The 72,089-nt window shown below is 35.9% G+C and overlaps 3 protein-coding genes across 4 annotated transcripts; 1 reads left to right on the top strand and 2 right to left on the bottom strand.

The window, feature by feature from the left end:
• Nucleotides 1–19,015: 19,015 nt before the first annotated feature.
• LOC140852924 (uncharacterized) lies at nucleotides 19,016–20,613 on the bottom strand. The gene is made up of 4 exons (XM_073246856.1): nucleotides 20,495–20,613; nucleotides 20,329–20,422; nucleotides 19,802–20,233; nucleotides 19,016–19,697 (listed from the first exon to the last, which is right to left on the bottom strand). Exons 1-4 carry the CDS (start codon nucleotides 20,593–20,595, stop codon nucleotides 19,125–19,127), a joined length of 1,200 nt encoding a protein of 399 aa, XP_073102957.1. The 5' UTR covers nucleotides 20,596–20,613; the 3' UTR covers nucleotides 19,016–19,124.
• A 49-nt stretch (nucleotides 20,614–20,662) lies between these two features.
• On the bottom strand, nucleotides 20,663–23,432 carry LOC140852833 (serine/threonine-protein phosphatase 7 long form homolog). The gene is made up of 3 exons (XM_073246393.1): nucleotides 23,283–23,432; nucleotides 21,447–21,545; nucleotides 20,663–21,364 (listed from the first exon to the last, which is right to left on the bottom strand). Exons 1-3 carry the CDS (start codon nucleotides 23,430–23,432, stop codon nucleotides 20,663–20,665), a joined length of 951 nt encoding a protein of 316 aa, XP_073102494.1.
• An 8,381-nt stretch (nucleotides 23,433–31,813) lies between these two features.
• Nucleotides 31,814–68,861, top strand: LOC105054668 (kinesin-like protein KIN-UB). 2 transcript variants are annotated; one of them, XM_073246930.1, is made up of 19 exons: nucleotides 31,814–32,314; nucleotides 36,633–36,733; nucleotides 36,979–37,101; nucleotides 39,859–40,044; nucleotides 40,253–40,474; nucleotides 40,581–40,746; nucleotides 44,087–44,236; nucleotides 51,599–51,687; nucleotides 52,721–52,924; nucleotides 56,342–56,485; nucleotides 57,161–57,295; nucleotides 57,395–57,592; nucleotides 57,996–58,134; nucleotides 58,223–58,315; nucleotides 59,910–60,035; nucleotides 60,192–60,317; nucleotides 62,952–63,095; nucleotides 67,982–68,110; nucleotides 68,192–68,861. In XM_073246930.1, exons 1-19 carry the CDS (start codon nucleotides 32,116–32,118, stop codon nucleotides 68,350–68,352), a joined length of 2,835 nt encoding a protein of 944 aa, XP_073103031.1. In that variant the 5' UTR covers nucleotides 31,814–32,115; the 3' UTR covers nucleotides 68,353–68,861. The 2 variants fall into 2 exon arrangements, with proteins under 2 accessions (XP_073103031.1, XP_010934542.1); XM_010936240.4 differs by having other exon boundaries at nucleotides 31,815–32,314; nucleotides 57,395–57,526.
• Nucleotides 68,862–72,089: the final 3,228 nt, after the last annotated feature.

The following is a 72,089-nucleotide window of genomic DNA, read 5'->3' as shown; positions in this document are numbered from 1 at the left end:
TTATATTTATTGCCAGTCCATGCCTCAATTAATATTTAAATGGATGGGAATCAAGTTTTACATACTATTGCACTTACTTTGGTACTTATCTGTAGCAGGAAGAGACAGGTTTTTTTTTTTTTTTTTTTTTGCTTACTTTGGTAGGACATGGGTGCCCTTGGAAATCAGTTATTTGCAGGGTCGAATGGTTCAGTGCTTGCTCCACTTATGAATCTTTAGGCTACTCTGGCTCATATTTCACTCTACTTTTGGAGGCTTAGTCTCAACAACTATCAAAGTGCTCTCAATCCTGCTGTTCAGGACTTTCTTGTTCCATCTCTTTGGCTGCAATTTGGCTATTGGACTATGCTGCCTTTTCTAAATGCATCCTATGCTCACTGCAACTCAACATTCTCAACACTGTCTTTTCATGAGTATTGTTAGATATCACCAGCAGTTTCGGAGCTCTTGCAAAAATCTACCAGCTATCAATCAAGCTGCAACTACCATTGTTATATCTATGTTGCTGTTTCTTTGCTGTTTAATATGTTGGTATCTGTGTGTCTCCCTGTAACATTTTGGGCTTTCATGTCTCTTGTGCATTTCACTTTTCTCTTTACTTTCATCTAATGCAGATCCTTGCTTTTACCCAAAAAAAAAGGATGGGCAGTATCAAGAGTACAAATTTCCATGTGCATACATGTCAGCTGGAAGAAACCTAGACCTAAATTTGTCTGGCCTCAAAGCCCATGGAGGTGGCTCAGCCCTTGAAATCCTGTGTGGACTAAAGAATAATGGGCTAACACAAAAATATTGGCAGAAGGTTGCCATCTCTAAGGTTATATATATATTACTAAAGGACATTGATGGTCAGATGTCCAATTTTATGCTGTAGAGATGTCTTGGTCTGCCTAGATTTGGTGGGCTAAACATCATTTTCTCGTATTTTTAAAGCTTTTCATAATAGCTTCCAGAAAACATGTGCTTAAAATGTTTCAGAAGCTGAACTTCAACCTTGTTAAGGGGTCTTTATGATTTATACTCTGTTCTGACCTAATAATCTTGCACCATGTAGTATTGGATACATCAATCCAAACAGTATCTTAATTTCTACGAGTTTATATCTCTTAATCGAAGCTGTCGAATTAGAAAGTGAATCAATTGTCAATTTTGATAGAGTAGACTTAAGTTCGATAGCACATATGGTGAGGACAATGCTGTAGTAAAGGTGAAAGGTCCACCAACCAAATCTTACATGTACGCTTCAGTGAATTAATGTAACAAGAAATGGATCCAGCATCAAGTCCTACGAGATGTCTCAAATCTGTATCTTGACAATCATCTAACGAGAGAGAGAGAGAGAGAGAGAGAGAGAGATGTTCTAGTCATTTTCCTCGGGTACTATCTCCAATATACGTATATTCATTAGAATTTCTAAACCATTTTACCTAGCCTTCTTTCTCTCGGCTAAAGTTAAAATGAGAAAAAGTAAACAGAAAAATTGAAAAATTATGACTTTTCCATCCCAAGTGAAAAGCCCATTGGATCCTTCCTATCCCATCTACCATCAAAAAAAAAAAAAAATCACGATGCTTTGAGATATGCATGTAATTTAACCCCAATGTTCGTGCATAATATGAGAAAATCTATATATTTTAATCGACTATTCTGATAAAACAGTAATCGAACATCATCATTAAATGAAATCTCAATGGACAGAAATATTTTGAGGTATTTTATCATATCCAATTCATCACTAAAATGATGATAACAATCTCCACCGTGACCATGATTCAGACTCCATCAAATTTGGATATTTTGGATATCATATAATGTGAGATGATGAAGATGACCTCTTTGTATTCACGATCCTTGTTTTGGATAATATCTTGGCCGACGTTCTTTTTTTATATATTATGTATAATAGACTGCGAGACGTACAAGCAATAGTGATATATTATGTATCATAAAAGACAAGTGCAGAGGTGAAAATAAAACAATGATCACAAGAGTGGGTACCAAGGTTTGAAACTCTAGAGAGGGAGATAGCCTTTATAAAATTTTGTACAGTTTTGAGGCCACTTTATGCAATTGATGCAGCGTTTCCGTTCATCCGGCGCTACTTTTGAGCCAAAAGTCCGGTCTACAAAGATGCGATCATTTGGGGAATGCTTCCAAGGCTTCCTTCGCTCGTCACTCCCCGATGCGTCTCACCCCACGCGGCGACACATCGCTGTCCGTAAAAGTGTCTTTTGATGTTTCACTGGTTGCGTCTTTCCGGCGGTGTCATAAATCTCATAATAATAATAATAATAATAATAATAATAATAATAATAATAATAATAATAATAATAATAATATAAATAATATAAATAAAATTTTTAAAACTAAATAATTAAAAATAAAAAAATAAAATTTAAAACCCAAAATCTCGACAGTCAAGAGAATCAATAACTCATTCATCTCGATTGAAATAGGAAGATTTTTGTAAAAAAATTTTAAGAAGTTACTTAAAAAATCTTAACATTACAATAAAACTTTATCAAGATTGTTGGAGGATATGTTTTCAGTACCAAGAGGGAGAAGGGAGAAAAAACTATCTGATCATAAAAAGAGGTTTTGGGATATGATGATAAAGTTTTTAGATTTTATGGGTTGGAATGAAAACTAGTTTTCGATGAAAAAATTTTCATATAATTTTTTTTATAATCTAATACAAGCATGATAGCCCCAAGATGTGAGAGAGATTAAAGAAAAATATGAAAAATATTAAACAAATAAAATATAAAGACATGGATCTTAATTTTTTTAAATCTTAATTAGTGAATAAGAGATATTATTTCTTATCAAGCAAATTGTTAATAGATATTACTCTATCTAGTTGGAGGAAAAGATAACGCTGGATGTGAAGGGGAGAAGTAGGTAAGCCGTAGGTGAATGCTCATGTTGCCTTGTGGTTCCTGCTCAATTGTAAATGGCTGACCAATTATTAGCCATGCCTGGAAAGTAAAATGATATATATTTTTTGGGTGCAAGAAACACAAAAAATCAAATCTTGAATATAAATATCAGCAAAAATACCCTCCTCCAACTCAAAAAAAAAAAAATGATATATATTTTTTGGGTGCAAGAAACCCAAAAAATCAAATCTTGAATATAAATATCAGCAAAAATACCCTTCTTCAAAAAAAAAAAAAAAATCATTACCTTGAGCAAGATAAGACGAGAAAATCAATTTTTGAAAAACAAATATGAATAAACGCCCAACCCCAAAACAATAACCAAAAAAAAAAAAAATTAACAAGAGCAAGCAAAAACCTAAGGTTCGGTATTTAAATTTACCATGCAAATGCTTATTCTCCAAAATCTAAGATTTCAAATATCAAAAAAAAAAAGGCTAAAAAAAATAGAATAAATCAAGATTGCTCTGGTCCTACATCAAGCTTGCATGCTTCCAATTTTGTGGATCTGCTCATCTAATCAGTAAGAAAAAATATAAAAGAAATCATCAATAAACAAATTCTCTAATAAATTAAGAGAAAAAAATGAATCTCGATTTGACTCGATCCTATTTGCATTAATTTGATCAAGACTCTCTCTTTTTTTTTTTTCTTGCTGATATCCCTTGGGATAGCATCGAAACTTATCTCTTCATCTCGTTAGCTTAGGTGAACCAGTTTGTCAAATCAAATACTCTCAGAGCATAGGATCTCTCCTATATGTGGCAAACAGAACAAAATCTAATATTGCCTATATTCTAAGGAGACTTAATAAATAGATCCAAGATCCTAATCAATCTCATTAGAATACTCTTGAAAGGATTTTCTTTATCGCAAGGAAACCTTTAATCTTTCTTTTTTATACACAGGATATCTTGAGATAATTGAGGGTTATAATAATTTAAATTAGAACACTGATTCTCTAGATCTAATATCAACCACTAACTATCTATTTTTCTTGATGGTGCTATCATAGCTTTAGAATCATTCAGGCAAACTATCATTTCTTGGAGCTTTATAGAGGCCAAGTTGGTTATTTTGGATACCACTTGTACCAAAGTAAAATGAATAGAATCTTATCTCAAACCTATCTTTAGCATCTAAGCAAGTTCTGACCATATCAATCCATTAAAATAATAATATCATCATAGAATCGACTGATCAAAAGAGTATCAATAAAAAGATGAATTAGCATATTTTGCTTTGACATAAATATATAAGACAACACAAGAAGAATAATGAAATTTCCATGAAATTTGTTAAATTATAAAGAAAATTAATTAAAAATTTATCTACAAATGTAGTCTTAGAATCATTGAGGGTGATGGGACTTAAGTTTACTATTTGATTGCCAATAATAGATACCCATCCTTAGTGATTGAAGATTCTATGAAAGAGATTCAATGTTATAGAAACAAAGTTAATTGAGTGACATATCTAAGCACATTTTCAGAGTATATCTCCTCTCATCCTTATGATGGGTATTATATCAATGAAAAAGTAATACCTTTGGAGGGCTCACCTATATGAAATTATCATATAGGTTGTGACTAGGGGATTTAGGCTAATCATAACAAATTCTCACGAAATCAAGATATTAAGTGCAAGACCTTTAATATGCAATGATTAAATAAAAATCAAATTGATAACTGAAGGAGTTGATTGAGTCAAGCCTCCCACGTGATTGTGCTAGTTAGAGAAAGACCAGGTTGAGCCAGATTTGTTATACCTTAAGGATGATCTTGCTGTTGACCCATGCAAGAGGGCGAATTCTATTCTTAGCCAGTATTTTCGCACGCCTCAATCCAAACACATTTTTATAATTTTATATTTTTATTACTATTTTTGAAATTATTAATTTATATTTATTAGTAATATTTGGGAACCATACCACTAGGACAATAGCTTGGAGCTCGAACAAGGTCAATATCTTATCTTTTGGACAATTGACACTATGTAGCAAGAAAGCGATAGAAAAAAACCTAACTATATTATAAGTTATAGTCCTGTAGTTGTACATGAGCTAAGAAACTCATGGTGTATAAATCTATCTTGATTTTAGCACAAAACATTCAATTGTCAATATAATTTTAGTCAATTACACTTCGGAGGTATTTGGTTGGAAGGAGTGGGAGTTTGGAATCGGAATCGAAATGGATGACTCCCATTCTAACCATTTGGTTGGGAGGAGTCTGATTCTGATTTCGATTTCGAAGTGGAATGGGAATGGCTCAATCTATATAGAACTCAATCCCTACTTTTCTCTATGGATCCAAATTTTTATTCTGATTCCGATTCCGATTTTGGTCACGAACCAAATGCTTCGGAGAATTTAGTCATTCCGATTCCGATTCCGATTCCAAGCCATTCTGATTTTCATTTCGATTTCGATTTCAATTACGAACCAAACATCCCCTTCAAGTAAGCAAAATTGATAGATTTTAGGTTTATCAAAATTTGTCATAATCTATGATAGTTAAAAAGAATATTTTAACTATATTAAGAACCTACCCTTTTGGCAAATAGCTTAAGAAGAGCGAAAGGGTGTGGTTTAGGAATGATGTGAAGCAAAACATATTTCCATTGAAAGTTCAAATGTAATATTTAGTGGTAGTAGGTGAAGTTAGACTATTTGATATATGGTTCCTGCAACAGAACCATGTGCTACACAGAAAGGCTTATCTTTTGCATTGGATACTCTGAAAGCTTCACATATTATATTTGAAAAAAATTTCATAATAATTATAAAGTGCTTAATAAATTCAACTTTTTCAAAATTATGTGGTCATTCTTTGAAGCATAATTGTTTAATAATGGATGAATCTCTTCGACCTTTTGAAGCTAAATATATTTTTTAAGAAGCAAATAGTATTGTAGATTGGATGGCTTTATATGTTGCTGCACACATAGATTCTACATTATACATGTTTATGTTTAACTTTTCATTGTAATTATTAGATATTTTATTTTTTGATTTTCATAATTGTATTTGTACTAAAATGGTTTAATAAATTCTACTTTACCAAAAAAAGTTATTATTATGAAGTACCTTGCAAATCTCATGCTCTCTTATATATGGCAAGCAGGTCCCAGTGAAAACTCAGTTTTATTTTACAGTGGGCTTAAATTGCATCCAAAAGAAAGAGGGAAAACACACTATGCTAAGCTCCACATTAATTAGAATCCAGTCAGAAGCAGGCAACATGGCTAGCCATAGAAATGGCCATCCCATTCCCTAAAAAAGCGATAGGAGATAGTTACAAAGTACATAAATACAGCTATAGGACATAGTTACAAGGTACACAAACACTGCACCATAGAAGAACATTACTAGCAAGTTCTTTCATGTTTTGGTAGTGGTCCAAGCATAATCCTCACATTCTTCCTGGAAACAAATGTGACACAGAACAAGATATAACTTGTCATAATGGTGAGATGAAAATTTCATTTATGACAAGTCATGTGAGTTTAGGTACCAAGTAGGGCCATGCAGTCTCTATGAAATCAATCTTGCCTTCGCCGAGTTATTGAATCTAGCATGAATAACCTTTTTTTTTTTTTTTTTTTTTGTGCAAATCTAGCATGAATCATGAATGATTCGAAATTTTACAAATTTGTTTATGATTCGATACATGACTCTAGCTAGCCATTTTCTTTCGCACTTAATCTACAGAAGAGTATATGACAGCTCTTCATTTCTGACCATAGAATACTTTACCTTTAGCTTCGGATGCTTGAAAATTTAATAGAGAATGTGTTGCATGGGACAATTTGATTGCCAGTTACCACATTTTAGTTCAGATTAATTAGTTATTCTCTTCTGATCACAAATAACACAACTTGAGATTTATTTTAGATCCTACATGGTGAGACTATAAGATCTTATATAGGGTTTTATGCCAGCCGAATACTATTTGTAAATCATATTTAAACTTAATATAGAATTAGGTTAATTAGTCAAACCTGGTCATGCTTATTTTTGGCGGTGCAAATATTCCATGTGCCTCCAAACAACTTTATGCGAACTTTATTATACCAAATCCTTATGCCCGTTTTAGTTTCTATTTTAACTTTATATTGTCAATTATAACATATATACTATAATGTAATGTCATATATAATATTAGTAGCATAATCAAAAATATCTGAATATACTTTATGTTTTAATAATAAAAAATATCATAAAGAAGGTAATATCTTTATTGAGGATAATTTCTAATTCTTACATTTCATTGTTCTCCAATAGGAGTATATATAGATTACAAGGTCTAGCTATTGTAGCAATTACAAGAAGAAGGAATATCTCGATTACATACCAAGTAAAGAGAAACCAAATGTAGAATAGCTAAACAAGGAGAAAGACCAAATAAGAGAGAAAGACCAAATAGGAGTGCCAGCCAAATATGAATATGTGTTGACTTGCTAAACATAGGAAAGAGCCAAATAAGACTGCAAGCCAAAATAGAATGTTGAGTTGGAATGATTGTGTGCTGATACACCCCCTCAAGATGAAGAATCGGGAGCACGAATCTTCAGCTTGTCCTTTAGGAACCTAAAACGGGAGGTACCCAAGGGCTTGGTGAGAATATCGGCAAGCTGATCTTGGGTGGAGATGAACTGAACAGATAGTTGATGTCTTGCAACACGTTCATGAACAAAATGAAAATCAATTTCGACATGCTTCGTGCGAGCATGAAAAATAGGATTGGCCGACAGATAAGTGGCCCCAATATTGTCACACCATAGAATCGGAAGATCATATAAGGGATGGCCAAGTTCCTGAAACAATGACTCAAGCCAGATAAGTTCAGCTGATGCATCTGCTAAGGCTTTATATTCAGACTCTGTGGACGAGCGGGCAACTCTTTTCTGTTTACGAGATGCCCAAGAAATGAGGTTGGGACCGAGAAAGATTGCATAGCCTCCAGTGGAACGCCTATCAATCCCACTACCTGCCCAATCTGCATCCGAGAAAGCTTGGAGAGAGCGAGAGGTGGATCGGCGAATATGTAACCCATGATCAGCTGTAGCTTGAAGGTACCGTAAGATGCGTTTGACCATAATCCAGTGATCAGTATTAGGAGACTGCATAAACTGACATACTTTATTCACTGCAAAGAAAATATCCGGACGTGTCAATGTAACATACTGAAGAGCCCCAACAATGGAGTGATACTGTGTGGGGTCCGGATGGGGAGCACCCCCTGAATCAGAATCCTTTGTCATGGCCATTGGGGTCTGAACAGGTTTACAATCAACCATGCCTGCCTTTAAAAGAAGATCTTTAATGTAGCGATTTTAAGATAATAATAATCCAGTAGAGTTCCGAACAACCTCAATTCCTAAGAAAAAATGGAGATCACCAAGATTCTTAATAGAAAATTCCTTAGCAAGCTTTTGAAGAAGAAGAGAAATCTGACTGGAGTCATTGCTGGTTACCAAAATATCATCAACATAGATGAGCACATAGAGGACATGAGACCTCATCCTTAAAATAAATAATGAAGGATCAGTTTTGCTGGCAACAAACCCTAGTCGGAGAAGAAATTGGGAGAGACGGTGAAACCAGACACGGGGTGCTTGTTTTAACCCATATAAAGATTTGTGGAGATGACGGACATAATCTGGATGGTCGCAATCCTCAAACCCTGGCGGTTGGGACATGTAGACTTCTTCTGTTAGGTTGCCATGTAAAAAGGCATTATGAACATCTAATTGCCGGATGGACTAACCTTGAGAGATTGCAATACTTAGAATAGACCGAATGGTGGTAGGTTTGATAACCGGACTGAATGTCTCGTTGTAGTCGAGGCCAAGTTGCTGATGGAACCCTTTAGCAACTAGACGCGCTTTGTAACGCTCGAGAGACCCATCAGCTTTTCTCTTGATCCTGTACACCCATTTACACCCGATCAAATTCTTTTGATGAGATGAACGTGGAACAAGAGACCACGTACCATTGCGAATTAAGACATTAAATTCTTCAGTCATTGCAGCACGCCACTCAGAGTGTTTAGAGGCTTGAGTAAAGCAAGTAGGTTCTATGGTGAGGATAGTGGTGGTGAGGGCGGATGGCTGGTTGGAACGGGGTCGAAGTACCATGGAATGTGTACGGGTGGGTTGGGCAGGTGGGTCAGGGGAGGTTTTGTCTTGCAGAGAGCTAGTTGTAGGGGAAGGCGTAGGAAGGGAAGGTTTTGCTGATGAGGAGAGGTCAGTAAGTAATCTGGTCCGAACAGGTGCAGAGTTGTTAATGCTAAAGGGGCTTGGAGTGGGATCGATCATAGGAGAAGGTGTTGAGGCAGACCGAGAAAAGGGGGATGCAGCCGATGATGAGTTGGACAGACGATGCAAAGGAAAATGTGGAATTGGTGGAGAAACAGATGGTAGTGGGGTGGCCTCTTGTAGAGGGTGAAGTAATGTAACGCCCCAAGGTGGGGAAGAGGGAGATGATGGTGGTGGACAAGTTAATGAAGACTGAGATTGAAAAGGAAAGGTAGATTCGTTGAAGCGAACGTGCCTAGCGATATATGTTCGATTTGTTTTTAAATCGAGACATCGATAGGCACTATGAGAGGGACTATAGCCGAGAAACACACACGGTTGAGACCGATACTCCATTTTATGCCGATTGTAAGGACGAAGAAGAGGATAACAAAGACACCCAAAAATTCGTAGGAAGGCATAGGATGGTGGTTTGTTGTGAATGAGTTCGAAGGGGGATACATCACTAGAGACTTTAGATGGCATCCTATTAATGAGAAAAACAGCCGTTTCAAAGGCATAGTGCCAGTATGACATAGGCACGGATCCATGAGCAAGAAGGGATAGGCCGGTTTCCGTAATATGACGGTGACGACGTTCGACAGCCCCTTGTTGCTCATGGGTGTGAGGAGCAGCAACACGATGGGTAATGCCAATTTTACGAAAAAATTGAGGAAGAGAGCGAAATTCTCCTCCCCAGTCAGTTTGGATTGATTTAATAGTACGAGAGAAATGCCGTTCAACCAAGGCTTGAAATTGTAAGAAAGTAGAGAATACATCAGATTTGCGCATTAATGGATAAAACCAAATATATTTACTTTGATCATCAACAAAAATTATGTAGTTGCGTGTCCTAACAAAGATGGAGTAGGGGAAGGACCCCAAACATCACTATAAATAAGATCTAATGGAAACTGACTGCGACGATGGGACGGAGGTAAATGCAACTTACTAGACTTGCCTAATTGACATGAGGGACAAAGGAAACGAAGATGTGCAGACTTGCAGGGTAGATTATTGGTCTTCACCATGGAGCGAAGCAAGCGATAATGGGGATGGCCCAAACGGTTGTGCCAGCCATCAAGAGTGGTGCTCTCGGCTACGTGAACAGATGCAGACAACGGAGAAGGACTGGAATGGAGAGTGTATAATCCTCCTTTACTCGGACCGGATAACACTATGGTCTTGGTAGTTCGATCCTTCACAAAAAAATGAGAGGGATGAAATTCAAAAAAGACATTATTATCTTTTGCAAACTGTTGTACGGAAAGTAAATTTTTAGAAATAGAAGGAACGTGTAAGATGTTAGATAACTGAAAAGAAAGAGAAGAGTAGGGAGAGGAAAAAGAACCATGACCAATATGTGATATATGTAATCCCTTACCATTGCCTACATGCACCTGATCAGGACCAGTGTACTCATCATAGGAGGACATAGAATGAATGTTAGGAGTGATATGGTGAGATGCTCCTGTATCTGGGTACCAAGTGAGGGCAGTGGAGGGGTGAGGGGTAGGGAGAAGTGGTGGATTAGGGTGATGTTGAGATGGATTTGGATTTGGATTTAGATATGGTGAATATGAGAAATTGGCATTGGATTGTGGAGAGGAAAAGTGTGGATATGGTTGCTGAGGACGATAGAAGCAGGTAGCATTAGAGTGGTTGTTACGATTACAAAACGAACACCATTGAGAACCACGGCCACCAGGTGGACCAAAACGACCACGACCTCGACCAAACTTGCCACGTCCTCCACGACCTCTAGTAAAGCCACGGCCAATAAAGGGCCTAGGGTCATTAGAAGAATGGACAAACCGTTGAGCAGTATTGACGATAGGATTGGTAGGAGTGGCATCAGCAACAGTTAATTTTCTAAATGCCCGCATGCTTTTATGGCTAAGTAACAGCCCATGAAGTTCAGTGTATGTCGGAGGGGTGTGTCGGTTGAGAATGCCAGGGACCGCATCCTGTAGATCATCACATAGAGCATGCAATACATGAAGATTAAATTCGGTTGGCTTGAGGACATTACCAGAGGCAGCAAGTTCATCAGCCACAGCTTTGGCACGTTGGAGCAGAGAGGTGACGGTCTCATCTGATTTTTGACGTAGATTCTGCAACTCTAGATGCAGAGACATGAGCCTGGTAGGAGATGCTGAACCAAAGGCTTCATGAAGAGTGGTCCAGCACTAAAAACTAGTCTCTTTGTCAAGAAGAAGAGGAACCAAATCTTCAGATAATGAAGCAACAAGAAGGCTTACGAGTTGGACATCTTGTTGTTGCCAAGCAGTAGCGGCAATCGGATCGGTGGGCTGTGGGTGAGAGCCATCAAGGAATCCAAACAGGCCTTGACCCTTTAAGAAGGGAGTAATTTGCTTTCTCCAGATCAAAAAATTGGATGCATTTAATTTGATAGATAGAAAATGCTATGCCGATGGAAAGGTGAGAGGGGTCGTTGTGTTGGGTGGAGGAGGAGAAGAGGGATTGGAGGAGGTGGAGATAGATGAACTGGTGGCCATGAGAGAGCACAGAAGGAGGAAGAAGAAGAGATGCTCGTTGGAGCTTCAATGGCTCTGATACCATAAAGAAGGTAATATCTTTATTGAGGATAATTTCTAATTCTTACATTTCATTGTTCTCCAATAGGAGTATATATAGATTACAAGGTCTAGCTATTGTAGCAATTACAAGAAGAAGGAATATCTCGATTACATACCAAGTAAAGAGAAACCAAATGTAGAATAGCTAAACAAGGAGAAAGACCAAATAAGAGAGAAAGACCAAATAGGAGTGCCAGCCAAATATGAATATGTGTTGACTTGCTAAACATAGGAAAGAACCAAATAAGACTGCAAGCCAAAATAGAATGTTGGGTTGGAATGATTGTGTGCTGATATGTCATAATTATATCTATATTTGATTTATCTTGTATATAATAAAAATGTAATATATATTTAAATTTTTGGGCATAAAATATAAGATTTTATACCCTCCTAAATATTTAAATTATCATGAATAACTTTTCAAAATTAATATTTACATATATATACCCTCATAAAATACTTATTTTGTATGTATATTCTTCTTTTTTCTTATTTTTTACATATATACCTATATCATCTAATGCCGTTAAAATAATAATGATTTAAAATTAAATGACTAAATCATCCTTATGGGTAGATGTGCAAAATGAAAAATTTATAAGGATGTATATATAAATAGTAATTTTACGAAAATATTCACAAAAAATTGAATGTTTGAAAGAACATACACAAAAAAAATCCTAGAATCTATTATGTTAAAATTATTATACAATATGATATCATACAAGTATATAAATAGTCGCAATATTCTGTAGCAAAATTATCACATAAAATCATTAATATAATCTGATAATTTATATTATAATTATAATATATTATATTACCATATAACATGAATAAAATACCAAATATATCTTAATATATGATATTAAGATTTAATAATAAAAAATCTTTATAATTTCAAAAGTTTAATTATACATATATTTTAATTCAATCATTATGATAATTTAGCTAAGACAAAAATCTAAAATTAGAAAATCGAGAGTTTACCAAATACTTTAAGAGGTCTATATCTGAAATAACTGAATCTTACGGAAGAAATGTTAACAATACCAAAAGATATGAAATAACAAAATCAAAAACAAATATGGATGTGCTTTACATTAAAAAAACATAAATGAAAATGGCCTAGTGTGATAGTCCCACAACGATGAGATAGAAAAGTTAGTAGGATATAAAATAAATTAAGTGGGGCACAATTATAATTTGGACTATAGCATTTTGGGCTGCGTGGTTTTGGATCCAACAAGTTGGATTGGTGTGTTATATAATGGTATCAGTGTCACTCCCGGAGGTACTATTATATGGGGCTATGCTGGAATAAATTGTATATCCCGATGAGGTACCGACGCGGTGGGCTTATCTTCGGAGCCTCACATGAATGTATACTGAAAGGAGATTCTGAGGCCAAGTGGATCCTGATGAAGACGTCAGGGATTTAAGTGGGGAAGATTGTGATAGTCCCACATTGGTGGGTTAGAAAAGTTAGTGGGGTATAAAATAATTTAAGTGGGCTACAACCATAACTTGGGCTATAGCATTTTGGGCAGCGTGGTTTCAGATCCAACAAGTTGGGTTGGGGCATTACATAATAATATCAGAGCCACCCTCGGAGATACTATCGTGTGGGGCCATGCTGGAACTGATTGTACATCCTGATGATGTACGTACCCTCGATCCGACGGAGGGAGGTTGATCGTCGAGGATGGTGACAACAGTGTGGTGAGCTTGCCTCTGAAGTTTCACATGGATGTGTACTGGAAGGGGATACTGGGGTGAAGTGGACCCTGATGAAGACGTCAGGGATTTAAGTGGGGAAGATTGTAATAGTCCTATATTGTTTATGGAACTAATGAATGACCAATATATAATAACTTGAGTAGTATACTATTAACAACTTGGGATTTAAGTGGGGCCATGCTGGAACTGACTGTACATCTTGATGATGTACGTACCCTCGATCCGACGGGGGGAGGTTGATCGTCGAGGATGGTGACAGCAGTGTGGTAAGCTTGCCTCCGAAGTTTCACATGGATGTGTACTCGAAGGGGATACTGGGGCCAAGTGGACCCTGATGAGGATGTCAGGGATTTAAGTGGGAAAGATTGTAATAGTTCTATATTATTTATGGAACTAATGAATGACCAATATATAATAACTTGAGTAGTATACTATTAACAACTTGGGTTTAAATATTTTTGGGCTACATGGTTTAAGTCTGAATAAGTTGTTGGGTCAGTAGACTGCTTAGGACGTTACATCTAGATCTATCATGGGGTAGAAACAAATTATTTTTACTGTTCTCAAATAGATTACATCACACTTTGAGACTCGTGGCATGTGACGCATGAATTAATCCCAAGGCACATATAAGTGGTATTAAATTACAATGAAAATATTTTGTTATTATCATATAGCGAAGAGCAAACCTAAACTGCCCACCCAAAGATCATGTACAATCACTACTAATTCATGAATAATTAAGTAAGATTGTGTTAATTTCATTCTCTGAGATTAATCTAAAGAATCAATGAGCCAAGGGTAGATTGGGGGGGGGGGGGGGGGGGGGGGGGCAAAAAAATCAAAGAATAATTTTAAAGTTTCAATAATTTTGAAATTATTGTTGCTGCCATGGGAAAGATGTGGGATAAGGAGTCAAAAAAAAAAAAAAAAAAGTGGTGGTACCATGGTCCATCAGGTACAGCTCATTTTAAAAGCTGTGCTGACCTTGTGAGGTTTAGGGGACCACTTGTGGGCAACTTTTTGATGGATTCCCTCAAGAAATCCCTGTTACTCTTGGTGGGCATGTGAGTCACTGGACCTAAGAGATATGAGAGTAGTACCGCCGACATGACATTTCTCGGAGACATGGATGTCTCTCACAGGTTGGAGTCCTCGTGGCCCTCGAACTTATCGACGAATCTAGGCTAGGGCGATGTAATCTAAGTGGTACAACAAGTTTAGTTCATTCACCAACAAATCGAATCTTTTTCCTTGTGTGTCGCATATGGATGCCAATGATGTTTAATTTGATTCAGATCATTTTAAATCAATTATCAGATTTAAATATAAATTTTTAAATTATTTAATATATAGATGAAGTTCAAATTGATAATTTTTTTTTGATCCGATTGATATCTAGCTTGATATAGCATGATTACTATCTCTAATATTGCACCACTCTCGGCTTTCACCGCAAGATCTTTAGCAATCCTCATTCATTATATACAATTTAAACATCCAATAATCTTTGATAAATAAATAAAATATAATATAATTTTAAATATTATTTACGAGAATTAATCATAAGAAATATTAGTCTTGGAAGTGAATGAAGCATGAGATCAATTCACCTGCATTGTTCCTCTACCGAAAAAAAAAAAAAATTCAGATGCATTGTTCTCTCTTGTCCAATGTGCAAGGTTAGTTATTCTCAGAGTCACCATGAAAGCGATCCATTGTTCTATTGATATAAAAATAAATAAAAAATATGTGTAGCTTCCGTACTTCAGGAGGTCGGCTAAGCGAGGCTGTTATCTGTTCCCTTTCAATTATAAATACTGAGGTCCTGTATGTGCCATTAATGTGTAAGCGACTGTAAATTTGAATATGAATAAAATGATAAATATATATTTCTAACTTATATATAATATAATTTAATTTTTATGGGATATTCAATGAAAAATAGAAGGTGGAAATTGTGGACTGTACAAGCTCTGGATCCATCACTCAAGTGATATTTCTCCACTCATCTTCTTATAATTTGTTTTGAGGCGGTGGAGAGCTCTTTTCCCGAATAATACAAAAAAAAAACTTTTTTACCAAAATATATTCAAACCAAACTTATTTACCAAAGTGATGTGAGAGGGAAAAACGCCATTTTGAATGGCGTTTTTCCCCCCGCCACGTCACTCCCCATTTCCACGGTGGCATCGTCCAAAAAAAAAAAAAAAAAGGAAGAAACGCCATTCGGAATGGCGCTTTTAAAAACGCCATTCCAAATGGCGCTTTTAAAAACGCCATTTTGAATGGCGTTTTTAAAAACGCCATTAAAAATGGCGTTTTCCAATTTTCCCACCCAAAAATAAAGGAAAAAATCGTGGGAAAATGGAAAATTTTGTTTTTTAAAATTTGAAATTAATAAATAAATTAAAAATTTTAATTTTGATTGAATTTTAAAATATAAAGATTTGAATTTGTAATTCATTAAAAAAATTAATTTAGATTTTTTATTTCAAATTTTTTTTAAAAGATGTCCAAAAAAATCTTAAAAAATTAAAAAAAATTATCATAGAAAATAAAAAAAGAGAAAAAAATATGAAAGAAATAAAAATTTGAAATTAAATTGAAAAACATCATTCGAAATACTTGTCTTCAAAATTTTTAAGAAAATTAAAAATTATAAAATTTTTAAAAAATAAAAAAAAAGAATTATAATGTAAAAATAAAAAAGAATAAAATTTTAAATATAAATTGAAATTAAAATATTATTTCAAATTACTTTCTCAAATAAAAAATAATAAATTAAAAAAAGATTCAAAAAAATTTTAAAAATAGGCTAAAAAAATTTTATAAAAAAACAAAGAATTGAAAAAAAATAGAAATTATAATTGTAATTGAATAACAAATTTTTTATTTTTTAATTTTAAGAAATAAGAACAAAAATTTTTAAAAAAAATTTAAAAATGACCTTAAAAAATTTATAAAAAGATAAAGAATTGAAAAAAATAGAAATTGTAATTGTAAGGAAAAAAAGGGAGGAAAATTTAATTTATAACTAAATTAATTTAAATATTATTATTTAAAAAATATTTTAAATAAAGAAAAAAAGGGAGGAAAATTTAATTTGAATTAAATTTTGATCAAAAAATAAATCCAGTGTAAAGTTAAAAAATAAGGAAAAATGTGGAAAAAAATTTTTGTAAATTGAACTTTAGAAAAAATAATAATTTTTTAATTAAAGAAAAAGAATACGTAATAGAATGCTAAAAAGAAAAAAATGGAAGAGAAATGAAATTATAATTTCAAATGATAACTATTTTAAAATAAATAAAAAAAAGTATCATAGGAAAATAAAAAAATAACAATAAAATAAGAATTATAATTATAAATTTTAAAGAAATTTAATTTTAATTTAAATTAAAAATTATCATTTAAATTATCATTTTCATTATTTAATTTAATTTATTTATTAAAAGATTACAAATACATAATATAAAAAATTGTAAGAAAAGTAGATTTATATTTTTTAGTCGACCCCATGAATCGACTCATGGCTAAAAGAGTTTAACGGCACGCAAAATTTTTGACTGCGACACTCTGTGAGTCGATCCCTTGACTTTTTTTCTGGTAATTTTTATTTTTTAAATTTTATAAATAGAGGAAGAGGGAGAGAGGAGGCAGCTCACCGTCGTGCTGTCGGAGAGACGCCGGAGTAGGGAGAAGAGGGAGAAAGAAGAAGAGGGAGAAGGAGAGAAGAAGGGGAGAAAGGAGAAAACGCCGTTTCCTTCGGTGTTTTTTTATTCTTTTTCTTTTTTCTAAATTTTTTAAATTTTTTTTCATAATTTGTTTAATTATTTGTTTTAATTTATTAATTTTTTTAATGAGGATAGTAATTTGAATGATAATTTTTAATTTAAATTAAAGATAATTTTTTGTTTTAAATTATAATTTCTATTTTATTACCATTTTTTATCTTTTATTTACTTTTTTTATGATATATTTTTTAATTTAATTTGTAATTTTTATAATTTAAAAATATAATATTAGTTTTCTTTCATTTTTATGATATATTATGTATTCTTTTCCTTTACTTAAATTTGTAAAGGAAGAAGGAGAAGATCGAGAAGGGAGAAGGAGAAGGGAGAAGGAGGGGAAAAATGGGTTTGGGGAGGGGAGAGAATGGCGTTTTCTCTTTTTTTATTTTTTATTTTTTTTAATATCTTTACTTATCTATTTGTAATTTTTTAATAAATAAATTTAATTAAATAATAAAAATAATAATTTAAATGATATTTTCTAATTTAAATTAAAATTAATTTTTTTTAAAATTTATAATTATAATTCCTATTTTATTATTATTTTAATATTTTTTTTATGATATTTTGTTTAAAATTTATTTTAAAAATTTTATCATTTCAAATTATAATTTCAGTTTTCTTTTATTTTTATCTTTTTAGCATTCTATTACGTATTCCTTTTCTTTACTTAAAAATAGACTTATTTTTTCTAAAATTCAATTCAAAGAGCAACATTTGATATATGGGGATGGCATCTGGGGGATGTACGAAGAAGAAGACGCTGCCATCTGTAGATGAAAAGGCGGTGGCATCTGTGCAGCATCAAATGATGACATATGCGGTGATGGCATATGTGAAGCATATGGTGACGGCGTATAACTCATATCTGGCGCCCGAACTGCTCCATACCAAAGCGCACAGGTATGTGGATCAACACCAATCACCACCAATGTTCTGAAACCTGTTCTCTCCATCTCCCGCAGTATCTGAATCCGCTCGTCCTCATCAGTCGTAGATAAAGCACGACGAGCGTCCAACACGAGATCCGACATAGAATAAGTCTATAAAATAAAAATAGAACAGTTAGTATAAAACAATCAGTATAGTGTACAATATAAAACAAAAATATAACACAAATAACATGAAGTAATTTTCATAATCTTACCAAAAGACGTATAGTAGAACTCTCGCCCTCGTATCCAGAAACTGCATACTGAGACTGTCCAATGACTCGCACCGTAATGCTAAAAAATCAAGTCATGTAGTCATCAGTATATGAACGGCCTCTCAAAATAGAATCACCATGAACAATGTGATCTCGACGTGCATCCCAAATATCGATGTACTGTGCATGTCTGATACGCCAGTCGATACGAACTCTCCCTCGTCGATCAATACGATGAAGTCCCTGACTGGTATCAAACTGCTCTGGACTCACAACCAATCGAGACGGAGCCCACCGCCGGGAGAGACGGGGGCTGAGGACCGCCGTCGGGACGCGGGGGCCCGCCGTGGCCATCGAGATGCGGGGCTCGGCCCCGAGAAGTACGGCCCGCCGACATAACATTTTCTCTCCTAATGTTCTGAGACACATTCGAGTATGTGTATCCATATGCACAAATCATAATATCCAATAATTTAAAATTAAATAATATAAAATAAAATCAATATTTAATATTATTCAATAGAATCAAAATGTTAAATATATCAAAAAAAATAGTACAACAAAAATGTAAAAATACTAAATACAAATACAACAAAGACTAAGTCCCACAAGGACGTCGCGGCGCCCGTGGTCGCTTGGACCTTCTCAGGAAGGTCCTCGCCGGCTGCTCCTGCTGTGATGGCTCCTCTCCTATATCAGTAGAGGAGATCTGCTGATCATGCTGCTCAGGAATAACTGATGCTGTCGGATCATCTACGGACTGAGAGACCCGTTCAACTCTCTCATCTGGATACACGGATGGACCTGAAAAAAAAATATCATACTCATGTGGCCAACTGGTACCCGGTGATGGCATCTGGGGGATGTAGGACGAAGAAGACGCTGCCATCTGTGGATGAAAAGGCGGTGGCATCTGTGCAGCATCGAATGATGACATATGCGGAATATGCGGTGATGGCATATGTGAAGCATATGGTGACGGCGTATAACTCATATCTGGCGCCCGAACTGCTCCATACCAAGGCGCACAGGTATGTGGATCAACACCAATCGCCTCCAATGCTCCGGAACCTGTTCTCTCCATCTCCCGCAGTATCTGAATCCGCTCGTCCTCATCAGTCGTAGATAAAGCACGACGAGTGTCCAACACAAGATCCGACACAGAATCAGTCTATAAAATAAAAATAGAACTGTTAGTATAAAACAATCAGTATAGTGTACAATATAAAACAAAAATATAACACAAATAACATGAAATAATTTTCGTAATCTTACCAAAAGACGTACAGTAGAACTCTCGCCCTCGTATCCAGAAACTGCATACTGAGACTGTCCAATGACTCGCACCGTAATGCTAAAAAACCAAGCCATGTAGTCATCAGTATATGAACGGCCTCTCAAAATAGGATCACCATGAACAATGTGATCTCGACGTGCATCCCAAATATCGATGTACTGTGCATGTCTGATACGCCAGTCGATACGAGCTCTCCCTCGTCGATCAATACGATGAAGTCCCTGGCTGGTATCAAACTGCTCTGGAATGTCCTGAGTCTGACCAAACTGCCGCAGGACACGATCGGGAAGATGCCACTCTACCACATCAAAACAAATAAGTGGCACCCTAGCAGTCCATATGTCGTGTCCAACTGTACACATCTGCGGCAGTATAGCCAATATCCCATCTGTATATGGCTTCCACAAAAACTGATATAATATAATTAAAATAAAAAAAATTAATATAAAATTATAATAGATTATGAATACTGTAAATTGATATTTGTAAAAAATTCAAAATTTACCCGTCTAGATGTATCAACTAATGTATCCAACTGGCATCTATAAACCCGTGCCACTCTTGTCGATACGTGATGAACGTTGAATGCAACGTTCCATCTGTTTCACAGTGTACTAATATTAAATAAATTTAAAATAATAAAATTTAAATAAAAAAAAATATTTCGATACCTGTATCCTAATGGTCCGTCTAGTCTGAATGGAACATCAGGATCCTGCTGCTCTGATGGCATCTCAAGCAACTGTCGTCGTAATGGACTGATAGTCGGCATACGCTCCCATACCCAAATCTGCAAAATTTAAAAATTAAATAAATGATATATCGAATGTAAAATATAATTAAATATTAAAAATTAAAAATTTTAATTCACGTACATGTAATAATACAAGATAACCGCCAATCTCGCTCTGATCAGCATAGGAACCCCGACACATAGCTCGGTATAGACAAGCTAGTACTGCACTGCCCCAACTGAGTCGACGAGCGAAATCTAAATCCTCTAATAATGGCAAAAACATCAACTTCATCTTATTCGATGAAGTATCAGGTAACAAGACACCACCTAACAATCGCAGCACCTGACCCCTAACATACTGCTGCACCATCTCCTCTGGTGCATCATCCGCAATATGAAAATGACGATAACGATCATCTAAACACTCAATCCTGAGTCGTGAATGATCAAAAAAATGTGCGTCGGGCTCAAACCCTAACAACCGCAAGCACAAAGCCTGCCACTCCGGAATGGAAAGTGTGGGATCAACTCCGGTAACTGGATCTCCATCAACTGGTAGTCCAGTAAGGATGCTGACATCCTGTAAACTGATGGTCGCCTCACCAAATGGAAGATGAAATGTGTGTGTCTCTGGACGCCATCTCTCAAGCATAGCAGTAATAAGACCAACATCCATCTGTATACGACCGATCCGATATACTCCATAAAATCCCAGATATCGTAAATAATCTAACACTCTATCTGGGATATCCTCTGTCCTCCAGAAATCTGCATCGGATCGTCGTAGACGAAGATGTCTGGACTCCTGCAAGAAAATATACTAATTAGATATCGTACATGATTTTTAAAATAAAAATTTAAAAAGTAAATAAGATTGTAATGCTTACGCCGCCATCTAAAATAGTCTGTGATCGATGGTGCTCCTGCAATGTAAGAATGCTGCTGTCTCGGGGACCGGGATATCGTGGATCGTAAGCCATAATACGCTGTCTCAAGCAATATTATCACAGATGTATTAAAAAAAATAGATAATATATTTTAATTTTTTTTTAAATACAATATTATCACACAATACAACTTAAACACAAAATTCAGTTCATCCCAACATATTAAACACGAAAATTCAAATACAATCCCGCCCTGGCCACCGGGGCTGGGGCCGGGCCCACCATCGGGATGCGTGGCTCGCCGCCGGGAAGAATGGCCCGCCGCCGACCGTCTGTGGCCGGCGGCCAAGGAGAAGGGAGAGAGAGAGGAAGAGAGAGAGGAGGGGGCCTCGGTCCACCGCCGGCCGACTGTGGGCGGCGGCCAAGGAGAAGGGAGAGAGAGAGGAAGAGAGAGAGAAGGGGACCGGGGGCCACCGCCGGGACGCGGGACCGGTCGCCAGGATGCGGGACCCGCCGCCGGGACGAGCGGCCCGCCGCCGGCCGTCTGTGGCCGGCGGCCAAGGAGAAGGGAGAGAGAGAGAGGAGGGGGCCGGAGGCCACCGCCGGGACGCGGGGCCCGCCGCCGGGATGCGGGGCCCGCCGCCGGCCGTCTGTGGCCGGCGGCCAAGGAGAAGGGAGAGAGAGAGGAAGAGAGAGAGAGAAAGGAGGGGGCCGGGGGCCACCGCCGGGACGCGGGACGCGGGACCCGCCGCCGGGACGCGGGGCCCGCCGCCGGGAGTCTGTGGCCGGCGGCCAAGAAGAAGGGAGAGAGAGAGAGGAAGAGAGAGAGAGGAAGAGAGAGGAGGGGGCCGGGGACCACCGCCGGGACGCGGGACCCGCCGCCGGGGCGCGCGGCCCGCCGGCGGTATGTGGCCGGCGGCCACGGAGAAGGGAGAGAGAGAAGAAGAGAGAGAGGAGGGAGCCGGGGGCCACCGCCGGGACGCGCGGCCCAGACGGCCGGCGGCCAAGGAGAAGAGAGGGAGAGAGGAAGAGAGAGAGAGGAGGGGGCCGGGGGCCACCGCCGAGACGCGCGGCCCGCCGCCGGGACGCGCGGCCCGCAGCCGGGACGCGCGGCCCGCCGCCGGCCGACTGTGGGCGGCGGCCAAGGAGAAGGGAGAGAGAGAGGAAGAGAGAGAGAGAGAGAGAAGGGGGCCGGGGGCCACCGCCGGGACGCGGGACCCGCCGCCAGGACGCGGGACCCGCCGCCGGGACGCGCGGCCCGCCGCCGGCCGTCTGTGGCCGGCGGCCAAGGAGAAGGGAGAGAGAGAGAGGAAGAGAGAGAGAGAGGAAGAGAGAGAGGAGGGGGCCGGGGGCCACCGCCGGGACGCGGGACCCGCCCCCGGGACGCGGGACCCGCCGCCGGGACGCGCGGCCCGCCGCCGGGACGCGCGGCCCGCCGCCGGCCGTCTGTGGCCGGCGGCCAAGGAGAAGGGAGAGAGAGAGAGGAAGAGAGGAAGAGAGAGAGGAGGGGGCCGGGGCCACCGCCGGGACGCGGGACCCACAGCCGGGGCGCGCGGCCCGCCGCCGGGACGCGCGGCCCGCCGCCGCCAGTCTGTGGCCGGCGGCCACGGAGAAGGGAGAGAGAGAGGAAGAGAGAGAGAGAGAGGAAGAGAGAGAGGAGAGGGGGCCGGGAGCCACCGCCGGGACGCGCGGCCCGCCGCCGGGACGCGCGGCCCGCCGCCGGGACGCGCGGCCCGCCGCCGGGACGCGGGCCCCGCCACCAGGATGAGAGAAAGAGAGAGAGGGGAAGAGGGAGAGAGAAAGAGGAAGATGGAGAGAGAGGCAGGAAGAACTCACCGCCGCCGAGACCTCGCCGCCGTGCCGCCGTGCCGTCGGAGAGACGCCGGAGAAGATCAAGAAGGGAGAAGGGAGAAGGGAGAAGAGGAGAAGGAGAAGGGAGAAGGAAGAAGGAGAGGGGAAAAGGGATCTGGGAGGGGAAAACGCCATTCTCTATGGCGTTTTCCCCCCTTTTTTTTTTATTTCTTTTAATTAAAAAAATATTTTTTTATAAATATCTTATTCCATATTTTTTCTCAATTTTTAACTTTACACTGTATTTTTTTTTTATCAAATTTTAATTCAAATTAAAATTTAATTTTTCCACCCATTTTTTTTTCTTCATTTAAATTATTTTTTTAAATAATAATGTTTAATTTAATTTATTAATTAAAATATTATTTTTAATTTCAATTACAATTTTAATTTTTATTTCTTATTTTTTTAAGTCACATTGATAAAATATCCTAACAAAGAAAATGTAATTAATTTAATTTTATTTTATTCTTTTATGATATATTTTTTCTAATCTAATTTATAATTTTTATATTTTTAAATTTTAATTTTAATTTTTTTTTATTTTTATCTTTTTTATATTCTACTAGTATTTCTTTTTCTTTTATTTAAAATAATTTTTAAAAATTTATATTTAAATTAATTTTGTTATTTAAAATATAATTTTTAATTTTATTTACAATTATAATTCTTATTTATTAAAATTAAAAATTATAAACTTTGTTCTTCAATTACAATTATAATTTCTATTTTTTTTCAATTCTTTATATTTTTATAAAATTTTTTAACCCTATTTTTAAAAAAATTTTGAATCTTTTTAATAAATTTACTTTTAAATTTCCGAAAGTAATTTGAAATAATATATTTATTTCAATTAATATTTAAAATTTTATTTCTTTTAAATTTTGAATTATAATGCTTGTTCTTTGATTATTTAAAAATTTTTATTTTTTTCAATTCTTTATCTTTTTATGAAATTTTTTTAGGTCATTTTTAAATTTTATTTGAAAATTATTTTAATTAAATTAATTTTATTCTTATAAAATATATTTAAAAAATATTTTTATTTCAATTAAACATTAATTTTTTTTTTGGTTATAAATTTATAATTGTTATTTTTGTTGACTTTTTAAAAATTTTCACTTTTCAACTTTTTTAACTTTTCATAATTTTTTAACTTTTTAATGTATTTTTTTATCAAAATTTATTTCAAATTTACTTTTTTTAAGTCACATTTATAAAATACCCTAACAAAAAAATTGTAATTAATTCAATTTAATTTTATTATTTTATGATATATTTTTTCTAATCTACTTTATAATTTCTATATTTTTAAATTTTAATTTTAATTTTTTTCCATTTTTATCTTTTTTATATTCTATTAGTATTTTTTTTCTTTTATTTAAAAAATACTTTAAAAATTTATATTTAAATTTATTTAGTTATTTAAAATAAAATTTTTAATTTTATTTACAATTATATTTCTTATTTTTTAAAATTAAAAATTATAAACTTTGTTCTTCAATTTCAATTATAATTTCTATTTCTTTCAATTCTTTATGTTTTTATAAAAATTTTTAACCCTCTTTTTAAAAATTTTTTGAATCTTTTTAAAATAAATTAATTTTAATTTCCGAAAGTAATTTGAAATAATATTTTTATTTTTTTCATATTTCTTTCTCTCCTTTTTTTATTTTCTATGATAATTTTTTTTTTATTTCTTAAGATTTTTTTTGACATCTTTTAAAAAAAATTTGAAATAAAAAATCTAAATTAATTTTTCTAATGAATTACAAATTCAAATCTTTATATTTTAAATTTCAATCAAAATTAAAATTTTAATTTATTTACTAATTTCAAATTTTAAAAAACAAAATTTTCTAATTTTCCATTCAAAATGGCGTTTTATATTTAAATTAATTTAGTTATTTAAAATATAATTTTTAATTTTATTTATAATTATAATTCTTATTTCTTAAAATTAAAAATATAAACTTTGTTCTTCAATTACAATTATAATTTCTATTTTTTTCAATTCTTTATGTTTTTATAAAATTTTTTAACCCTATTTTTACAAATTTTTTTAATTTTTTTAAAAAAATTAATTTCTAATTTCGGAAAGTAATTTGAAATAATATTTTTATTTCAATTAATCTTTAAAATTTATTTTTTTTTTAATTTTTAATTAAAATTCTTTTTCTTTGATTACTTCAAATTTTTTTTAAAAAATTTTTTAAGATAAATATTTCGAATGATGTTTTTCAATTAAATTTCAAATTTTTATTTCTTTCATATTTCTTTCTCTTTTTTTTATTTTCTATAATAATTTTTTTTTTCTTATGCTTTTTTAAATTAATTACAAATTAAAATCTTTATATTTTAAATTTCAATCCAAATTAATTTTTTAATTTATTTACTAATTCCAAAGTTTAAAAAACAAAATTTTCTATTTTCCCACGATTTTTTCCGGTGGGAAAATTGAAAAACGCCATTTTGAATGGCGTTTTTAAAAACGCCATTCAAAATGGCGTTTTTAAAGACGCCATTTGGTATGGCGTTTTTTGATGTTTTTTTTTTTTTTCCTTCGGGCGATGCCAGCGTGGAAATAGGGGCTGACGTGGAAGGGGAAAAAACGCCATTCAAAATGGCGTTTTTCCCTTTTGCATTAGTTTGGTAAATAAGTTTCGTTTTGATATATTTTGGTAAAAAAGTTTTTTTTTCGTATTATTTGGGAAAAGAACTCGGCGGTGGAAGTATATGTTTCTTTTTTCTTTGGTTCGTATAACCGAGCACGTGAATTTTCTTTCTTAATATATGTTTCTTTTAAACATGGGGTTTGCATCATGGCTTTAGCTCTGGACAAGGGTTGTATCCTTTGCACAGATAAATGGTTCACTTTTCTTCTGATGCATCCACTGATGAATCATGCAAATATCACTTTGAGATCTGTGCAATTTGATGAATAAGAGAGTTTGGAGTGCTTTGAGAGCTGTGTGAAGTATAATACAACAGATAATGTCAGATTTTATGGCCGAATAATACTTATACATCAGTAAACTAGAGGCATCAGTATACATAATGAAACTTCTAAATATTTGTTGCAATTAAGATTTTTTTTTTTAATTTTTGGTAAAAATCACATGAGGAGGGCAGGCCGAACAAGAGATTCTCAAGATAGCTACAAAATAAGGGAAAAAAAAAATCTGAAGCTTATGAACAGTATCTTTCTCAACATAATTGACAGGTCTGCAAGAGGAGCACAAATTTGGGTATTGAAAAGTGGGAAAAATCTAACTCTATGTGGAAAAGTTAAATATGACAATTTTTATTTTATTTGATTTCTCGTGGAGAGATACCTTAAATAATCTTTGTCTTCTCTTACATGTTCAAATAATTATATCATCTAAAACATAAAATCATAATTATTATGTTTACTGACTTTCTTGTGTTCCATGTGCCAGACCAGTACAGTGAAATAAATAGATAAAAAAACTGCCCTCCTTTGTTATATTATTTATTTATTATTATTAAAAAGTTATAAATAATATTTTTAATAGATATATTTTCAATGGTAAAGAGAGGGAATATTTTTTATGCTTGTATAAATGTTGTCAATGACATGCATATGACAAAAAATTATTACATATACTCTATGCATGATCATATTAGTGCACGCCACCAATTATGAGATGTATTATTCGAGATTTCATTCATCCCACACTCATCTCAGTGATAGACCCATCACAATACACCTCAATGATTGTAGCATGATCCAATGTGATTGTACATATAGTACATGCAATAATTTTTTTTTTTTTTTTGTATATAATAGGGATGGTACCACCTTTGCAAGTATATATAGAGCATTGATTTTCTGATAACCATTATTTCTTCAAAATAAAATAATATGTTCAAAATTTTAAAAAAGAAAGATCAATTAATTATTATTATCTTATAATCAACAAGTTTACCGTGATAGCATCAAGTATGAAAAGTGAACAAGAAAAGTAAGGAATGTTAGAAAGCAAAGTAAAATATAAAAGATTTAGTCGTGTGATTGAAACTTGGTACATCTGAAAACTCATCAAGCTTAGCAGTCGAGCATTCAAGGAGTGAGGAGAAAAGTGTGAAATTAAGTTACCCACTTCCCAACTTTTCTTTGACCAAAACTACGAACCATCAGAATTATTTTGCATATATTTCCTTTCAACACATCTCAAATGGACATCCAAGTTTGGTTTATAGAGTGATGGGATATAAATCATTCAGATCAAGCTAGAGGGTACAGACATAGGGAAGGAAGGTATCCACGCTTATATTTGAGTTACCAATATTATGGAGCACAGAAAAAATAAAATAAAATATTTGTTATTGGGGCAATCCAGCTACATGAGAGGTTTGTGTGCATGAGGCTAGAAAATTGGGAGGCTCAGGAGGATGCATTTTGCTCGGATTTATTTTGAAAGGAAAGTTTAGACCACAATATCTAAGAACAGGGGGACATTTTATACATATAAAATGGACAATAGAAGTTTTGAAGCATAACTCATTACCAATCAAAGGCCAATTAATCGCATAAAAATTAACGAGAGCAATAGAAGTTTAAATCATGAGATTGCAGTGGGGGGCATTTTAGATACACAAGATCCAGAAAAATGGCTTAGATTATGGACCAAAAAAGGTTAAAACATATATATTCTAGGCTTCAATACTGGGTGCAAACTAACTAAAGGCATGTTCGGTCTCCACGGAGAGTGCTATTCTCATTTCATTTCAAAAAGGAAACAGGAAAGCCTGCTCCCCCAAAATTCATTCATTACTCTTCCATAATATTTAAATTCGATTCCGATTCTACTGTGATTTCGATCACCAACTAAATATGTCAGTCCATTTCTATTCTTATTTCAGTCCATTTTGATGCTTATTCTAGCCTTAAACCAAATGAATCCTATGTATCCTGAGATCGAATTCCAAATAGAATTCTAGCTCCGCTATAATTTTTGGGGTTAGGGTAGTAGAGCCACCCTCCATTGTGTAGTTTATTGCCTACTAACCATTTTGTAAGTAAACTACTAAGCGAGGATAATTGGAACATCAAAAACAAAACCTAGTAAAGTTGTTTCTATTGCAGGCTCAACAAAAATAATGTAGAAGGGCATTGCAGGGATATTTATGGATGAGTTGTGATATTGAGCTGAGCTTAGTTATATCAATAATTCCTCGCCTCTATGAGGCATAAAAGGATTATTGCGATTCATGAGAGGGTGGTGTGGCTCGTGAAGGTGTCAAACAACCACTTGCCGTGCCAAGCATGGATACAAAAAGCTTACCATGTGATTGAGTGAAGCCACTAGCATTTTTGTCAATCAATTTATGTTTTCTATATATTATAATGCAGATTACTGGACCCTTCATCCATGACCATTAACCTTTTTTTTGTATGCATTGCTATTTGCCCTATGAGATGCTTTATGATACTAGCTTTTCTAATATATAAAAAAAAATAGTCTCAAATAGCAAGTTTTTGCATGAGAGAAAATACGAGTGCATCAACTAAAAGTAAAAATAGATCAATCAACCAGGATCATGGTTATGAATGCTTTCTCTCACATCTTTTTATCACTAAGTTTTTTTCTTCATGTATGTTGCATTCGTGCCTAGCACTAGTACACAGTACTTTTTTTTTTTTTTCTTTTTTTTGTGCCCTTAATATGGACCTAAGCATGATAATACTGATATACAATTGGATGATTCTCATGAAAGAGTCGTATCAAACGCTTAGATAACAATAGTAGTAATGAAATAATATATACATGCAATTAGACTCCTTTAAAATACAATCTTTATTATCGTGAAAAAAAGATCATCCACAAGTGTGCATGCCCATTATTCTGGATGGAAATGGAAAAATTAAGTATTTTCTTTTTTTTTTGGGTAAAGAGAGAAAAAATTTGCGATCATCTAGCTTTGATTTTTGGCATGAAAATTAAAAAGAAGGGACATAACTTTAAAGGGAGACATGGGATAATTACATGCTCGATTTTCAATAATCTCATATGCATAACCTTAATTTAATTTTAGTTTTTTTCATTTAACACCTTATATTACCATATACTGCCAAAAAAAAAAAAACTTTTCATGTTCAAAAAATAATCTAATCCATGATATTATATGGGGTTATTACCATAAAGGCTGGTTTGCCTTTCTTATGCATGGTTGCTACTTTAAACTTGAATGTGGCATTGAATAACTACCTTCAACTTGTAACATGTCTAATTGGATTAAATAAGCAGATGATGAGATTTATTTAACTAATAATATGAAACATATGACATTAGCGATAACGATAAGTAAGATAGAGCATGGCAACATGGAATGGTGAAGGACTTGCAATGAATGGTTTTATTTATTTATTTATTATTTTGTTTATTTGAATAAGAAAGAAGGCATTAGCTAGATGGTAATTCTTTTCTTTATCGAGGAGCACATTGATCTAATAAATGAAAAATGATTAGGATCTCGGCAAAAAGAAGATGTAATGACTGAAATGGACATGTTGATGATTGTGCCTTTTCATTTTGAAACAATAAGGATATGTATAGTAGAGGGGGATGCTTGTGGCATCGAACTAGAACATGTGAAGAGAGCAAGACTGAGCTGACCCATCAAAGAAATCATTTTTCTTTTTGATAGCTTCTCTTTTATCGAGTAAAGAAAGTGAATGAAGAAACATCAGACTCCTTTTTTTGGGATATTATATTCCTTCAAACTAGAGACCAAGAATAATGATAGGCACCTTTTTGTGTGGTCATATATAAACATTAGTGATAGATGGGAGTCCTTGATCGGAATTAAGCAAGTCGAATGGTTTGAATTAATTGGTAACATTTAGTTTAATAGGGTAAGTCAACACAAAATATGGTGTTTGTTAGGATATTATCATCAAGTTTCATGAAGAGGCTTAGTACAATGATCAAACTGGCTTAGGTTGGTTTTTATTACATAATGGCTTATCAACGAGGGAAAATTATTCAATATCGTGAGTCCTTGTATTTTAGAATATTAAGCTACTAATTACTTGTCCCCCATCCCCTTATCCTAAAGGACTTCCTGCCCTCCCCTGCTCCTCCAAAAAGAAAAAAAGAGTTAGTTGAAGTCAACTTATATTTGTTGATAAGAGAGATTGATTTGACTAGATGCCAAGCTTAATCTCTCAATAAGTAGAACATGGCTATCTTGAATTAGGAGTGCACATGATTTTATGTCAACAAAAGAATCAAATCAATCAGCCTTGTTGGATTGGTTGTTTGGGTCTTATCATAGACTAGTTTGCTTCTCATATTGAACATTCAATTAGATTAGTTTAATTCTAGGTGAAGGATTTGTACAATCCACTTCCACTCAAAATGAAGCAGTTAGAATTGTAAAGTTTATTATATGTATTACATAATATAGAATGTCATGGTTGATTATGTCATGGACCAATAATTCATATGAACTTTCCTTTTTACTGAATTCAGTGTAGGGCTTGTTGTCGCGAAATGTTCCATTAAAAATTTACCATTCTTTTTTTAGACATTGTTGTCATATGATATTATTGAATGATTAGTGGTCAATACATGTTTGCTCATAGCTTATCCTTAGTGGATTTCTTGAATGAAACCAATTAATTATCATGCTAAAGTTATTTTTATTTTTTTGGATGAGTCAAAAATTTATATGTTCTTGATTTGTTTGTTTTGCTATGATTTTGGTGCCGATTGATTTATTTTTTATGCCAAAAATTATATAATAGTTGATATTGGGCTGACTTTGAGTTGATCCTTAAAATTATTCGGACCATATGCATCTCTTGCATGAATGAAGTTATTATAGTCATCTTTTTCCTCGTGAGCTTGCATGATCCATGCGAAAATTTTCAAGAAATGCCAAGAATATCAGGATAGACGCATTTTCATTTAAAATCCTCTACGTCCTACTTGTCATGGATGTTCACAAATTTGTAGTTACATATGTCCAAAACACTTTTTTATCATAAACATCAATCATTCTAGGCAACGAAAGAAGTTAAAATATCCGATGATGATCTAAATAAATAACTAAATACATATATTTGACATAAAACCTTAAAATGGTATTCAAGAGCCAGATTTCTAGATGGCAAAGTCCTCTCATAGGTACAATTTTTGGTTGCACTACCCCAAATGCCTAAAAGAAAATCATGCAATAATTTTCCATTATCTTTTGATGTAATTATGATAGTTAATATATTAAAAAAAAGGTACAGCAACAATATTTTCTAAACAAAGCTAAAATTTCAGCTTATGAAGCTGGTAAAGTGGCATGCGTACCAAATGATCTAGGATCAAATCCAGCTTTTATTGCAATTTAAATAGTCAGAGATATTTGAAAAAACTATCCTTGTTGTTTACTCCATCTACCCACAATTCCTTTCTAAAGCCCAGAAAGAAAAAGATGGGTCATTTGAATGTCTTCCCTCGGGAGGGCGGGTTGGAAAATAAAAACCACCCAAACGAGATGGGTAAAAGCGTGGCGAACTCCCCAAAAGCAAAGATAACACCTAACAATACTGGCAAAGGCGGGGCCGCTCCGACGGCGACCGCCTCCTCACCAACACTCTCCAAGGACCGGCAGATGCTACCCCCGGGCCCCCCCTCCTTCCTTTCCCTCTCTAACCCCTTCCCTCTCTAGCCTTCTCCTCCTATCGTGTCTTCGAAGCCCACCCTCCCATCGCTCTCCATTTCGTCTCGTGCGCTCCATTTATTCCCACCGCCCCGTTCTCTCTCTCTCGATTCCTTCGATCTCTTCGTCTCCGGCAATGGCGTCGGGGAGCTACAGGAATGGGGGTCCGAAGCTCTCGGCCAAGCTCGATCGGCAGCATTCCGCCGTGTACTCCACCCCCAAGGCATCCGCCAAGTCCCGCCCCCCCGCCACCCCTGCCACCGCCTCCGGCCTCCGCCGCAGCGGCGCCGGCAACCCCGCCTCCACCCCCGCCGGCAACAAAGGCGACGCTGGAGGTTTGCATCCCCTTCTTTCCTTTTTCCCTTCTTAAATATGTCTCGTTGGAGTGAGATCTGGTGGTGGATCGCACGTCGATGGGCTCTTTCGCTTTTGTTCTGGGCTTCTGTGACGTGTTTGTGGAACATCGTTGTGCTTGATCCGTGTTTTTTTTTTTGGCTTGAATCCGTGAATTGGTCTGCGGGTTGGGAAGCTCGAGATTCTCTAACTTTTCTCTGATGACTTTATTTCTATTTTTGTTGGAATTATTCTGGTGCAATGCTGTTGATATGGACATTCGGATTATGGACTGCTCTGCATCCTGTTTCTAAATTTTGGAAAGGTTTGCTGGAAAAAGGTTCTCTCTTTCCAGATTCTTATGAATTTTGCATTCCAAAATAAGATTGCGTGCAGCATTCGGCGGGTGCCTGTTGTTCAAGCTCTTGTCTGGTAGATGACAAATCTGCTGATGTTTTTAAAAATGTGAAATTGAACTGGTCATAAGAAGGAGAAACTACAAACAGCTAAAGCATGTGCATTCTGCTGGGAGTGTACCATGTTTCATGTAAAAATTTATAAATTTGACTGTGGGGGAAAGCATGAATTACTGATGAATTGGAATCATGAATGGCAAGCTTTGACTGAATCAAATAAACACAAATAGGGATTACAATTATGGCCAAAAATCAGACAAAATGAATCTCCAGCAAACGTGACAAAATGGTATGCAGAAAGTAAGATATTAGCATTCTATTTGGAACTTCAAGTGGTTGGACATGTGTGTATCTACTGAATATGTTAGCTAGTCTTTTCACTTCCGGTTAGATATCCAGGCATTTCACTTTGTTTCAAGCCCACATTGCTAGCTTCATCATCCAGCAGTTCTATATGCTAATGCTACTACTCCCAGGTTTCACTTTTTCTTCTTCCACAATATTTCTCCAACTGCACTTAAAAATTCAGGAGCTGGATCATGACTTTGTAAAGTTAGGTGCATGACAGATGCTGCTTTTTGGTTATTGAGCACAATTTTCATGACTCAATACCATCTCCATCTTGGTTCATTGCTTACTAATGAACTTGCCTTGTCAAAAGGACCAACATCCACAAATTTTCTTCTTCAAACCACATAGGTTTCTCTCAGAATTGTTGGTGTTGTAGCTACGAAAAAATGCTTAGGGAGGAAAATTGCGTGGTGAAGCCAAAGGAGGGTGAAATGGGTACAAGAGTTGCTATAACCTAATCATCAATAGGGATCTTACTTCTTTGAAGTCACTAAATTATAGTGTTGAATCCATTCTTGAACCATTAGGGCTAAACAACATTTTGCATTGCCAATCTGTAGCTCCAAGCTCAGTCTAGCATATGTTTGCTCAAAAAAATTTCAACCCAACCCAAATTGCTGTAGTTTAGTGCTAAAGGGTCTGCTTATTCATCAATAGAGATCTTACTTCTTTGAAGTCACTGAATTATAGTGTTGAACCCATTCTCGAACCATTAGGGCTAAACAACATTTTGCATCGCCAATCTGTAGCTCCAAGCTCAGTCTAGCATATGTTTGCTCAAAAAATTTTCAACCTAACCCAAATTGCTGTAGTTTTGTGTTAAAGGGTTTGCTTATTGGCCAATTTTCGTTATTTTTTGTTAGCTTCTTGTAGAAATAGGCAATTTTGATGCTTTTCCATATTTGATGTTCATGCAATAAATTCCTTTTCTTTCAGGTAATCATGTGATCTGGTTTGCCATTGAAAAAAAATTCTGGCATTGACAATGAAGAAAAAATTATTAGCGTAACAAAGTTTTGTGAAGTCATGCTCTAAGAAAAAACTCTAGCAATGTGTTGCTAGATCCAAGATGAAAATGGAAATGCAAGTTGTGCAATTCAAGTTACTGTGGTTGTATTCATAAATCGGCAAGTTTGTCAAAATCTGATGATTTTGGTAAATTGAATTTTAGTGAAAAGTGACCTAACTGTGCTTTTTACATGAATCCAACACTTGAATTCTCTAAAAACTAGTGAACCATGTGTGACCTCTTCTACAGTTGGTCAAAACTTGGTTTCATCGACATAGGTTAATTTCACTGAAATAGCGAAACCTCATTGACTTTCACCTGAACTGGCCAAACTGAAATATATGGGCTGGTTTTGGCTTGCTCCCAGTTGAATTCGATCCTTTTCTGCTGGAATGGATGTACTTAGGTCGAAATAAACTATCGTTAGGAAAAAGTTATCCATCCACATTGGACTATTGGATAGAAACTGAGATAGTCTATAATATATACATTTTCTATGGTCTAACCACTAGAAGTTAGTACAATCTTGACAGTAAGTATTCAATATATCCAATATGTGATTAGTGTGTAAACATAGTTAGGAGTCCTTTAAGCATTGGTCCACATTGGATTAATTAATAGAAATTAAGATGGCTTATATATAAGCTTTGCAAAATACTAGTAATATATAAGCTTTCTATAGTATTCCTAGTGTGCCTACAAGACTGACAATATATTGTTAAATTGTACACTTAGTGACGTGTCCCCTTGTAGTCTTTATCATGAAACATGAGCTTATTTGTGCTGTTGGTCTATAATCATAATTATATGATGCTAGTTTTATGACATATTACTTTAAGCAATGTTTTAAGTCTTCATTATTGGACCTCATACCAATTCCTTAACAAGTACACTATACATGGTACATTGGAGTTGGCACAACACTCATGGGTGTGTTGAGCCCTCGTACTACACCAGGGTGATACTAAATCTAATGCAGGCAAACCAGGCAAGCCCACACAAGAGTATGGAATTCATGAAAGCAAACTTGAAAATAGGATAACTAATGATGGCCTCACACCAACTTCTTGAGGGTCTCTAGTCTTGCACCTGCAAGCTCTCTAAGGAATGTTTGAAGCTTCTGTTCTGCACCAGTTACCTCACATGGGATCATGGTCTCATACCATGGCAAGCAAGGAACCACTCCCAGCAAGGAATTGAAAAGGAATTATTTCAAAATTTTGTTGATAATTCCTTGATATCAAAAGAGCACAAATAAGGCCTGTTTATAGGTGAGATTCCTAGAGCCAATAGGCTTTTGTAATTCCCCTAGGATATAATTTTCCTAAAAAATAAAGAGTTAAATATTAAATAAATAGTAAATTATTTATTCCTAACTCCTACTAGACTTCTAATTCATCTAACATGTGTTTCTAGATGAAATAAATACAGAAATGTGGACAAAAATAAAAGAAAAAAAAATCATCCTATAAATTATGGGACATGGAATGGTATTTTTTAATTTTCTAGAAGTTCATCAGTACCGACATGTCTTTGATGATGCGCCGCTAACTTCTTCATCCAACCTCCATTTAGGTTGATTTAAGATGCATTGGAAAGCTGATTTGATGCCTGATGCTGTGAAAGTGGCTTTACATGAAAATTCTGATTATGTTGATGCTGGTGAAGCTTCCTTTTAGACCGATGTAAATTGGATTGTCTTTTCTAACATGGCTGGAGATGAACTTCAAAATATGCTTATTTTAAAACTTTAGCAATCTTCTTTTATGTGGGTTACTCTAGTGAGATCTCTTAGTAAAAATTTGAATCCCTAATTCAGATGACTGGCAGTTAGCTGCATCAACACTGGGTTGATGCAGTATTCCTTGTACCACATGGTAGAGGTTGGTCCTTAAAATGCTGATTTCAGGAATGCATGCAATAGCAATTACTGAAGCTATGTAGGATGATTATGATCCTAGATTTCTGAGATTAGTTAAACTGTGTTTTTAGTTTGAGATATGTCCATGCTCTAGTACAGGACAGTTAAAGTGCTCATACTCTAGCAATATTGGAAGAAAATAGCTACGTTACCACGGTACGTGCCAATAATTTCACAAACATTTGTTCTTTCCTATCTTGTATGTGCAGAGTATTGAATTGCTACCTTGCCATGATAGCTTCCAATAATTTCACAAACATCTGTCCTTTCCAATTCTGTATAAGCTGAGAATTGACTTTTCATAGAAGACCTTGCCAGTGCCTAACTGGCATAAGTACCATACACTATCGCTTATTCCTTTTCTTGCACATTACAACTCCATCATGGCCCTTTTAGATCCAATATCATTCTTGCACACCTTGCTCCTGAACTCTGAGTCACCTATTTGATACTCTCTATGTTTTATATATGTGAACCTTAGTAAACAAATTGATTGATTCAATAAATTTTGAGTTTTTGCAGCCATCATCTTATTGTTATATCTTTCACTGCAGGCTTTTGGTAATATTTCATCTTGCTTACTTATTGATATTAACTGATCTGTTTCTTAATATCCTGAGCAGTTCCTGGAAGAGTTCGAGTGGCTGTTAGACTTCGGCCTCGAAATGCAGAGGAGTTGGTGGCAGATGCTGATTTTGCGGATTGTGTTGAATTGCAACCAGAGGTTTTGAATATCTTCATTACTTTTATTTCACATGTCCATATCAAAGGCTAGTTGATAATGTCTTTTTCTTTTCTTTTCCTTTTTTTTTTTCTTGAGAAAGATTGGAAAAGCCCCATTCCGATACTTCAGATAATGAACAGAAGTAGAAACAAAGCTAGTTGATTTTTTCTTGTCACTGTGGCTACTTTTGTATGGAATCTTGCTGCTGGAATCTTGCAATCTATTGTCTGTTTGCTATCTTGCAGCTTAAAAGGTTAAAGCTCCGCAAAAATAATTGGGACTCAGAGACCTATGAGTTTGATGAGGTTCTCACGGAATTTGCCTCACAAAAACGCGTTTATGAAGTTGTTGCTAAACCAGTTGTTGAGGTACTTATGATGCAAATCCTCATGCTTGATTTTGGCTGTTGGGCTGTATGCTTGATAGTGGTGAATCATGTATTCATGTTATCCGATAGAAGCCTTATGGTGTGAATTATGCTGGGGTCTTTTTCTGATTCTAGGTTCATTAAGGAGTTTTGTGCATTATTTTTTGCTTCGGACTTGCTGCTGACACACTTTTGTCATTTGTTTAACATTTGAATTTCTTCATTTAAAAATTGGAAATCTTCTGATCTCTGCATAAATGCCTCTATTAACCAGAAGACCTTCCTCTAACACCATGTCTTTATGAAGCTGTCATATATACTGACTCTAATATTTCACAGGAAAAGCCTAATCCCTCCTCCCACAATGAGGGTATCTTAATTTATGCCATGATCTTCATCAAATTCTCTCCGTTTAGCTGTCTTCTGAAATCCAAGAGTTTTATGAATAAAGATATATGGTTCTGTCTCATCGAAACAATTAACTATAACTAGAACTTTCTTGATATTGTTTCGTTGGGTTTGATTGAGAGATCACATCCAATAGTGTAATTATTTCGTTTCATTCCCCTTTGGGTGTTAGCTTTTAGGAACATCTTCTCTAATTTTATCAATTTCATCTCAAAATACTATGGGGTGTTCAATCACTACTCTGTTTATGTCATCCTCTCCCTTGTAGTTAGACTATTCCCTCAAATTTCTATTTTGAATGGCGAACTGCAGAGACCTCCTGAAGTCTTTTGTTTTGTAGATTTAAGAATAGACATGGAAATGTAACTCTTCATATATTCATTTGCTTATCTGCTTGCTGTCTTGAAAGGGTGAATGTCACTGTGTAACTCTCCTCGTGCAGTGGACCTGAGAGTCCATGATAACTTGATTTGCTTGAAAGTTAGAATCTTCAAAGTCTCTTTTGTCATAGGCAAAATAAATATTAACAACTTTTTTGTTGGAAACCAAGATCTATCTGGGCAGAATGAGTTTAACTGTTCATGCCGATAAGGGCAAGTTATCAATCAGTGCCCTATGAATAAATAAGTTGTCTGAGAGTGATGAATAACAAGATGGATATTTCAAATATCATGAGTTCAAGTGCAATGATAAAGCCACGCCTCACAAATATATCCTGATAAGTGGGATTTTTTTCATCAAGCTATGGTTGCTTTATGTGTCTTAAAAGCCCTGAGATCCATATGGAAACATTATGGAAATTTTATAATGAATATAATTAACAATATAAAAGTCTTAAAGGATCTCATGGGTGGTCAAAAATTTGATAGGATTCTCTTCATTTTGACATATATTATAAGGGATTTTCAGTGAAGTTGCCCAAATATTTATCATTTAAATAGAAAGAGAAGGATATTTCTGTAATTTCATTCTGGTAGCAGTTAAATTCAATAAAACATGTTCTCAAAGGCCATCTTTGGTGATTAGATTTGCCAGTGATATTGTAAATGAACTTGTAAAAAGGAGCAATAGCTGTATCCCTCAGACTTCGGGCCTGATCATATGGGTGTATAATAAGATCTGTTAGGGCCTTATACATATACCTTTTTAAATTTGTGTTTATGATGCTAGAGCTCATGCTGATGACATCAGAGAAGTTTTGCCGGTACACCTGGTTGTATTCCCATGGACTGCATCAATACACTTACTGATAGGAATAGCGGGCACAACTATGATGACATTCTCAAATGCTCATGTTACGGTTCATACATTTTATTTGCTGCATCAAGAACAATCATGGCTCTCAGGCCAGTTAGTGACATTATCAGGAAAAGAATTGCTTGGAACTGCCCTTGCTGGTTTCTTATGAGATGACATATTTGTAAGACAGGTTTGATGGTAACCACTAGGCTGCTATTCTATAAATAGGCTTGCGTCACATATATCAACACACATACTGGATAAGAAATGCTAGATCTTCTCCAGAACTATCTACCGACAAGTCCATATTTCTTTGCAAACGACAAAATCCAGTTCAGATCCAAATATAGGAAAACAATATTGAATGAGGTTCGGACTTTCTGAAGTCCTAAGACACTTTTATCATACTTTGTTTGCTTTCTGCCATTCTACTTTAAATGTGATTGAGGCTCTACAGTCTGAATCCATTATCAAAGTTTATCCTTAAGGACGTAATGTATGAGTTTTGGTGCCAAACATGCAAATATATTAAACAGATTACAATGTTGTGCGGTGATATTCTAAAACTTGGATGTGTATACCCACTTAGGGCTGCAAGTGAATTGGATAGACACATCTCTGATTTGGAACCAATCTGAAATTAATCCTGTACAGCCTGAACTGAAGTTATGTGGATTAGGCTTGGATTCAAAAACGTGACCCAAAGGCGTTGTCCACACAGTTATCCATAAGGCTGCCGATGCATGGATGAGAAATGACTTGATGCTTGTGGTTAAATGGTTTTGATATCTGGAAATATTTAAAAAAATGGCTGAACATCTCTCGTGTTTACTTGCTTGGATTAAAATTCTTTCACCTTACAAATTTAAGAAAATTAACCAAATTTGTTTTTTATATTTCCTCCTTATCATAGGTCTGACTATTTTTTTGCATTCACTTTCGGTATTTCTATATTCAGGGCTTGTACATCTAAGCTTCTGTTTCTTGCTTTGGTTATATGATTTTGATCCATGTTAGATTGCTGCTGCATCCCTTTCTAGTTGGTTTTCATTGCTTTCCTAGGGTTTTTCATTTGTTGCAGCTTGTGATGAAGCATCATTTCTTCATGTAGAGTGTTCTGGAGGGATATAATGGTACTGTTATGGCTTATGGACAAACTGGTACGGGGAAGACTTTCACTCTTGGAATGCTTGGAGAGGAAGACAGTGCTGCTCGGGGAATTATGGTCCGTGCAATGGAGGATATTCTTGCAGATATATCTGCTGATACAGATTCTGTATCTGTATCCTACTTGCAGGTTCCCAGGCTGTTGTAACAATATACTATCATAGTATCATCGTATAGTGCTCTATTTTTGTTTATATATATATATATATATTTTGTGTAATAATATCAGTGGATATTTAACTATTGCTTCTCAAGAGTGCAAGACTGCTAAAAGTTAAGTTCAGCAAGTGAGTTTTTGGCTCCAAGTTAATGTTTGCTTTCTTTATGGATTTGTCCAGCTATACATGGAAACTGTTCAGGACCTTCTCGTTCCTGGAAATGATAACATTGCTATTGTAGAAGATCCAAAGACAGGGGATGTTTCACTACCTGGGGCCACCATTGTAGAGATAAGAGATCAGAGGAGCTTTGTGGAACTTCTAAGACTAGGAGAAGCTCACCGCTTTGCTGCAAACACAAAATTGAATACAGAGTCATCTCGGAGCCATGCTATCCTTATGGTGACTTATAAGTTATTTGTTTATAGTCTCCTATTTGTGATTTCTAGGTAAATATGGATCCTCTTTGTTCCAGTAGAATGAATTGTATATCTTTCTTTTGGTTCAGGTGCATGTTAAGAGGTCAGTAAAGGGAAGGCATGATGCTGAACCAGGTTTACCTACTGAGAATGGCAATGCGTCCCGCCTTGTCTCCTCTCTTAGGCCACCTATCGTTCGGAAAAGCAAGCTTGTTGTTGTTGATCTTGCAGGATCAGAGCGAATAGATAAGTCAGGTATATAAGACATGTTCTGCACATAACGTTCCTTGATGGATAATACTCTTTTCTGTTTTCAATTATGTCTTTTTTTGTTTATAGATATTTGGGTATCCTAGATCTAACTATATTTGAATATAAATTCACTCATTTTATGCAGAGATGGCAAAGTTCAGGTATGCATTATACAGGCTGGAGTCAGCTTGACCTATATCTGAACTGACCAGCTAGCAGGTCTTTGTAACTTATATTATCAGTGGGTCAATCATGGTGATCCATAGTCACCTAAACTGCTAAGTTGCTGCCTCAACCTTTTGAACTCTATGTGAATAGCTTGACCAAATTTTGGTTCTCTCATCCATGGTTCAGCTACTCAAGGAAAATAATTGATCATCATTTGTGGTGTTAGGAAAAAATTCTAGGTTGTGAACTGTAAAAAACATGCCAGTACTATTTATTTCTAGTTTTGCCATGCTATGCCTATAAAAACAATCTAATGGGTGATAAGGATATTACCCATGCCTGACATGCTTGTATATTTGGTGTAAGCTCAATTCATTCTCAAGAAACCATCAAAAATTCACATCATTCTTCTTTCTTGTTCTACATAACCATAGTTTGATAGTTTACTTGTCCTTTTTTCAACACTCAAATGCTACATCATTGGCTTATCCATAAAGTTTCTCCTCAAACTTGGTCTGGGTTGATACTGGCTAATTGCAACCTTGATGTACGATCATTATTAAAATCTTATGATCCACAATCTGGATCAAAATGGCCCTAAACAATCCAGATCCCATGCTTGGATTAGGATTAGTGTAGGATCACGAGATTTAGATCCGTATGATGGACTATACATTCCTTTGTAACTCAGGATCAAACTTGATCACACTAATTACATATTAAATCATGCGATGGTCTATTTCCTATCATTTATGTCTCTCTGGCTTTTAAATTACTTATTAACAACAAGCCTTGAGTAGTAAAATTAGCAAGCCTATTGTTGGAGTTCATAGAGTTAAAACAAGATGCAAAATTTTGTATTTTTGTATCTGTATGTTAAAGTCTTGTCACTTTTTTCTTATAAAAAATAATAGTTAATTTGATAAATAGTACATAAATTTCTTTAATAACCAAACAAAATATCTAGTTCATTAGACATGCTATACAAGGGCTTGTATTGCAAAAACTAGACCTTTATATGTATGGCTTTTTATTCGCCTTTCATCTACTTTATAGTTGACTCATATTTCAATATTCACATTTCTTTTGTATTTAGAAAGTTCTGAAAGAAATCAGAACCTGATCTTAACAAAACCCAGTAGTCTTGCCACAATTGCTTCCAACTCTTATGACTTTGCTATCATTCATATCTTCAACAACTTGAATTTACCAACTATTATTTCTTTCTTCCTCAATGAATATTTTTCAAGGAAATTCCTCAATGCATACAAGTTGTTGCTTTTGGTATCTTATCATCCTTCATCCAAGTTGTTAAAAACAGGATACATCCATTTGTCTTTTTGCAAAACCTTTCTATCCATTGGCTATACAAGAAAATTTAATCTATTCTTGGTCTTTTTGGTATCAAATTTTTCTATAAATTTTGATTCTTCTTCTTCTTCTTATTTTTTTTCTTCGTTCTATTATCTGCCTTTCTATGACTTTACAGATTTTGTATATAATGCATTGATGTAATATATATAAAATCACAAGTTAAACAATGTTACACTAATGTACAATATTATTTCGATGCTCCTCCCATAGGTTGTGATGGAATGGAGATCAGGAATACACTCACCTTTATGAAGAATTTTTGTAATTTGCCAGGAAATTTATACATGGAGAATGTGGATAAAGGGACTTGAAAGAAGTGGTGGTCAGGTTTTGATGCTCTGTCTGCTTCTGAAAGACCAGCTTCTGGCAATATATATTACTCCATTTATACACTAGAGGAGGTGGTAGATCTGATTGTGGGCTTGGCCACGGGCCTAAATGCTATTCATTTTAGTCGGGATTCAGGCCAGACCTATTAAATTGTGATGCCCAAGCCTGGCCCATGCTCAGCTCTAGGAGGTAGTCAAGTGCTTAACACCTAAGTCATTAGAACAGATGCTAAAACCAGTATCGGTTTTATGAGGCATGAAACATTGTGGAGAGTTAATCCTAGGACTTGGGCATTTTGCTTATTGCTTTTCTAGAAGATGAGGCTATATCCTAGGATGTTGTAGAAGGTAGTGCTGGGACATGGAATTAGTAAAGGCTTGGATCTTGAGTGAGAATTTGTCGAAGAAGAAATAAATGAAGGTCTCTTGATGGTATCAAGAAGGGCATATACTATCTAAGATTCTGCAGTGCAAGGAGCATCCACTGATTGACTTAGAATCTTTTCTAGAGAAATGCCAAGTAGACAAGGCTATGCAATACTGCTTGTGGGATGAACCTTCAAACTGAACTCTCTTAATTTATCAGCTGTCTGTATCGACTAATCAAACATGACTAATAAAAAAATTAACTATGGAAACTAATCCTTGATAAGAGAATGCGGCCTCATGACCTTTTAAAGGGGCTAGAATCCTTCTTCTGAAATTGATGCTGAAGATGAAATGGATATGCAATCACCAGATATAGAATACAGTAGACAGAGCACAAGAATTGTATTAATGTTGAAAAATATAATGTCAAGAGAGCATAGCCTTTATAAATCCCTGTAAACTTAGTATGGTTTCTAGCATAACCATATAAAGTTCTATTGAGGTTTCAGTCTTTGTGGTGGTTAAAAAATTGTGGTATGGCGGCTTGCATTTAGACCTCCTTAAAGCATTCATTAGGAAAGGCACTCTTTATTTTCATCTGAAATTTACTTCTTTGTTAGTTATTATTCTTTACTTTATCTTTGATGCCCTTACCCTGTAACATAACTTTGAAAGTATTCCATGTTTTTGAATTAATACCTATGGCCACCCATTGACCTTCATACAATACTTGTTGACTGCATGTATTTATTGGTGATGTATTGCAACTTTCTCCCATCTTGTAGATATGTAATAATGTGTCACTAATGGCCATCCGTTCAGAGAATTGTCTATAGTGCTTGCTGCAGTTATATCAAATATGTGTATTAACTATCAATTCTTATCCTATTAATTTTATGGCATACCAGTTGTATTGGAAATACTTGAGTATTCTCATGTTCCACTTATGGACATGCTTCACTCATCAGCTTGTTAAACTAAGTATTTGGAGTGCTGTTAAAAACTATATTAGTTAGCTGTTCCGTTCTGATTTGCTGTGGATATTCTTAATCATATTTTGGGTTGTACATTTGTTTATTTTCGAAAGCTGTTTTTGTTGGCAGGAAGTGAGGGACACACGCTGGAAGAGGCAAAATCTATTAATCTATCACTGAGTGCATTAGGAAAATGCATCAATGCACTTGCTGAAAATAGTCCACATGTTCCCTTTCGTGATTCAAAGCTGACAAGATTGCTTAGAGATTCATTTGGAGGTGAGATGTTGAAGCATTTTGAGGCCATGTTGGTCAAAACTTCTAAAGCTTACATGGTTGCTTGTTTTACAGCTTGTGCATATTAATGCTAGTAACCTATATTTATTCACACCATTTACATCCTGTACCCAAATTACAAGCCACATGTTATGCTTTGTAACATATGATTTTTAAGAACCTAAACAAGAAAACTTGATGCAATTTTGTGACACCCTGCTATTCTATATTGCTGAGAATATAAATATTTTTAAGGAGACTAGACTGAATTTTTACATATCCATCCTCCATAGATAACTATGATTTTTTTATTCAATATTTCTCCATCACTTGAAGTGATAGTCTGGTATAGTTTCTTATTGTTATATATCAGCTATGTGTAGTATTATTAACTTCTATGCTCATAGATGAAAGCTAAAATTTGTAGCCTCCTGAATTTGGTCCAAGTTGATGGCTGAAGCTTTTGGTTACATGCATATGTACGCACATGCATACATCCTTATATATACCTGTACACATGTATGTAAATACATCCATACATCATATGAATACATCCATACATATACAAACATTTACAGATAAACATGTGTCATTTATGTACCTATAGATATACATCTATGTTTATGACCATATGTATGTGTCTATGTATGTCTACCAATTGAAAAACCACCTGCAGAGGCCTGTATCAGCTGGTATGTAGCTTACCGATGCGGGACTGTAATAGGGGACCCTGGAATGTGCTGGGTTTTAGCAAACCAGGACTGTATCACATCGAGTTAAAATCTAGAGAGAGAGTGGGCAGAATGGGATTCACACTTAATAGTCTGTGCGATGATCCCTCATGTATTTATAGTGTTAAATACAGGACCATAAATGGCCATTGATTTGAATGTTACAATGAACAAACATGCATAACAGAAGGAGGTGAACCTCCCGCACGTAACGGACGGATGGAGAACTTGACCATGAAGTGGTCAAGGTTGTTGAGGTCCTCCGTCATCTGCTCCAGGGATCCTTGGCGGTATGTATGCATGTATGTGTGTATGTATGCATGATGCGGACGTGCATGGTTTTGTTGCCATACTTGGATATGCTTTAATATGCCCCCTCAAACTTAGCGGCGGGTCACTGACGTTGAGTGTGGAGTGGAGTAGAGTAAACCGCTGCTTGGACAGTGGCTTGGTAAAAATATCAGCCACCTGATCTTTGGTAGAGATGAAGTGAACATGTAGAGATTTGGTCGCAATGCATTCTTGAACAAAGTGGAAATCTATTTTCATATGTTTGGTGCAAGCATGAAACATTGGATTACGTCGCGTCGATGTTGTCACACCAAAGAGGGGGGGTGGCGGTATGGAGACCCAACTCGGTGAGGAGAGACTGAAGCCTGATGATTTTGGCAGTGGCGTTGGCCATGGCCTTGCATTCGGCTTCGATACTCGATCGCGAGATGGTCGACTGCTTCTTCGAGCTTCAAGAAATCAAATTCCTGCCAAGGAAGATGGTGTAGCCGCTGGTGGACCATCGATCGGTCATGTAGCTAGTCCAATCTGCGTCGCTAAAGGCATGTAGCATGATGGAGGACTAACGATGGAGGCTGTGGTCGACGGTGCCTCATAAGTAGTGGAGAATGCGCTTAACTTGGGCCCAATCATCCTTCGAGGGTGAGTACATGTGCTGGCACATGCGGTTCACGGCAAAGACGACGTCGGGCCACGTGATCGTCACATACTGTAGCGCTCTGACCGCTTTACGGTATTTCATGGCATCAGGTAACACAACAACAGGAGAAGACGATGAAGATGAGGTGGCCATTGACATGGAAATCAGCCGAGCTGCTTCCATATTGCATCGTCAAAGGAGGTCACTGATGTATTTGAATTGAGAGAGGAAGCAGCTTTCAGGGTGAGGGCATAGTTCGATGCCCAAGAAGTACGAGGCCGTATCTAAGTCATGAACGGTGAACTCATTGCTTAGTGAGTCAATGAGATGCTGTATGCCGCTGACGTCACTGTCGGTGATGAGTATATCATCAACGTTGATGAGAATGAAGATAGTCAGCGAAGAAGAGCACTTGTAAAAGAGGATGGTATCCATCTTTGAACCAGTAAAGTTTAAGAAGTTGAGAATTCAACCTTCTAAACCAAGCCTGAGGGGCTTGTCGAAGGCCATACAATGACCTATGTAGACAGCACACATGGTGGGGCAGCTGCGGATGTGTAAACCTGGGTGGCTGCTCCATGTAAACTATCTCATCGAGATGTTCGTGCAAGAATGCGTTGGACACGTCGAGTTGACGGAGAGACCACCAAGCAGTGATGATGATCGAGAGAAGCAGGCAGATAGAGGTAACTTTGATTATTGAACTGAATGTCTCCACGAAGTCGATGCCAGCTTACTGGGAAAAACCTTTGGTGACAAGTTGGACTTTGTGGTGCTCGATGATACCATCGAGATGGTATTTGAGTTTGTAAATCCATTTACATCCCACCATGTTCATGTCCAGTCGTCGAGGGAAGAGGGACCAGGTACCATTTTGGAGAAGCGCATTGAACTCAGAGGCCATGGCAGTCCATCAGGGAGCATGCTTGACTGCCTGAGAAAAGCTGGTCGGCTCCTTTGGAGGTTGGACTGAGGCAGTAAGAACATGTGGGCGTTGCATGCCGTCCTAATTTCTTGTCACCATGGGATGAGTGTGGCAAGGCACCGGTGGCGGCGGCAGGGGGGAGGACGCAATGTCACCAGCTGCAAGGCTCGTGGTCGAGGGGGAGGAGTCATGGTCCTCAAATGGCGAGCTGTTGGAAGCGCCAAATTGCATAGGTGCAGCATGCATAGACGACTCGCCTGTGGATGGAGGCATGTCGCGAGACTGAGCTGATGTAGTGTGACACTATGCAGAAGGCCCACCAGTTGGTGTAGTAGGAGCAGGTGGACTTGCACCAAAGATATCTACTCCAGGTAGCTAAACGCTATCATGAGCTGGGGAACAGTGTTCCTATCCATGATTAGCAAAAGGGAACGACTTATCAAATATTATACGTCTCATGATATATATACGCCCAATAGCAATGTGAAGGTAATGATAGCCTAGATGGTTTCACTGTATCCCAAAAAGATGCACTATTGAGATCGGGAGTCGAGTTTGTGATTGTTGTAAGGCCGTAGCCACGGGTAGCATGCGCAACCAAAGGTGTGGAGCATGGTGTAGTTCGGGCAGCAACCAAAGATAGCCTCCATGGGAGATAGATGGTTAAGTAGTGGAGTTGGCGAACAGTTTATAAGTAGGCAATGGATATCGCATTGTCCCAGTAATGTTTGGGAACCGATGCAGCAGCCATTAAGGCAAGAGCAGTCTCGACATGGTGTCGATGATTGCGTTCGACAACCTCGTTCTGCTCATGAGTGTGGGCATGAGAGACGGTGGTGGATGCCCTCACTGTCAAGATGACGGGAGAGCGAAGTACTCTTCACCCTAATCAAATTGAACAATCTTAATCTTACGGTTGAAAAGACGTTCAATATCGTGTTGGAAGCGAACAAAAATATCAAGTATGTCGCTCTTGCGAGCCAGAGGAAAAAGCTAGATGTATTTGCTAAAATCATCCAAAAATATAACATAGTATTTATTTCCAGAAGCTGACTCAACTGGTGCTGGTCTCCAGACGTCGGAGAAGATGAGATCAAGGGGTGCAGCAGACTTAGAGTCAGTACAGGAGAGAGGAAGGTGTTGGCTTTTTGCTTGTTGGCAAGTAGAACAAACAAAGCTACGAAATGACTGAGTGGTGGATAATTTATTGGTGGTGAGGACTCGTTGAAGAGTGGGATGTCCCAAACGATTGTGCTAGGTAGCTAGAGAAGCTCGAGTGCTCAAGAACGTTGCAGGGGAGTGTCCTTTATTGGAGATAAGTAGCTGATAAAGCCCATCTTTAGCTTGCCCGTGAAGTAGGATCCTCTCCGAAGCCCGATTCTTAATGAGAAAAGAAGGATGAAACTCAAAAATGACATTATTATCACGAGCAAATTGTTGAACTGAGAGCAAGTTATGAGTAATGTGAGGAACATGAAGTATGTTGCGCATGTAAGAGGTTTTGAAGAAGAGGGGAGGACAGTGGAACCTAGGTGAGAGATCGTCAAACCTATACCATTGCCAACTTGAACGTGGTCGTTGCCATGGTATGGAGCCATTGTTGCAAGTTGTTGGTAGTCGGCAATGATGTGATGCATTGCTCTCGAGTCGGGATATCATGCACTGGTGTCCGCTTGAGGAAAGTGACCATCTTGGTAGTGCTACATGGTGGTGTAGGCACTTGGAGGTGGTGCCCCGCGACCCCATTGGTATGGCTGGAAGTTGGGGTTGAAGCAGCTGCGATAGTGATCCACAGTGTGGCCATCGTCCATGTCGCTGCCGTCGCCACGTTTCATCGCCCATGCCATCATTGCCGCCGTCGCTGACGCCTTGCCACACTTATCCTACGGTGATGAGAAACCAGGATGGCATGCGACGCCCATGTGTTCTTGCTGCCTCAGTCCAACCTCCAAAGGAGCCGACCAGCTTTTCTCAGGCAGTCAAGCACGCTCCTTGGTGGGCTGCCATGACCTCCGAGTTCGACGTGCTTCTCCAAAATGGTATCTGGTCCCTTGTCCCTCGACAATCGGACATGAACGTGGTGGGATGTAAATGAGTTTACAAACTCAAATACCACCCCTGATGGTACCATCGAGCACCACAAAGCCCGACTTATCGTCAAAGATTTTTCCTAGCAAGCTGGCATCGACTTCGCGGAGATATTTAGTCCGGTAATCAAAGTTACCTCTATCCATCTACTACTCTCGGTTGTCATCACTGCTTGCTGGCCTCTCCATTAACTCAATGTGTTCAATGCATTCTTGCATGGACATCTCGATAAGATGGTTTACATGGAACAACCATCTGGGTTTATACATCTGGAGCTGCCCCACCATCTGTGCCATCTGCACAGGTCATGGTATGGCCTTCGGCCCCCCAGGCTTGATTTAGAAGGTTGAGTTTTCGGTTTCTTGAACTTGGCTTTGTTGGTTCAAAGATGGACACCAGCCTCTTCTACAGGTACTATTCTTCGCAGGCCATCTTCAACCTCATCTATGTTGACGATATACTCATCACCGACAGTGACGTCAGTGGCATACAATATCTTATTGACTCACTAAGCAGTGAGTTAGCTGCTCGTGACTTGGGTGCGGTCTCGTACTTCTTGGGCATCGAACTACGTCCGCACCCTGAAGGCTGCTTCCTCTCTCAATCCAAATACATCACTGATCTCCTTCGACAATGTAATATGGAAGCAACTCGATCGGTCTCCACGCTAATGGCCACCTCATCTTCGTCATCTTCTCTTGTTGCTGTGTTACCTGACGCCATGGAATACTGTAGCGTGGTTGGAGCGCTACAGTACATGATGATCATGCGGCTCAACGTCACCTTTGCCGTGAACCGCGCGTGCCAGCACATGCACTCCCCCATGGAGGATGATTGGGCCTAGGTTAACCGCATTCTCCGCTACTTACGAGGCATTGCCGACCACGGCCTCCATCATTAGTTCTCTACCGTGCTACATGCCTTTAGTGACATGGATTGGGCTGGCTACATGACCGACCGTCATACCAAGTTAAAATCTAGAGAGAGAGTGCCCGCACATAATGGGATTCGCACTTAATAGTCTGTGCGATGATCCCTCATGTATTTATAGTGTTAAATATGGGACCATAAATGGCCATTTATTTGAATGTTATAACAAACATGCGTAATAGAAGGAGGTGAACCTCCCACATGTAATGGACGGATGGAGGGGTTGATCATGAAGTGGTCAAGGTTGTTGAGATCCTCCGTCATCTGCTCCAAGGATCCTTGGCGAGGCCGTTCTGCATGACGACATGGATGTGCATGGTTTGGTTGCCATGCTTGGACATGCTTTAATACATTGTATCACACTGTATCATGGTATACTGGCCTTGTACTGCTCAGTATGTTTTTTTTTTTTTTGTCCTTTTTTTGTTTATTCATACTGAGGCAAACTAAGGCATACTTGTCCCATATCAAGGATCATACCTTGCTGGCTAGCCATCAATGCAGTACTGATCCTTCTGGTTTGAACCCTTGGTCTCTCTACACACACACACACACACACATTCAAGTGTTATATGTATTGCACATATTCAAGTGTTTACAAAAACAAAATACATGTGTGCATGTATTGCGAAATAATTATATGTTTTTTGTGTTGTTCATTTTATTCTTATTTATTTATTTATTTTTTAAACCTAGGCAGAGAAAGCATCTTTTACAATAAGCACTTGAATAAATACAAATGGCACTCCCATCACTTTTATGTGTTGTCTGACAAATAGGTTCAGAGTTCTTTACAAAGTTCTATTTGTTTCAGACCATGTGCTCCAACACTTGAGTTCTAGTATCAGAGCCTAGAATTGAAATCTAACAGGGATTTATTTTTTCTAGGTTCCTGGTTTATTTTGGTTTTATGCTTCTGCTTTCAAGCTGGGATTACAATGCTAATTATTTTGCTGGATGGAATGGATAGAGTTGGTTTTGTATTTTATGAGTGCTTTAAAGGGTGAAAGTGATAATCAAAAACTTGATTCGAAGGAACTGATGGATATTGGTGTTTCAAAATAGATCTACTGGAAAATTTAAGCATACTTGAGGAAATAATGTGACCAATATTACTAACCTGAAAATATAATTGGAAAAAAGATGGATATGTGCAGCATGACAGTACCAAAAGTTCTCATGATACATGCTTAATGGGGCTGGCAACTTGGTCATGGAACCACACCATGGAAAAAAAGAGATATGTCCTGTTTTTTGCCTAAAATCTGTAATAAATTTGTTTTGTATTATTTGGGCACTTCAGGTTTTGGGGGGTTCTAGAGTATCAATTCTTTCGGATGCTTGAACACATCAAGGCCTGGCATGGCGGTCCATGATGCTTCAAAATGGAGTTCTTAGGTCAGGTAGAAGTGTAGAAATTAGGCATTAATATATGGAGTCTCCTGTGAAAAGTACCTTTTTGCTTGTGATGTAATCAGCACTATGTGAACTTTACAAGGACAACATAAATTGTTTATAGTTTTATACTGCACTTAGGAATTGCTTATATCATACTGTGCCTGCATCTGCAGTTGGAGACAGTCTTCATGGCAAGTTCTTTTTTCCAATAGTTGTTTGACAGCTTGTTATAAAGCATTCTGAAATTTGATCACTGCTTACTTTGCTACATAAAGCTGACCATATGTAAAATAATTTAGGCTTGCAGTTGAAGCTAAAATAACTCCAAGGTAGTTTGTGTAACAACTGTAAAAAATTAACAGGCACTGCAAGAACTTCACTGGTTGTGACAATTGGTCCATCTCCGCGCCATCGAGGAGAGACGGCAAGTACTATAATGTTTGGACAAAGAGTATGGTTCTTATATTGCTTTGTTATTTATAAGTTTTTTCTTAACTTCTATCGTTACCATACTCGTTGTTGAAATTTTTTATGTTCCAGTACATGCTAAATTGTTTATTTTATACCATATATTTGTAAAGATGAAAATCAATGAGGATTTGATAATGTTTCCAACTTTGAATGCTTATTCCATGTTACAGTTCAAGAAGTTTCAGTTTGGATCACCTTATTCATTTACATCTTCTCTAGTTATTTCCATCTGTTGTCACTTGTTTAGGAAATTCATTGCTAAAATAAATGGAGTTATCAATGCATACCTGCATAGCATGGTGTTTATATTATATTTTTGGAATGGCATTCAGATAATCAATACTCAATGAACTGCTTTTATCCCTAGAGCAGATTTTCACATTCATCCTTGTGCTTAGACCTAGAGTTGGATTGACGAATGACTGTAATTCTATATATGACTTCAACTTTCCTGGTTGTATGTGCTGCTGCATCTTTGTTTTGACCCTTAGCTTCATATTTTCTCACTAAAGGCTTATTCATAAATCCCACCTGTAGATAAGAATTAACTAAAGATGCCTCATGTTTTACAATATTAGAAGGGTTTTTGCATGCAATCCATGAGTAAACATGAACATGTATATTGACCACATTATTATCTTTATAATCTTTAAAGTATTCTTAAGCTGTTTCTTCACTTGCTCACCCGGAAAAAAATGGATAGGAAATTGTCAAATGCGAAAGTTTTCAACCTAGCTAAAGTGGAAGTCAGTCATAGTTAGGGGGGAAAAACAAAAAGATAAACATAATACAAACTTTATAATTTCAAATGCAGCTAAAATTAATCGTACAAAACTACAAATGAAATGCATAACAAGACTGAAGCTGTAGGACCTACTATAATTTGCTAACCATCTTTTTATGAACATGATCTGCTATATGAGTTTCACATGCTGCATTCTTCTTCATATTTGTTCGGCATTTATACATCTGTTACTGATAAAGCAGTCTCTTGTGAATATTATCCCTGATAGGCAATGAAGGTGGAGAACATGGTGAAATTAAAGGAGGAATTTGATTACAAAAGCTTATGCAGGAGGCTTGATATTGAGATAGACAAGTTAATTGCAGCAAATGAAAGGCAGCAGAAAGATTTTGAAGACGAGGTTGAGAGAATAAGGGAAGAAGCACAGAGTCGTATTGCTGAGGCTGAAAGAAACTATATGAATTCTCTAGAGGTTTGGCTTTGACTTTTTTGTTTTTACTGCTCTGCTAAGCAAAGTATTTCATATGAAAATGATTTTGAATTATTTAAGTTCAGAAAAGAAGTTAATTTTGAGGTAATTTTTGTTTCAAATCTCAAATTATTGTTTGTCTGGTCAACACTTAGCTATTATTTTGATTTCTTGTGCTATACACTTTATTGATTTGGCCCTCTGCTGAAAGGTAATATATTCTTGGTGGCTGAAATTTGTTGCTTTCTACAAACCCTGCATAAAGTACCCACTTTTTTTTAATGCACATTCCTGGTTGCTTCCTTTTTTCTTTATTAATCAAGAATTTTTGATTTCTCAAGTTTCTTGAACTTTTTGCAGGCTTATCATTCATTGAGGTTGTTTTTGTTTGTCAGCAAACATGTTATAGACTTTAAGGATTTGTTATTATTTTATTTTAGAATCAGTTGTTTTTCATTTGAAGTTATGTTTGTAAAAATAAATGCTAAATGTGGGTTCTCTTCTGCAGTTGGCTGTTTGTGTTTTGGAAAATCTAAACCATTAACTCTACATTATGATTCCCACCATGAATGCAGTAATGCTGAAATGGAGATTTCCTGTATGCACTTTTTGAGTTTGTATCTTATGATTCAAATAAGTGGAGGGCTTGATATATGTGGGCTCCCATGATGCTTTTTCTTCCGGGGAGGATAAGTGGAGACAAGTGGGTCAGTTAGACAACAATCTGACCTGTTTATTCAACCTAAATGCGGGATTTAGAACTTTTTGTTTGTTAAGGGGTTCCAATCCCAAACCTGTCCCAATATAGGTTGAATATGGGCCAGAACAATTAAAACTAGTATCATTCAAAAATTAGGTTCGGGCAATACTTTGATTTAAAATTCAGTCCGACATGATACCCAAAAAAAGAAGAAGCAATGTTAGATTTTAAGGATCAAAATGTTTTTGACCCAAATTTAAACATTTTGGACGAAATGGATCTCCTCATTGATTTTTATCAAGATTAAGATGACCAAATTGGGTTTTTTAAACTCATTTTGGCTGTTCTAGCTGAAATTGGCAGAGGCAAGGTTAAATCTTATTTCATTTTCTTTCAATTTCTTTTCTTGGAAATTTTGCTGTTGCATGTTTTAATTTGATTTAAAAGCAGACTGGTTTTGGGTTGTGAGAAATTTGAGGATAGGCTTATTTTTTTTTTTGATACCTGATCATTAGTGTTAAAAAAATTGCGCAAAAAAACTTGATCTTGTAGAACTCGGTTACAGTAGGTGAACTGTCAGAAAATAATCAAAATTTCACAATTATAACCTTGTAAAGAGTAAAACAAAGCTTTTGTGTGCATGAATTCGTATTTTTGATCTAGAAAAATCCCACCAAATAATGTAGTTTAATTTTAAATGGTTTCAAATATACTTGGCTAACTTGTGCTTCTTTCTATTTTCTCTAGACATTTTGTTATCTGTTTAAATAAATTTAGTACTTTTTGAGAAAGTTCTGTACAAATGAAACTACAGAGAGCATCCTTGAAGATTCCAAAAATGACAAAATATTCTCAACTGATATATTTTATATTTCCGTGATTAATTTTCCTTTTTATTGTAAGTTTATTGTTTTCTACATTTAGCCTTTTTTTCAGCTGAAAATCCAAAAATTGTTTCAGAGCTACTGAAAATAAATCTTGATTTAGTCCTGGTAGAACTAAAGCTAAAGGTGAGTTTGGGAATACCTAATATGATGTTGAAAGAAATGATAAAAATGAGGAAGGGGGAAGAGAAAGTTTTCTGAAATATATTTCTATATTAATGCTGAGAGTACGACAAGGAAAGCTCCTCTTTAAATTTTGATTTGTTTCATTTGCAATGTAATTTAAATATCTGAGGAGGGAAAAGTTGCCACTACATTCTGGATTAGTTAAACCTTTTGTTTTCTGTCACCTTTTCCTGGAAATAAAAGTCCACTTCTCCAGCAAATATGAATTATGATTTTCAATATTTCATGTTCCTCTTGTGAAACAAACAACCAGAAAAGGGAAAAGTAGTTTGTGATTTTGCTTTGTAAATAAATAGTCATAAAAGTAAGATAGAAAAGAAAGTCAAAATTATTTCCTAGTGGACTCAGAGCACAAAAAGAGTGGAGAAACATGGTTTTTGCCACTTGCAGCATGCTCTCTTTCTCTCTCTCTGTTCTTTCTTTCTTTTAACTGTCTCTCTTCTTACCCTCTTTTCTTTTACATTCTCTTGTTTCCTTCCAATTTTGTACTTGTTGGCTCCTCCCTTTTATTTAATCTCCTACACCTTCTCTCAGATTGGCTATTCCTTTGTTTCTTTTTCACATGAGTGGGCCTTCCTCTTAAGTTTCTGGCCAAACACATTGAAGCCATTAATGTATGTTTTTGCCCTCACAAGTAAACGTATGGTGCAAGTTAATGATAAAAGAGTAGGATAGAAAATTGTAATTTTCTACATAAGGGACATTTGCCCTGCTTGTACAGTTTCAATCTTAATCCTAGCTTTATGCTCAATGCAATTCTTCTTTATGACTAAGGAAAGCACCTTTCTTACATAACGATCTGTATTGAATGACACTAGCTGCTCTAACTCATAATTCTAATGTCTTCAGATCTGCTTCAATTTGATTGTGGCTAAAATGAGTCCTAACCCATTTTCTAGCAAGATATTAGTTGATTATGGCTAAAGTGAGTCTTAACCCAGTTTCTAGCAAGATATTACAACTAGCATTCATGGCAGACAACTGAAATAGAGAAAGAAATATAAACTCCCTTCGCTTTGAAAATAATTGTTAGTGTGGTTAAAAAATTGGATCATCATGGTGTGCCATATTAGATCTTAACTGCATAATACTGATAAATATAGGACTATTTCAGGTCAACTTATAACTAAAAAGAATTTTCCCACTTTCCAGTCATATGGGACTTGCTAGGAAGCCCTAACATTGTAAGTAGAAATCCTAATATTATATAAAGTCCTGTTAGAATAGAAAAAACTTCCATCAATAAGTTTCTATTAAAAATTTTAATTATCGATTAACTTTTTGTTTGGTGGAAGCTGTCTGATATTTTCTAACAATCATGATGGCTCAATCATGGTGGTTTTGTTATGAGGTCCGGAGTTTAGAAACTAGGCCTTTATTACTGTAGAAAGTGAGAAATGAAATGACAATATAATGAACTGTATCAATCTCTTTGACTATTAATTATTCTGTCTTGTATTTCTCCCCTTTGTTAGAATTTTTTAGTTGTATGCTTAATCTTTCATATTTAAAGTACTTATGTACAGAAAGCCTCATTTGATAATTTGAACCCTTCAATTTTGGGCATTTAATTTTCCAGCCTACTTACTATTACTAGGTTCAGCCTTGTAATATTTTATTGGCTTGTAATTTCTCCGTTTTTATTTGTAGAATGAGAGATCGAAGTACCAGAAAGACTATATGGAATCAATAAAAACACTTGAGAAGAAGTGGAGAATGAATCAGCAAATCAGCAGTAATGACAAAACTACAGTTGAGCATGACCAATGTTTGGAAAAAACATGTAACATTGAGGTTTGCCTTGACTTATGTATCACTTCATTCTATATAACTAATTCGTGAGGATATTTTATCTTATGGACCTGGTCATGCATGTTTCACTTATTGTACATGCACTGGTGCACATTTGTGATGCTCAGAAAAAAAGGATTAGTTTTTAGAAGTTTTAGCAGGGTTATCTTCAATCACCATTAATAAATGTGGTTAAAGTAGTAAATCTACATAGCTGAACTATATCAACCACCCCCCACACAAAGAAAAAGAGGAAGCACAACTTGTTTATTTAAGCATGACAAGTTGTTATATTCAAGAACTAAATGACATTTACTGCCAATGAAGAATTAACAAGAAATGAAATAAATGATTTACCAATTACCAAGAACAAGCCCAATCTCTAGGCTTTTGGTTTAAAATTTAGGGTGCTTTGTACGGTGAGTTTACTCTGTTGGTTTCCTTCATTGCCATGTATCTCTAAAAAACTTTATTCCTAGCAAAGGAGTCAAAACTAAGAGGTACATATAACAATTGTGATATGTGTTTGAATTAAGTTATACCCACTTAATTCGATAGGCTGTGAATTCATTTACAAATAGCTAAACATGTGATGCTTGACTTTGTCAGGTGTTAATTCTGATCTAGATAGCTGATTAATTTATCTGGAAGTTGTCATATCCATTTTCTGGCCTGTAGGGATCAACTGCATCTAAATCAGAGGAAATTGCTGGGGTTAGGCAGTTACTCCAGAATGAAAGGCTCTTACAAGAATCTACTGAAGAGGAGGTCAATGACCTTAAGGGCCAAGTGTTGCACTGGAAAAATTTGGAAGTATGGTTGTTCTCCAGTGATTGATTGTCTGCCATCATTTAGTCACATTTAGATTTGATTTGTTTGACAGCATGTGCTATGTGCAATTTCCTTTGTCAGGCAGCAGCAAGTGCTGAGATTATAAAGCTCCGCAAGTTGCAAGACAATGAAGCTAATCAGAAGCAGAAGCTTGAAGAAGAAATAACAATATTAAAAGGTCAGCTGGTGCAGTTGAGCATTGAAACTGATGAGGTATGCGGTGAGGATTGGGCAAGCATGCATTTCTTATGTACAGAGTTCAAAATTTTAATTCTTCAGGTAGCACAACTACGTCATTGCCTGAGCAATGATGTAAATGCCCCTCATGGTTTCATCTAGACTCTATGATGCATTGAGGCTGTTTCATCTCTAAACTGATGCTATATTACATTATGCACATGGTTTAGCAAAAATAGGTTTGTCCTTACATATTGAAGGTTGTCACTTAAATTGAATGAATACTATTTTTCAGACATTTTCTGTTTGACCAAATGCGTACATGCTCTTACTAAAGCATTATAAGTCAGCTCGTACCTGATTTCTTTGTAACTGGGATGGGCATGATTGACAATTATAACCTTAAATTATCTTATGATTAACAAATATAGTTTCACCTGTCTGCTTAGTTAATATCCAGTTGTTATGCCTATAGTTATTTAATGCTTTAGTGTTCTTGTATCAGACAAGGAGTCGTTTTGACAGAGGTGGGTCTGGGAAAATCGTAACAGGATTAGATTCCCTTATGTCTCAAGCTCGACATTCACAGATTAGAGACTCAGGAAATGGACCTAAGGCATCAATTGCTAAACTCTTTGAACAAGGTACTGTGATAAATCAGTATTGTTAAGACAGAGAAGTTTAGCATGCAATTCTTATTAATTTTATTTAAATGGATACTTAATATGGCAGTGGGGTTGCAAAAAATATTGTCATTGCTTGAATCAGAAGATGCTGATATTCGTATTCATGCAGTAAAGGTGGTAGCGAACCTAGCAGCTGAAGGTAACTTAAGATCTAATATTTGAACATTGATTCTAAATATTTCTTTTGTTATTTGGTTAATTTTACACTGTATTATGAATTGTTTTATATTCCAGGTTTTAATGGTCACCTTACCATGATGCAACATGTCAAATATGTAGCAGTAGAAAAGCTTTTAACTGTATAGATTTCTCATAATCAAGTTTCCCTCCAGTGGAGCAGTGCCCTATGGATATAGTTATACCAATATTTATGTATTGTTTGCCTGTTTGGTAGGTCCAGCATTTAAAATTGAAAAGCACTAAATACTACTTTATATCTTGCGGTGGGCCTAGATAGTTATTTCATTTATAGGGTTGTCATGTTTTCTGTTTTTAACTTTAATGTTTTAGAGATGTTGGAAAGAAAAATAAAGATACTGAGAGTTAAATATTGGAAATGTGCTAGAAGTTTTCAAGGTTGTATGAACTTTGTATAACTTTAATTGCAAAAGAAAAGCTTTTTTAGGGTATTAAAGATGCATTAAATTTCAGAAAAATGAAGTATAATTCAAACAACCACATCTAGGTGGATGTCTTCTGTCCTCTGTATCGGTTTGCTGAATAAGTTAATGACATTGACATATTGGTCCTTCTTTACCCAATCTGCAGTCAGTCCATTTTTCCTATAAAAGGCTTTTTTTTTTTTTTTTTTGCTAACTCTGTGAATCTCTTTATGTTTAAAAACAATTATGGTTATATTTGTTTTTGCAATACCATAGCACAAACTCCAAATGGTGGTTTAAGTCTAGGTTCTGGCCTTCACCATAGGTGCTAGGTATCCGGCTTTAGTATATGATAATTTCTCACAACATGTGATAAGTGCGTAATCATCTTTATTTGTTTCCCAAAATTGATCAAATGATGGATTCTCACATGGTAACAGAAGTAACCAGGATAAGTAGGTACTCAATGAAATGTTAATAAGTTCTTCTGCACAAATTTCCTTGTCTGCATTAAACATTTTTGGATTTCTTAAATCACGATAGCCTACTATAGCTTCATTTAGAACCAGTTACAATGTGTCAGCTGTGGAAATTTGTGCAGTAAATGTACTAGCTGTTGCCATTCCTTTCACATCTTTAATAGTGGAAATCAAATATGCCATGCTGATGAACTGAAAAGTCTATGATTTATGTGCAGAAGAAAAAGTAGTTGGGGCAAGGCTTGATTGTTATGTTAATGGTAATTTAATGCATATCGAGTACTTAAGTATAACATGGTCAAGATTTGGCGGATAGAGCTTGAAAAAGCTTGCATCAATAATGCACAGTAGCCTGTAAAAATGACTATATGTTGGAAAGATCTGTGAAAAACCACCTAGGCATGCCATTTATATTAATGTGTCATATTCCTTGTATGCATGCTCACGGATTGTTCCTTATTCTCTGAGAACTCCTGAGGTATCCTTATTACTTTTTTTTTTTTTTTTTAATAATCAGTATAGTATGGCATTGATTTACTTTCTCTTTCATTTTATTTGCTAGAGGATCTTATTCATTATACTCTGTTGGCTCCATCAATTTCTTTATACCTTTTCCTGTCATGAGCAACATTGAATGTTATGTTATATTCAGAAGCAAATCAGGAGAAGATTGTAGAAGCTGGCGGTCTTACGTCATTACTGATGCTTTTGAAAAGCTCAGAGGATGAAACAGTACATAGAGTAGCAGCTGGAGCAATCGCCAATCTTGCAATGAATGGTAAATAAGCATGCTTGGTAACATGACGGTACTTATTACTCTTTATGCTCGATCTTGTTACATGGTGTTGACACAATGCTGGTAAAATGATCTGTTTAATCATTTTTGATTACTTGTTAATCTAATATTTGGCCTCTCAAATTTCAACCTGTGCAGAAACCAATCAAGAGCTAATCATGGATCAAGGTGGCATTAGCTTGTTATCAATGACTGCAGCTGATGCCGAGGACCCCCAGACTCTTAGAATGGTTGCAGGAGCTGTGGCCAATTTATGTGGCAATGGTAAATCTTCTGACACCTGTTGTTACCATTGTCAGATTGCTGATGCTGTGCTTTAATCTGATTGCATCTAGCTTTGCTAAATTGCTAAGAAAATAAGCTTCGAGTATCATGTAAAAAAAATAATTTACAAATATCTGCAACAAAATGATATTTTCTCTGGTTCTTAGAAGTAACTAAGCATTTTAACAGAATAAAAACGGTGAAGTTTAAAGTATATCATTGGACAGAAGAGAATTAATATTACTTGAACTAATGACTGAAACATATATTATAGACTCATTCCTTGACTTCTCTTTGGACCTTTGGTGAAGATTTCTTACTGCTGCATGATGTCTTCTTGTCACTTTGACTGTCTGTAGTCATTTTCTGTCTCTCCAAGATCTGTACTCTGTGGATTTTTAAATCAGAGAGATACATTCTTGATAAGGTATCTTAATATTTTGTTGTTTATGTTTTACTACTTTATTGTAAAAATTTGGTACTAAGAGCACTTAGAAGAGATACAAATGTTTCTTTCAGTAGGTAATCAAGTATATTGCAGATTTGATGGTCTATTTAAAATGACCAAAATTAATGTGGGCTGCAAAGAGTATCTGGCAAAGGACACTTCCTTAGAACTATCAAGCAGTTCTGGTAATTTTGAGATATTTGGGCACAGTTTTGCAATGTTGCCACTAAAGTGGTGATGCAGTAATGCTGTCTATTTCTACATTTGAGTAATAAATGAAGTCTATGAATTCTGTAGAGATGGGAATGATGACATAATTTGTTAAACTCATGAAGGTTATTGTTTACGTTGATGGATTGGAAGATGATAAAGTACGACCAAATTGCATGTGAAATAAAGATACAAGAAGCACTGTTAGGACTTAGGAGGTGATCTTCATCTGGTGTGGATGGTTTAACATTGAGGTGAGGAAGGTCTATAGAAACACAGTGGAGTTGTGCAGAATTTGAAGTCTTGCACTGGACCACTGGTATCATACTTATACAATTCTTTGAATCAACAAAGGACAGAAAAGAGACTATCTCATTTGGCTTTTTGGCTATTTGTGCCTTTGAGATGTATACAGCTCCACATTTCAAAAGTTGACACACTATCAGTGTATCCTGCTTTTAGACTCTTTGTAAAAATGGATCTCACTACCAACTGCCTGCTCCATATTCCAGTGGCATCTATTTGTTAGGTCCATGAAGATAAAAGTTATGTCAATAGTGTTTAACGTGATGGTGCTTTATCTAAATGACATGGTGTTTTGTAATGAAAATTGAGTAAGACCAATCAAGTGGCCATAAAGTCCAATCAAAAGGCCATAAAGATGACTTCAAACTGTCTTGCAGGGTAAACTAGACACTACAATCATAGTGAGTACAGGTGTTGAAAGAGAACATTTGAGAATATTTTTGCATCATCTTTATTCCCTTGTTTATAGAAACAAATGGAAAAGAAATTTTAGTTACTTTGAGACCAGTTAGATGAAGTATGGTTATTTGATTATAGTTTCCAATATCTAGCAGTTCTGCCACAGCCATTCTAGCATCCATTTTGCCTGACATACTTGTGATAAGAAATGCAATGTACATTAGACTAGGACCATAAAACCTCTTGTTTTGGAGTTGAAAATAATATTGAAAAATTTTAAAGTAAAGAAATTGAGAGACAAAAGGTGCAAGGAAGTGTAAATAAGATTGAAAGACAATAGGGTAGAGGAGTTCCATGGTTTGTTTAGTCAGATTGTGTACCTTCTCCTTTTCATTATCCTATAAGGGTGAAACACTACAATTGGCAACTGAATATCCCTTGGTGACAGTCCACCTGTTGTACCACACATTTGTTTTTACCTCAAAGTGACCACAGATTTGTGCAGGTCCATAAAAAAAACTATACTTGGGAATAAACCCAACAAAACATGTTGAATGTTCCAGTTTAACCAGAGCCTTATAAGTAAAATGTTGTAGTTTTGAAACATAATATTTATAAGGAAGAGAATATTAGCTGTTGCATAATCTAGAAAGATTTTAGGCATACTGGTGATGTATTCCCAATATTATTGTTGACTTGTCTAATGTGATCATGATAATCCCATGACTACAGAACCACATCTGGTTTTAAAAGGAACCTATCTGGGATACTTCCTGCTAACCATCACTTCTGCACTTCTGGTGCTAAAAGCCTTGCAGGAGATGTATAAAACAACCTCAGATTATCAATGAAGAGCAAAGTTAGATCAAACCTTGGCATTTCTGAAGACTATCTGATATCGCCATGGTGTCGGCATGATATAAGGTGTCATATATGGAGTTAGCAAAGTGGAATTGCAAAACTCTCCAGTACCACTGTCATTTGGATTAGTTATAGTCCAAAATGCTAGTCAGATTTTTTTGCCTTAGCAGTTACATTCGATGTTCTGGTGTATAGGATCATCTAATATTACATTATTTGGGATATGCATCCTGGTCGGCTCTCTGTTTTATGGTATGAAGTATTTTGGTACTGTTGGCTGCTAATAATGAGTGCTTGGAACCTGTTATATGCTTGCACCTGATTTGAAGATGCAGCCTTGTGTGAGAAAGAAAATTATCTTTTAATGTTGTCTGTGGTATCACAGCTATTCTTTCTATTATTTTCAACAGATAAACTACAAACAAGGCTGAGAGTGGAAGGTGGCATTAAAGCATTGCTAGGAATGGTTAGATGTGGGCACCCTGATGTTCTTGCTCAAGTTGCACGTGGCATTGCAAACTTTGCAAAGTGCGAGTCTAGAGCTTCTATACAAGGTAAAGGCTTCCCTTTTGATTGATGATCTTACCATTTGAATGGTGGAATTTTTTTGTGGATTTAATTTTTCATGTAAATTTTCTACTTAGGAGTTATTATTAGGAAGCCTGCATTCATGTGGTATTAGTGTTTAGCCATCCATATACAGCAAGCTTTTTGGGGTTTAAACTTACGTGTTATCTTTTACAGTTATTAATGTTCTTTAACGTGATTATCCACATAACATGTTTACCTATGGGCTTGCTTATATTGCTTTCCTGTCCAATCCAAGGATCAATATTATCTGTTTTGTGAGATCTATTATCATGTAGTTGCTATCTCAATGTATAATGGTAAACATGGGCGAATCCATAGATCTGTAACTTTTGTCCTTTGATGCATGGATCAAGTACATTGTCACATTGTGGGGGGAAAAATGGAGAAAAGTTAAGACAACGGCATGGAAATTGTAATCCTCGGAAAATAATGAGTGGCAATGTCATTTTAGAATATCTTGCCCAAAATATTTGTATTTGATAACAGAGTTTATTTTGAATAATTTATTTAGGATTTATAATAATTGTTAAAGGAAAATTCCGTACTTTACAGTTTCTCGCACCTCCCTCCCTTTCTCATAAAAAAAAAAAGGAAAAAATTTCTCTGCACCTAAGTTGCTCTCCACTTTCCCTTAATAGTAGCTGAGAGGGAAAGCTTTGTGAAATCAATATCAATATTGATGTTCACTTTCATCCCAAAGCCACTTTATTATCATCTTGGAACTCAAATTATAAACTCTATAGAAGTGAGGAAGTGGGGAATATGCGCATTGTTTTAAAATCTAGACTACTTATTGAATTGAAAAAGTGATAGGGTCATGGGTCACCGGTTCAATCATTGGGCCAACTGGAGTTGAACCATGACATAATTGTTAACATAACGAGTATGTTAATTACTAATTATTTATATATAAAAATAAAAATTACAAAAATATACATGAAAATTGCAAAATAATAAACTTTATTAATCACCATCAATTACAAAGACAAGTGGGGAAATTAAAATTTATCAGTCATCATTAGATGCAAAGATTGGAGGACATTATAATTGATTCATCATCATAGGATACAAAGATTAGTGGAGGAAAAATTTAAAATTTATTAGTCATCATCATATACAAAAGTTAATGGAGGAAAAATTAAAATATATTAATCACTACCAAAAATAAAGATTAGTGGAGTCCATAGATGCAAAGATTGGAGGACATTATAATTGATTAATCATCACAGGATACAAAGATTAGTGGAGGAAAAATTTAAAATTTATCAGTCATCATCATATACAAAAATTAGCGGAGGAAAAAAATTAAAATATATTAATCACTATCAAAAATAAAGATTGGTAGAGTCCATTGTTGCATTCGCATGGATTTGTCATATTGGCAGTGGGTCTTGTGGCCTTATTTAGTGAGAGGAGGGACAGAGAGTGGGGGTGGTACTTTAGCTGACCAACCATTGGGCTCTTATAGCTGACCTACCTCTAGACTCTGATTGTAGAGAGAGAGAGAGAGAGAGAGAGAGAGAGAGAGAGGAAGAGGAGGAGGAGGAGGAGGGTGTTGCCACTGACCTACCATCAACCGTCAACAGTCCAGGGGCTTTTGGGGTAAAAGCCTGGATCTAAACGAAGGAGGGAGGGAGGAAACACAGTGCGAAGGGCATTGTTTATTGCCCATCGGTCACTTCCATGGGTTGTCTGTAATTTGCCTTGTAAAAGGAGAGCTTGTGCTTGGCGGAAGGGAGGAATTGGGCAAGCGGAACCAGCCTTAATCTTATTCGGAATCAAGATATGATGATTCTGTCCACCTCAAAAACTGGTCATTTTATTTGAACTTAGAGTCGTTTAAACAAGTTGCCGGTTTAACGGCAGTTTTCAATAGATTTAAAGAAATATGCTGTTTTTAGCTTAATCGATTTCTCTAGGTTCATCTGGACTGAGCTTGGCTGGTTGATGGTTCAACCGTTCAGTCTGGTTCGGATTTCAAAACATTGATACTTTTAGAGGATTGCGAGAGTCATGTGGCTGTCAGAACCTTTATTGTCAAAAGCCTACAAGGCTGCTTTGATATTGGTGCTTTTGATACTTTGAGAGAACTCTTAATGACATTTCTCATGGCACAAGCTTTTCATGGAGTCACTAGTATCAATCTTCTATCTTCATCTCATGTAACACATCAAGTTTCAGTAAGTTTGGAGTACCTACACTACTCTACGATTGAATGCCAAATGATACATCATGGTGCTTGGCACCCTAAAAAATGGATGGCACCCTCATTGAAGCTAGATTTGCAGACACTTGGCTTAGCATTTTTGGAATATCCTCTTCAACGGACTTTAGAGCTAGATTAGTATAGTGTGGTACATTTTCCTCCTCTCTTGTATATCTAATATTACATGAAATGAAACTTCATGTATTGTTAACTTGTCAAGTTATATGGAGATATAAGGGGGAAGGGGTATATACAATACATACAATATAGATACATGCATACACACAGACAAACACATGCGGTTACAATAGACAGGCTATAGAGGAAGGACTTTGCACTGACTGCGAAATTCCATGACTGAAGTTGCAAAGTGAAAATCTAAACCATTGGATGCGATCAACAAGGTCTAAAGTGCATCGAATCATCCCAAATTAACAGTTATAGTGGCACAATACAGTGTGTTGATTTTTGGACTACTTGATGCATAGGCAAGAAGTCCCTAGAATGCATGATTTTCTTTTTAAAAGGTATTTTAGAAATTGTAGATCACATTCAGCGGGTTACATTTTCTTTTTGCAACTCCATTCATCAAATTTGGCAGCTGGTGCAAGAGTCCTACTAAATGCCCCCATATAATGATATCATTGTAACATATTTGTAGATATATTCTAATCTTGCTTTATATGTATATATACGATATGTGTGTCTATATATAGAGAATATTTTATATTGACAGAGATTTGGAATACTATTGATTGTATTTTGCCCCAATAATTGGCAATGCTAAATCTGTGGTAGACTCTTTCGAAATGAAAATATGTGATGTTCATGGTTTATGAAGCCTACGTTGCTTAAAAACTAAAGTAATCATGTTTTTGGAGGTCTCTTTCCTATGGATCATGTAGATATGAAATGGCAGTTAAGATTGTTATACCATGTTGTTGAATTAAGTTTATAGCTTAAAAGCATCCAAATAAATTGAATTTGGGTTTCTGTGTTCTGCAAACGCGTAGATCAGGTAAGTTGTTTGAATGCTGGAATTGTATGGCCTATAATGTAGTTTAGCTCGTTGATTGTATTGAATCCATCCATGTTTTGTCTGCTTGATGCATGATAAGTGACCTTAGAAACTCAATGATTTTTGGTTTTTAGGCAAACTTAATGTTGTGGATCATAATCAGTGGAGTGGCTTTTCCTTTGAAAGGGCTACCGTTAATCTTGCATTAATAATATTTGAAGCCAGATATAATTGATGGGATTCTAATTTACTGTATATGTGTATAGGCATCTACGTGTTTTATGTGTATGTACATAACATCCAGTTGCATTGGCTCTTTTTAAAGGTTATAATTTTCATAAAAGGAAAGAGAATAGGTGGCAGACATTTTCAGGTCACCTGAAGGGTTGCCATGGTGCCTGGTCCTGGTAACATTATCCTTCACTAGCTGAATTAAATTGGCTTCAACTTGAACGTGAGTTTACTCTTAGTAAGAGATAAATTGGGAGAGATACTGGATCTACTTAGTTCACCCTTAGCCATCCTAGTAGTTTATAATTTCAAGTCTTTCCCCTTGTAAGCAAATGCTCTCCCTCTTGCATGTCAAAACCAACAACACTTTGCCTCATAAAAACAGTGAATTTATGTATTTTGCCAAATTACTCACTTCTAGCATTTGTTAATTAAGTAAATTCATAATCACCCTGTAAACTATTTTTGTGACTTTCTTAAAACAATTCTGTGGCTTATTGGATGGGCAAAAATAGCTTTTCATGTGTCACCATTAGAAGGTTCTTGACACCTTAAATATTTGATTTTGTTTGGGTTGAGGACCCTAACTTTTGCATCCTGAGGACAGCTGCTTATTGTCTGCAGTTTTTACTATTTATTTTTTTCCATAGTTTGCTCTGCATGTTCACCAGAAAGCAGTGCTTCTTTTCCCTTTCTCCCTTGCTCTACTGAGGCCTTTGGATATTCCCTTCCGTATTTCCACCATTCCTGTCTGGAATTACAAGTCCGTCAAATCCAACTCGATTTTATTTTGCAGCTTTCACTACAGTTGCCAAAACAACACATCTACCCTCAAGTTGGAACTTGGGAAACCTCATTTGAATGACTGGTTAGGCATTAACCTCTCCATATATGATTCTCACCCTCAGTTCATATAAGAATAACCGGTGTTGTCTTAATAGGCAACGTGACAGAGGAACTCATGAAATAATACAAATGGAGAACCCCAGAAAAAGAAGGGGTCAGTCTCAACCTAATTAAATAGCATGCAGCCAAAGCTACTTTCTGCAACACTTTTTTCTAAATGTACTTCGGTTGTTAAGACTTGTTTTTCTCATAAATTATTAAGAATGGTTTAGAAACTGATACATTTGTCAGATTTTCCCATGGTATCCACAAACAGAATGGTGAAGAGTATTACCCCAGAGGCAAATTTGCTAGAATTCATTGGGTTCTTTAATCCTTTTGCCTTTTTGTCATTTTGTAATAAAAACAAAAGTTCATGTACGTGTCAAGCAAGTTTCCTATGAGGATGTCATTTTTCATTTGCTTCTTTTTCTCAAGTTAATTAATAGCATGGACATCTTAATGCAAAAGAATTGCTTTGAGTGTTGATACATAAATGATCACCACAGGAAATAAAGTAGGAAAGTCTCTTTTAATTGAAGATGGAGCACTTCCATGGATTGTAAAAAATGCCAACAATGAAGCTGCACCAATTAGAAGACACATTGAACTTGCATTATGCCACTTGGCACAACATGGTAAGTTAGCTTTTATCTCCTGACCGGACAACTGGATAAAACTTGTGCTTGTGACCTGATATTTTTAATTCTTGTTTGCAGAAGTAAATGCAAAGGATATGATTAGTGAGGGAGCCTTGTGGGAGCTGGTTCGCATTTCACGTGATTGTTCTCGAGAAGATATTAGGACATTGGCACGTCGAATTCTGACTTCCAGCCCTACTTTCCAATCAGAGTTGAGAAGATTACGCATAGAATATTGAGATATGTTGATGTTGAGCTTTGTGCATTGAATGTGAGTTGAGAAGCAGCAGATAGATTTTTGAATTGCACCTTCAGCAAGGAATGAAGGGTAGAAAGTATGAAGGCGGCTTTGCTTGGCACTGTCTGAGCAAATGAAGCGAATTCAAATCAGGTTCCAGTAGTGAACTTGTGATGATTCAAAGTATCTTTGGTTTCCAAGAAGGCAGTGCTCTTGTGCTTGTGACCCCCTGAATTCAGGGGGAGGTCAAAAATCTGTCATCAATTCTTTTTGTTCATAATGAATTTTTACCAGCCCAACCCATGCCTACTACCCACCTAGCTATTGTAAAGTGTGTATATGATTTAAAAGGTAAAGAATATGGTTGTGACTTACATTAAGGGTAACTGGCCGGAGGTTTTAACCTATTGAAATATCCAACCATATTTGTATCTGTCATACATGTTAACACTTTACTGATCCCATATCAAATGGTCAAGGATTGCAGGTTACTTTGAGATTTTTTGCTTACATGCCTGTGTATATCTATCAACTTTAAATTGTATGTTACTCGTCTAATTCAAAATAGCCAGAGGTTGATGAGAAAAGCATGTCCTAGCTTGGAGACTTTATTTGGTACTGTTTGATGTAGTATCCGGATGATTTTTTTTTTTTTTTTCTGTTTGGTTGCAAAGTTCAACAGCATCCGGTGCACTTTCTTGGCTAGCATATGAACATCAAGATAGTTGATGGTACTTAAATACCTACAATTCTACTCATGCATGCTTGTGTTCTCATTAATCATCATTATTTATTTTTTTAAGTACATGTTTTCACGGTTCTGGGACCACAAATCTTTTTCCTTACAAGTAGGCAGTCCAACCTGGGAGACGCATGCTAAATCTTTTTCACTGTTCTGGGACCAGAAAAAGTGATTTCTGGCATCCTACATACCTCGTGATTATGGGATCCTTGGAGTTCCTTCAACCTGGTTCCTCCTTGCATCATGTCTTTTCACACGTTCCCCTTGTATCATAATACTTCATGGATATGCAAGTTAGCCATCCACATGCCCTGTGTTGATGGGATACTACGTGGAATGTGGATAGGATTACTAGATATTTAAGAAGATTGCTATGATTGGTGGAACAACCTAGGATCTCAACCAAAGAAGCGAGTCAGAAAGGTGATTTGTATTTTTTGGCCTGGGATAAGTACCTAGGATGTATCCAATATATACCAAAATGGAAGTATACATCTGTACCAATTTTTAGTTTAAGTTCTAGTACCCTCGTTTGGCTGAGAATTCAAATTTATTTAAATTTAATCATAAATATCATGATTAGTCTGTGGTCAACTTAAATGGATTCGTGGTGCAGTATCGCCCAGTCTACTAAAGCTATGGGCAAGATGTATTTTGATATAATTGGTAAAAATTCAAGATCTTTTTGAAAATGACTAGTTAGAAGATATTATTTAGCTAAGTTGGCCGGTCTCGGTTGAAATTTCATTTATAGGAGTTCATTTTAATTGAAGAAGATTTTTTGAAAATTTTTATTTATTAAATGTTATTGTTAGTCTTTGCCTATTGAGTACCTTGGATTACCTTCGAAGCATTGGTTTAAGTGACAGTTCAAAGCCCATTTGGCTAAGCGTTGGGAGGACTAGGGGTACTTTCTGATCTTCTAAAAGCATTTTGAATAGTTATAATAGTATTTGGCAAAAAAAATATAGAAGCTATTTTATCTTTATCAAAAAACTAAAAATACCTACTCAGAGAAGCACTATTTTGGAGCTTTCCCAAAAATATTTTCTAACTTATATTGGAAAGCTATTTTAATTTTATAAAGATTTATTTTCTGACTAAAATACCTATGGAACCCTCTAATGAATACATTTATATCCCTTTAAAATCTAACGTATGAAACAATCATTGAGAATCCTAATAAATAAAAGAAACTTCAATCGTCCCTAATTTCTTCTTTTCCCATATGATCAAGATATTATTTCTCACAAAAATAATCCAATTGGTCTCGGCTCCTTCTATTTCCACACAATCAAAATATTATTTTGTATTTCTCTTCGATTATTTTAGATTCTAGGTATATTTTAATATTTTTTGATTTTATTTATATATTTTTTCTAAATAAAGAGGGAGAGAACTCCTCTCCTCCGTCTCTCCCAGTAATCCCCCGGCTCTCCCCGTAATCCCCCGTAGCTCTGTTGGTGTCATTCGTACTTTTTTCGTAATGTTATGGGAGAGAACTCCTCTTTTCAGCTATCTCTTCGATAATCCTGTAATCCCCCACCCCCACCTTCCCTCCCAATATTATTTTATATTCATGTTATTTATTTTTATTTTTTTAATATACATCATGTCCATAAGATATATATTATAATAAGATATATATTATAATATAGGACTTTGGATACATATTAAAATGTATAGGGCCCATTATAGGTCTGGGACCCTTCTGTTTGAGACCGAAAAGGTGGTATAAGTAGTGGATATCTCAAAACGACTTAATATAAGCCAGTGCGAAGAAGAAAGAAATAAAAAACAAAACACCACAACCTTTTAGTCTAGAACCTTATAGGTAATTGCAAACCCAACTCATAGGAGAAAATATAGATTACCACAAGTCATTTTTGTCTCCATCATCAAATATAAACTTGATTTATCAATATCAATCGATAATATTTAATTATGTATAAGAAAAGGGAGAACAAAAAAAAAAAAAATATTGGATAGAAAAAAATCCTAAAATCTCATTTTTTACAAGCGTGATTATATGCATATATATATATATTATACTATAAATATAATATTATATTACAATATATTATACTATTATGATATTATATTATATTATTTTATATGTTATTGTAATCATATATTATATTATATTATAATAATATTATATTATGTAATAATGCATTGCTATGTTATATTATATAATATTATGTTGTATTATTATGCTATAGTATACAATATTATGTTACTATATTATAATAATATTATATTACATTACAATAATATTATAATATGCAATATATTTATATAATAATATATATTATATTTTATTATACTCTATTATACAATATTATGTAATATCTTTTATGATCATTTTGTCATATCAAAAGTACTTTTTAAGTTTGGTTATCAAACACATATTAAAATTTTATGATACTTTAAAAATATAATTATCAAATAGCAAACAGTTTTTTGTAAAATTTATATTTATAAAAAATTTTATTTTTTAAAAGCTCTACTTTTAAAAGTTCTAAAAATTTTATTGCTAACAGTAATTTCAAACAGGACCTAAGTGAAGTTTGATTGTGCCAACTACCCATCATCCTAGGATTAATCATAATTGAGTTTTCTAAGGAGGATGGGTTGAATTGTTGTCGTTAAAATGAAGAAGAGGCTTGCTATTGGGAAAGGAAACTGTTCCAAGTAAAATCACTCGGGTCGATTTGGTTCCAACTAACACTTTGTCCTCTTTTCTATGTTTTGTCTCGAGGAAAAGCTTTTAAAACAAAAATTGACTAATTCAAATCTCCACAGAGCAACTAAGCCATTAGATTAGAGAAGAAATATAAATTTTGTCCATTGTGGATGGAACAAGGTGTTTTCTATAACATTGTTTCATGAGATACATATACTATATCAACCAATGCAAGGAATAAGCACTACATAAGCTTTTGTCCATTTTGGTGACTATGTCTATTGAGTCCAATTTAGCACTTGTTTTTGAG

The sequence above is a fragment of the Elaeis guineensis genome, chromosome 12, assembly GCF_000442705.2.
Source record: "Elaeis guineensis isolate ETL-2024a chromosome 12, EG11, whole genome shotgun sequence".
Classification (NCBI taxonomy): Eukaryota; Viridiplantae; Streptophyta; class Magnoliopsida; order Arecales; family Arecaceae; genus Elaeis; species Elaeis guineensis.
This window is presented reverse-complemented; position numbering and strand designations above follow the sequence as displayed.

Bases quoted from the DNA above. Each gene is read 5' to 3' on its own strand.
- LOC140852924 (XM_073246856.1), bottom strand. From the start codon at position 20,595: ATGCCGACTATCAGTCCATTACGACGACAGTTGCTTGAGATGCCATCA. The intron at 20,423-20,494 runs GTATCGAAATAT...ACTGTGAAACAG, and splicing joins GACGGACCATTAGGATACAG to ATGGAACGTTGCATTCAACG. The intron at 20,234-20,328 runs GTAAATTTTGAA...ATATTATATCAG, and splicing joins TAGTTGATACATCTAGACGG to TTTTTGTGGAAGCCATATAC.
- LOC140852833 (XM_073246393.1), bottom strand. From the start codon at position 23,432: ATGGCGTTTTCCCCTCCCAGATCCCTTTTCCCCTCTCCTTCTTCCTTC. The intron at 21,546-23,282 runs GTGAGTTCTTCC...TGCTTGAGACAG, and splicing joins GCGGCGAGGTCTCGGCGGCG to CGTATTATGGCTTACGATCC. The intron at 21,365-21,446 runs GTAAGCATTACA...ATTTTCTTGCAG, and splicing joins AGACTATTTTAGATGGCGGC to GAGTCCAGACATCTTCGTCT.
- LOC105054668 (XM_073246930.1), top strand. From the start codon at position 32,116: ATGGCGTCGGGGAGCTACAGGAATGGGGGTCCGAAGCTCTCGGCCAAG. The intron at 36,734-36,978 runs GTTTTGAATATC...GCTATCTTGCAG, and splicing joins GTGTTGAATTGCAACCAGAG to CTTAAAAGGTTAAAGCTCCG. The intron at 40,475-40,580 runs GTGACTTATAAG...CTTTTGGTTCAG, and splicing joins GGAGCCATGCTATCCTTATG to GTGCATGTTAAGAGGTCAGT.